Source organism: the organism of the source record quoted next, unplaced genomic scaffold, assembly GCF_019419815.1.
Source record: "Pyrus x bretschneideri cultivar Hongxiangsu unplaced genomic scaffold, Pyrus_bretschneideri_v1 Contig32, whole genome shotgun sequence".
Lineage (NCBI taxonomy): Eukaryota > Viridiplantae > Streptophyta > Magnoliopsida > Rosales > Rosaceae > Pyrus > Pyrus x bretschneideri.
In genome coordinates, this window is record NW_025999635.1 from 266,686 (window position 1) to 327,633 (window position 60,948).

The 60,948-nt window shown below is 37.1% G+C and overlaps 7 protein-coding genes across 12 annotated transcripts; 3 read left to right on the top strand and 4 right to left on the bottom strand.

Moving 5' to 3' along the window:
• Positions 1 to 3,663: 3,663 nt before the first annotated feature.
• LOC125480194 (NDR1/HIN1-like protein 6) lies at positions 3,664 to 4,826 on the bottom strand. The gene is given in 2 exon segments (XM_048590764.1): positions 3,664 to 4,294; positions 4,818 to 4,826. Coding segments are annotated over 2 exon segments (621 nt in total). The 3' UTR covers positions 3,664 to 3,682.
• A 19,338-nt stretch (positions 4,827 to 24,164) lies between these two features.
• LOC103958383 (amino acid transporter AVT1C-like) lies at positions 24,165 to 31,045 on the top strand. Of its 2 annotated transcripts, none has more exons than XM_018650155.2 (13): positions 24,165 to 24,354; positions 25,152 to 25,399; positions 26,081 to 26,406; positions 27,293 to 27,507; positions 27,730 to 27,753; positions 28,817 to 28,997; positions 29,181 to 29,400; positions 29,568 to 29,703; positions 29,818 to 29,837; positions 30,082 to 30,221; positions 30,363 to 30,406; positions 30,543 to 30,605; positions 30,772 to 31,045. In XM_018650155.2, the coding sequence occupies exons 2-13, from the start codon at positions 25,215 to 25,217 to the stop codon at positions 30,874 to 30,876; spliced, it is 1,659 nt and encodes a 552-aa protein (XP_018505671.1). In that variant the 5' UTR covers positions 24,165 to 24,354; positions 25,152 to 25,214; the 3' UTR covers positions 30,877 to 31,045. The 2 variants fall into 2 exon arrangements, with proteins under 2 accessions (XP_018505671.1, XP_009368911.1); XM_009370636.3 differs by having other exon boundaries at positions 25,181 to 25,399.
• Positions 31,046 to 31,867: 822 nt separating this feature from the next.
• LOC103958382 (thioredoxin-like 3-2, chloroplastic) lies at positions 31,868 to 34,685 on the top strand. Its single transcript, XM_009370635.3, has 5 exons — positions 31,868 to 32,422; positions 32,816 to 32,890; positions 33,576 to 33,642; positions 34,293 to 34,310; positions 34,412 to 34,685. The coding sequence occupies exons 1-5, from the start codon at positions 31,914 to 31,916 to the stop codon at positions 34,514 to 34,516; spliced, it is 774 nt and encodes a 257-aa protein (XP_009368910.3). The 5' UTR covers positions 31,868 to 31,913; the 3' UTR covers positions 34,517 to 34,685.
• A 3,655-nt stretch (positions 34,686 to 38,340) lies between these two features.
• On the top strand, positions 38,341 to 45,333 carry LOC103958381 (pumilio homolog 4). 3 transcript variants are annotated; one of them, XM_009370634.3, is made up of 12 exons: positions 38,341 to 38,672; positions 38,835 to 38,898; positions 39,109 to 39,784; positions 40,490 to 41,333; positions 41,509 to 42,079; positions 42,169 to 42,310; positions 42,393 to 42,500; positions 43,032 to 43,244; positions 43,321 to 43,431; positions 44,092 to 44,286; positions 44,589 to 44,763; positions 44,843 to 45,333. In XM_009370634.3, exons 3-12 carry the CDS (start codon positions 39,119 to 39,121, stop codon positions 44,878 to 44,880), a joined length of 3,063 nt encoding a protein of 1,020 aa, XP_009368909.2. In that variant the 5' UTR covers positions 38,341 to 38,672; positions 38,835 to 38,898; positions 39,109 to 39,118; the 3' UTR covers positions 44,881 to 45,333. The 3 variants fall into 3 exon arrangements, with proteins under 3 accessions (XP_009368909.2, XP_009368908.2, XP_048446416.1); XM_009370633.3 differs by having other exon boundaries at positions 38,343 to 38,672; positions 41,506 to 42,079; XM_048590459.1 differs by having other exon boundaries at positions 38,343 to 38,672; positions 38,835 to 38,879; positions 39,106 to 39,784; positions 41,506 to 42,079.
• Positions 45,334 to 45,594: 261 nt separating this feature from the next.
• On the bottom strand, positions 45,595 to 47,162 carry LOC103958380 (protein WHAT'S THIS FACTOR 9, mitochondrial). Its single transcript, XM_009370631.3, is given in 2 exon segments — positions 45,595 to 46,268; positions 46,270 to 47,162. Coding segments are annotated over 2 exon segments (1,254 nt in total). The 5' UTR covers positions 46,960 to 47,162; the 3' UTR covers positions 45,595 to 45,704.
• A 691-nt stretch (positions 47,163 to 47,853) lies between these two features.
• LOC103958379 (OVARIAN TUMOR DOMAIN-containing deubiquitinating enzyme 9) lies at positions 47,854 to 52,438 on the bottom strand. Of its 3 annotated transcripts, none has more exons than XM_009370627.3 (11): positions 52,229 to 52,438; positions 51,510 to 51,880; positions 51,172 to 51,413; positions 50,223 to 50,296; positions 49,429 to 49,483; positions 49,023 to 49,097; positions 48,837 to 48,910; positions 48,693 to 48,741; positions 48,483 to 48,567; positions 48,328 to 48,384; positions 47,854 to 48,210 (listed from the first exon to the last, which is right to left on the bottom strand). In XM_009370627.3, the coding sequence occupies exons 2-11, from the start codon at positions 51,844 to 51,846 to the stop codon at positions 48,161 to 48,163; spliced, it is 1,098 nt and encodes a 365-aa protein (XP_009368902.1). In that variant the 5' UTR covers positions 51,847 to 51,880; positions 52,229 to 52,438; the 3' UTR covers positions 47,854 to 48,160. The 3 variants fall into 3 exon arrangements, with proteins under 3 accessions (XP_009368902.1, XP_018505669.1, XP_009368903.1); XM_018650153.2 differs by having other exon boundaries at positions 51,516 to 51,871; positions 52,229 to 52,437; XM_009370628.3 differs by having other exon boundaries at positions 51,510 to 51,871; positions 52,229 to 52,437.
• Positions 52,439 to 54,705: 2,267 nt separating this feature from the next.
• Positions 54,706 to 58,448, bottom strand: LOC103958378 (serine/threonine-protein kinase PCRK1). Its single transcript, XM_048590823.1, has 5 exons — positions 57,922 to 58,448; positions 56,748 to 57,161; positions 56,035 to 56,295; positions 55,768 to 55,890; positions 54,706 to 55,566 (listed from the first exon to the last, which is right to left on the bottom strand). Exons 2-5 carry the CDS (start codon positions 57,135 to 57,137, stop codon positions 55,042 to 55,044), a joined length of 1,299 nt encoding a protein of 432 aa, XP_048446780.1. The 5' UTR covers positions 57,138 to 57,161; positions 57,922 to 58,448; the 3' UTR covers positions 54,706 to 55,041.
• Between the last annotated feature and the right edge of the window lie 2,500 nt (positions 58,449 to 60,948).

Here is a 60,948-nt window from a genome sequence, read left to right on the forward strand (position 1 = left end):
TTTAAAAAATTTCCGCACCCCATTTTTGGCACCCACCCAAAATTTCAGGGTTTTGCGCAACGAAATGATTGGTCGCGCAAAGTTTTAAAAAAATTAAAAAATTAAATTTCCCTAATCCCATTTTCGGCACCCACCCAAATTTAACAATTTTGCGCAATGAAATATTGGTTCGTCACACAAAATTTATAGAAATAAATTTTATTAGACAATTTAAATATAAAATTAAATAAAACATAAAATAAACAGAGTTTATGCGACGAAATATTAGTATTGGTCTCACATATTCATTTTCTGGGTGTAGATAAATTTTGTGGTGATTTCTGAATCAATGAAAAGATTTACAGAATGAGTAATTGGTAATGACGGTAAGAGTCGACGATGGAAGTACAACTCCGTTAAATTAATTTGTTTTCCGTCAACAGTTCAACGTCAAACCGTCTCAATTTTTAAGAATTAAAAAATAAAAGAATATTTAGATGTCAATTTTCAATTGGTGGGAACACCATGTGACTTTTGTGTCGGAAACCCCAAAAAAATTCTCCAAGAATGGAAAACCCTAATTTCAATTTCCCTTTCTCATTCATAAATGTATATATAATAACAATATAAAAAAAAAACTTATTCATCTTATACAAGCACTATTGGAGGAAGAGAAACTCGAATTCAGAACCTCAAACGAATGAGATAAATTTGTATCATTGGAGTGTAATTGTATTGTTTATATTCATCTCTCTAGGAAGCAACATACATGCAAATTACATATTTGACTAAGGTTTCAAATAAATCCTAACAACAAGGAAATCCCAACTATCAAGGACATTGCAATTAATGGTCAAGCAATTGTTTATTTAATTTAATTTTTTTTACAAAAAAAAAAAAAAAAAAAAAAAAAACAATTACTTGACCATTAACTCACACCAACAAAATGTTCTTAACTAATTGAGCTATAAATTATTTTTCTTTTTATTATTATTAGGTGAAGGGGAAGGATTTGAAATTGTTACAATAATTAAGAGAAAGGAGAGTCTCGAACGCGTGAAGCATGCATAAAAACTTAACACCCTATTCACTAGAATATTTAAATACAAAATAGAGAAATAACAAATAACGATTTGACTAAGAAATGTGGCATTAGGACAACTTGCATACGAAAGAAAACTTGAATCTTTCTATATACATGATAAATCAATAACAAAGAAGGATTTTATTAACTTTTAATGTGGCGTTACGAAATCAGTAACCAACTGCACAAAATAATGGACCATTTCACATTGTCTTTACATGTAACCAACTGCAGACAATAAATTGCCATTTACTAAAGTTCTAGGCAATGCTTACAAACACACAATAATGTTAGGGACTAATTTTGGAAACTAAAAGACATGGAAGTTGATGATTGGTTTATTCCTTAAATGTTGATAAACGTATTCATTCATATTGACGACACATCATTTAGTTTGTAATTTAGTTTTTCTAGCATTATGGATAGTTGCCAATTGTGAACTCATTTGGATCAACTTCAAGTTAGTAAAACCCTATGTCAATACACAAAGTTTGAAGTGGAGAAGAGAGTAATGGGAATGAGGGACTACTACACATTAGATGCTTGTAGAGGGACTACTACAACCAGCATATCCATGGTTTCAGGTGCTTTGCCTTTATTCTTGAAGTATAATCCATAACCATACCCACCGGATAATGGATTCCTCATTGGTTAACGAGTATATCCATCTTCGCCAATACAAAAAATATATTCGTTCAGTTGAGACATTATAAGTTGGTAGATATTAATTTTATTATTAAACATTTGATGTATAAAATGATCCAATAAATGAATCATGTTGAGTATAAAAATTGAAACACTGATAATGTTAGCTTGTCTTTGATATTTCTCATAAGCACCATTGAGTTTGCATTGATTTTGATTCAAAATTTTACTTTCCTACAAAATGCAATTTTTGTATTCTAAAGGTAAGGGTTCGGAGAATAATGGATATACAAATACATATATACATATATATATATATATATATTATACTATTATATTATATATAAATTATATTGTTTACTATTCGCGTCGGATTCGGTTACAGATACTGTTTGGAAATCCATATAATCATATCCAAAACCATAATCGAATAATATAAACGGTTTTTCCACATATCCAAAAATATACCCAAACTTCCATGCTCAGATCCGTTCCATTCAGATGGTTATCCACGGGTTTAACGGTTAGTATTGCCATCTTGCATTTCTCTTCGCCTCTATCGTGCAAGGATCTACAACTGACACATGGTTGAAATGGCCGTGGTGAGGCCGTCCGTACTAAAGAATCTTACCCCGTAGAAGCGAAGCTTTCGTATACACAAACAACGAGAAGTACTCTAGCGTCTCGTCGATTTTGAAGTTTCTTGGTGTCAAGGGCAGTACCAATATCGAAATTCCAATAATTGCAGACGATAGCAAGGTGAAGATCGGATTTCCTGGAGCAGTTCAATTTGGAGAAACTGAGACTCTAAGGGAGGTTGTGTATAAAGTTGTTCTGCAAGCAATGACTAGGATGAAGGTGAAGTATGTAGCAGCCGAGGCTTCATTTGATGTTCCCTTCTCCTACACCCAGCAGGACACTCTTATGAGCGGGGAAATAATTAGCAGCAACATCGACGATGGCGTTTATACCGGTGTCAATACCTTCGATTTCAAGTGTCACAGCACACAAGAAAAGCTTTGATATTCCATTAGTTCTACTGCTACAGTACTACTGTACCAGAAATTTATATGTATGTGTATCTTTCGTCTATGTTTTATGTGATTGTCATTTTCAGTTGTTTGTTAATTTCCAAAAAATCGATGAAAAAGAAATAAATCAAGAACATAGACTTTTCCGTGCGATTTTGTATTACTTTAATTGCTGGGATTTTCTTTCCACTGCTGATAATATTGAGTAAATATTATCTGAGTTCGTAATAGCCTCGGGATTTATTTCCTCTGTACTGATGTCTTTTCATCCAACTGTATATGGATTGGAAGATTTCGAGAGGCACCCTATATTAAAAAATTTCTTATAGACAAGACCTTCCAGCTTCCATACTCTAATATATTCTCAGAATTCGATCAAAAAAAATTATATTCTCATAATTCCGAATTGTGCCAAAAATTTTACGATGCTGCGGAGTATAGAATACTCCAAATTTTTTAACAAGCCTGAAGTGTTTGTATTTTTAACAAATATATAACCTGATTAAAAGCTTGAAGTCTTGCATATGGTACTTGCTACGTTTAAGAAAATCAGAATGGTAGAAGAGCCCAGAACGGTAGAAGCTCCCCAGATATGGAACCAGTAAGTGCGCTGGTGGCCCAACTACAAAATTCGAAAGTAACAATGATTTACACGTGGAGCACATAATGTATGCATGCTTTGGTAATGATAAAAGTTATTAAAAAGATAAAAAGACTTTTTCAGAGTGTGATTTTTCATAGAAATTTTGTTACCTCATATTTTTTACACAATATTTTATAATGTTTGTACGAATTGTGCCAAAAATATAAATATTAGAAAGTTTACAAAAAAATCTTAGGCCAAATCGAATAAATAATCCACGTGGTTATAAGGTATTTGAAAGATAATTCATGTTCTAAAAAAATTCAGATTTAAACTTTATGGTGTCCTCAATTAGCAAATTTACTTCAAATGTGATTTTTCTAATACATTGATCTGCATCATCCCAACCCTCCACCCTTTGATCATGTACCCAATCCTCGTCTTTCCCTCCACCGCTACCTTTATCTCCTTACTCTTCAACTACGCCGCCAGCCTCCGCCCCACCGTCTAATCCACCATTTTGTTCCTCACCCTCATATCCATCTTGAAATTCGTCGTGTTCCGGTGCCTATGCGTGAACCCTTTGAGCAGCTTTGAACCCAACGCCAACCCTACATCGTTCTCATCCCCGAGGATCGCGTACATCTCGATCCCCTCGCGGTAGAAGATGTCGAGTTTCAGGTTGGGGTTCCTCACCTCGACACTGGTGACAGCCTGGACGTTGAGGTGGGTCCCGTCGGGTTTGGAGACGGGTTCAAATTTGGGGATTTGGAAGGAGAGGAGGTAGAAGATGCCGCCGGCGAGGGCGGCGAGGATGATGACAATGAGGAGGACGGCGCAGAAGACGCAGCAGCATATGCAGTAGCAGCTACTCCCCCGGCTGGGCTTTGGGCGGAAGTAAGGGGGGATGTTGGGCTTTCGGCTTGGCGGACTGGGTAGGGGCCGGCCCGGTTGGATTACTCTGTATTTGTTCTAGGTAATTTTGCAAAAAAAAAAAAACAAAAAAAACAAAAACAAAAACAAAAACAAAAACAAAACAAAACAAAACAGAGACCCAAATGGGATTAGATTGAACTTTGTTTGAATAATAAAGAAATTATTAATTAATATAAAAAATGTGATTGAGTTCAAGAAATTGGATTGATTTGGGTAGTTAAATTAATTGTGCAGAGTAGGAAGAAGGGTCAGAACATTTTTGAAAAAAAGGATGGAAATCTGCAATTTTTGGAATTTGAATTCTGATAAATTTGAAACGTGGACTGAATTTCTGGGAAAAGAAGAAATAGGTAGTGTAATTTGGAGGAAAAAGATGAAGAATGGAGGAAGAAGGGAAGGGGAAGGATTGAATCTCAGGAAATCAGATCACCAAGACAGAGTCGTTCAATTTTTTAGAAGTAGGAGAGAGAGAGTTAATGGATAGTTAACAGAAAAATCACTTTACCATGTATTAACAGGTAGTTAACGGAAAAATCATTTTTGGACTAAATTTACTAACAGAGTACATCACAGGAGTTTAAATTCGAGTTTTTTTAGTACATAAACCATCTTCTGAATACTTTATGATCAGAGGAATCATTTATCCGATTTGTTTTGAAAGAATCTTTTTAACATTTATTTATTAAAAATCAAATCCTTCATGAGTGTGTTTTTCCACCTTTCTCTCACTCAAAATGCTCTTCATTGAAAATTTGACTAAAGAATACTGTAAAGTTGAAGATGATCACAAAGTAGTCCATGCATATCCTTAAAGCTGGGATGGTGCATAATGACGCCTCTGTTGCATTAACAATTTATTATTAAGCCTTAGGCCTTCTGGCATTATCATGCATCGTGAAGAAAACCCAACCAGTGATGTTTCTTGTGATTTTTCGGGTCCCAGCTGCTAACAAGCAGATTGCCAAGATATATATGGCTTATGCGTTGGGACATTAGGGTTTTGTTGTTTCCTGAGTCTTTGGGGAATGATTCTTTGATTAAATTAAGGAGAGAACTACAGTGCCAATCAAGATCAGTGAACTAAAGAAGACGATGCATAATGAATGGAGAGATTTTTTCGAGTATTCAAAAGGTATTTCAAGTGTTGTAATACAAGTAGAGTAAATAATAGTTTTTTATGTGTACTTTTACTTATATTATAATACGTGGAGTGCTCTCCTGAATACTAGTCACTTAAAAAAGTTTATCCAATTAATGGGGCTAGAAAAAAGAATAAGTTTGCCGAGATTTGTGGGTCATGAGGTTTAGATGGAAGGAATTCGGCGAGGATGCCCTTCCTAATCATAAAGCCAATATACTGTAATTAATGATCTCATTTTAGATTGTGGGTATTTATATTACCAAGAATGGGAAAACTCTAATTCCAATTTCTCCTACTCATTCATAAATGTATATATAATAAAAATATAAGAAAACTTATTGGAGAAGGGGAAACTCGGGACCTTAAACACAAAGTTGAATGAGATAAATCTTTGGGGTTTTATTGTAAGGTAATGCTAAGAAGATTAAATTTGTAAACAAAATTTGCAAACCAAAGGATGTGTTATCAATAGAAAATAAACATGTTTATCAACGCTTAAGTAATAATCCAATCATCAACTTTCATATCGTTTAATTTGTAAATTTTGTCTACAAATTTAGTCTCATAGCATTACCCTAATTGTATTGTGTATATTCTTCTCTCTAGGAGGCAATATATATACATACAAAATAGTTGGCCAGGTTACAAAGAAATCTCTAACAAGAAGGAAATTACAATTAAAATAACAATTACAATAATTGACCACTGACGCACGCTAACAGAATGCTCTTAACTAATTGAGCTATAAATTCTTAATACACCGTTGTATAAACATACCAAAGTTTACGAAATACAGCATAAAAACGTTCCAAAATCATAAGGAACCCAATGGAAAAACCAAGGCTCTTTTTGTCTGTTGGCTTTGTTTTAGAATTACCATTATATGAATAAGCTCTAACATGCCATATTGACTACCAAATGTGGACATGCAAGACGCACACACATGACACAGCGACTCATTGCGTTGTCAGGTTTATTGGGACAGCATATCCTTCATAGATACGAATCAGCAGGAGGCCAAGAATTGTGTTGTATAAAAATGCATATTCTTTTTTAGATTTCAACCAAATTAAACTCAAAAACTTGATGGGTTTGGGTTTGGGAACATTACATTGTAAAACCAGCTAGCAAATAATTCTTGATTTTGCCTGGCCTTGGATCAATAAAACCAGTCAGGCTTCATAGCCAACTCAACTGCCAATAGTCCTAATTCAGACAAATGGACCAGACCAAAAGACCAGATTTTATATTTCTATTGTTTAAAATACTAAGTAATCTAATCTTAACTTTTTGGTTTTTAACAAACGATACATCAATCTACACTAATTTAAATTACGGGAACACAAAGGATTCAAAACCGAAGCACAGTGAGTTGAAAAAAATAAAAAAATAAAAAAATTCTTATCCACCACGTCGTCACGTCCACCCCTTGCCTAAACTTAAATTAAATAATGCAGTATGTTTTGAAGTGTTTGGTAAGTTTCCATCACGGTGTTGTAAAAAATAGCTAGTTGCATATGCAATTTGGATTCGTATGGATTGGAGCCTGTCAATGTCATGCATTCGGACGTGGTTTGATGACCACTGCTACCATGCACCTGGCAGTAACTTATTGAGAGGAAGTAGCTCGATTGAAGTATTCTGTTCCTTTTTCTTAAAGGCAAAACAATCTTTTATTTCTATTGAGAGATTCAATTAACTTTAGATCAAGATTCTAGTGTTTTTTAATCAATGGGGAATCCCGGATTTGATTTAGGATATGATCCAAATTTTGATGATAAATATTATTAAATTAAAAGCTAGTTGATCATGATGTTAATTTTTTTTTCTTTCCCCGAAGTTCATGATGTTAATTAGTTTATGAGTTTAATGAATTGTATAAGGGAGAAATTATTATGTGGAGAGACCATCTATTAAACTATATATAAGAATGAATGTCCAAATTTGAAGGAGACAATGATATATTTACAATAAGGGTGAGAATTTGGACTAAATCAAACCATGGACATGCCATGATAGTTTGGTTTTAAAAGTAGAATATTACTTACAAATGAAAAGATTTATCATCAAACAATAATACTCAGCAACTTAAGAGAGGTGAATTAGGATTAAATACCAAGTTGAATATAGGTTTTAAAGAAAAGGCTAAATAGCCAAAATGGTCCTTGAGATTTGCATAACTCATCACTTTGGTCCCTGAGATTGAAAATCAATAGAAATGGTCCATGAGATTGTTCACCATCCATCATTTTGGTCATTCCGTTAAAAACTCTTTGGGCAATTTCCAAAGCTTTGTAACTCAATTGTTTCTTAACCAAAGTCAATCCATAATACATCAAAATGAAGATAGAAAAGCGTAGAACAAGATTATACATATTTGGAAACCCAATGGTTGCCGGAGATGGCCAGAAATTAGCCTCAAAGGTGACTGGTCCGTGAGAAAACAGAAAAACTTGCCAAAAACTGGGTAAACTTCAAACGTTCATAACTTCTTCAATACTCAACAAAATCGAGTGATTCAAAAACAAAAATCATACTTCTCGACGAGATAAAGAGAATGGTACCTTTATTGATGGCTAACTCGCCATGGTTAGACCGGAAAATGGCTCAAAAGTAGCTAATCATTTTCAAGTTAGCCACTTTTGAGCTGTTTTTCGGCCAAACCACAGCGAGTTAGCCATTGAGAAAGATACCATTCTCTTCGTCTCGTCGAGAAGTATAATTTTTGTTTTTGAGTCACTCGATTTTGTTGATTATTGAAGAAGTTATGTACGTTTAAGCTTTACCCAGTTTCCGGCGAGTTTTCCAGTTTTTTAGCGTACCAGTCACATTTGAGGCTATTTTCCGACCATCTCCGGCAACCATTGGGCTTCCAAATAGGTATAATCTTGTCTTACACTTTCCTTTCTTCATTTTGATATATTGTGGGTCGAATTTGGTTAAGAAACAATTGAGTTACAAAGCTTTGAAAATTGCCCAAAAAGTTTTTAACGGAATGATTAAAATGATGGATAGTGGACAATCTCAGAGACCAAAGTGATGAGTTATGCAAATCTCAAGGACCATTTTGGCTATTTAGCCTAAAGAAAAATACCAATTTTAAGGAAAACCACCAAGTCCAAACTATATATTTAGATTATGCCTAATTTGTTGGCCAAGACATTATAAGCATTGGAAGAAATATATTTTTCCCTATAGCAGGTCACCGACGTCAGTGCCGGAAATTGGCATCAAACACCATCATTTGTGCTGAAAAAGTTTTCCTGTCGCCGAAAACATTTTCAAGTCATTGTTCAACAGTGACATAAAAAAATAGGAATAGGTGCAACTTTTTTATCTTAAATTATGTAAATTTTTCTTCACATTACACACACAACAAAATTAAAGAATTAATGAGAAAATTCATCACTTTACACGTATTTTTTTAAAGTCACCATTGGACAGTGACCTTTACATCGAAATTTTGATCGGTCCATTGCTGGGAAAATTGATCGGTCCATCGCTGGAAAAAAAATTGATTGGTCAGAAAACATTTTAGGATTGAATCAACATGTTTAGTAAACAATTCTACATTTACCATTTTGCTTATGCAACTAGCTATTTTTTACCAATTCATATAATCCAAATTGCATATGCAACTAGCTATTTTTTACAAAATTGTGTTCAGTTCGGAGTAAGAAATCAAGGTTAGGAGGGGACTTTAAGCCATATGAAAGAAATTTGGTTAAAAATAATATAATAAATGGGAGAAAATTGAAGGTCCATTAGATTTTTTGTACTAGACTGAAGGTTTATAAGCAAAATAGATTAATAAATTCACGAATGTTGTGAACTTTCCTAATTTAAGTGTGATTATGTAAATCCTACATTATATTTGATTTTAGTTATTATTTCCTAGGGGGTGTCATATCCTCAACACACAATTCCCCTATGATTCTACAAATACATATCTCCTTTCTCTTTCTACCCTTGCCACCAACCCTTTTCTTCTTGTCAGATAAAATAGGCTACAACACATTATCAGCATGCGCCTACCTTTGCGCTTAGGAATCTGACAAAGCTTTTTCTGCATCAAACCAGTTCATTCATATCATCATGCAATCAAGTTCTTTCAAAACAATGGTTTTTATCTCGATATTTTTGCAGCCTTGATAGCATGAACATTCACCATAATGCATGACCTAACTTTATGCTTTTCGAATTTTAGATTCTACATAAATTGTGTATGCATTATATTCATAATTGCTGAATTATGTGAATTTGTTATTGCCATGAATTACATCAAATATATGTACATGCATTAAACTATTAAATTGAATTGAATATGCATATAAAAATTGAATTGCATTGAATTGAAAATTTTTGAAATCGAGAACCCTAATGGTTCCTTGAACCCGTGACCCTCGACACCATTGGGCTCACACAAGCCCACCATAGGCTGTGAAGCACCGAAGCAAAACCCTTGCTCCATATGAGAAGATGCCTATTTGGCATCAAAACCTAACCCACAACGTTGCCCACAGTAAGCCACGATTTCACCGTTGTCAATTCCTGGGAAATCACGCCTACAGTTGTGATTAGGATTTCACCATCGTCGAAGACGATGGGTTTTTTCCTCAAAAATCCAATGAAACCTAAGTTTCCGTCCACGATTTGAGTTCCCAAGTGAACCCACAAGCTTTGTCGTGATTTGACTCCCGAGGAAAGTCGCCTAAAGTGTCGTCGGCGTCTCTCCCGATTGTGCTCCGACACCCAACATCGTTCGGGTGTCCCGAATCCCCTCGACCTGAGCCCAAGTGGGCATCGGATCCTCGGCCCGCATCAACGCCCGTTGGGCTTACTACTGCTATGTGTTATCCCAGCCCAGATCCAACAACCCATTCAGTTTTCTGTTGGACCTAGCCCAATGTCGGTACATGGTGTTCCCCCATGACGAGTCACACCTAATCACATCCTCATCTGGGCCATCTGTTTTGGGCTTAGCTCTCTTGCAACCTGTTTGTTGCTACTGGGCTTATAGCCCACTTTGTCATTAAGGACTGATCCACCTGAGCCTATTTTTTGGTTCTGGGCCACACGGCTCTTGTTTACTCAGCCCATTTATGGGCTTTGGTCCAATTTTTCAGCCCGAGTTTAATTGCCTAATTATTTTAGGCCCAATGAGTTATATATTTTTTACCCACACTTTAATTTTGGCCCGAAGTCCAAATAATTAATTCAATTGTAATTCTAGACCTGAAGTTATATTTGCAAAACTTCTTGTTGCATATCTATGTGTATATATTTGCGTTTGTCTGCAGGAACATATGAACCTAAAGTTCATAATTATTTTGAAACCTGAAGTTTCCATAAACATGCCTTGTTTGAAAACCTAAAGTTTTTCACTTAAAAACATCACCATGAAAACCTGAAGTTTTTTCATGCGAATTTAACCAATACATGTCTATTAGAACATGAATGTTCTACTTTTATGTGAATGGATTGATTTTTTTTTCTCCATTGCACTAATCACATCTTGTCCTTTATTTTGTAATAGGAATATGTCAAATTTGAACAAACTCGACTTTACCGCTTTGGAGGTCTTTGGAAAAAACTAGCTCAAGTGGATCCAAGATGTGAAGCTCCACCTCACTGCAAAAAATTTGCGTCCCGCCATTGAAGATGAGATGGACAACCCTGTTAGCAAAGTTAAGAAAGCCACCATTATGATCTTCATCCGAAGACATATTCATAACGCCTTGCAAATTGAATATCTTGTTGAGGAGGATCCACAAGCACTATGGGTCACTTTGGCTGATCGTTTTGATCACCAAAAGGACATCATCTTGCTTGAAGCAAGACACGACTGGCAGCATTTGCACTTCCAAGACTTTAAGTCTATGAATGAATATAATTCTGAAGTTTGTCGAATCTGATCACTTCTCAAGTTTTGTAATGAAACTTTGACCGAAGAGGATCTCATGGAGAAGACCTATTCAACATTCTCTGCTCCTAATATTGTCCTGCATTAACATATAGAGCTCAGAAGTTCACTAAATTCTTGGATTTGATCTTTATTTTACTTTTCGCCGAAAAACAAAACCAGCTGTTGATGAAGAATTATCAAGCTCGACTTACTAGGGCAATTGTTGTGCCTAAAGCACACTATAACACAAACCAACGCCCAAAATGCTAAAAGGGGCATGGTAGGGGTGGCTAAAAGCCACCCCATCAAGGTCAACAGAGTCAAGGCCCATCCAAGGGATGAAACAAAGCCCAGAAGCACTCTAACCTCGCTCCCAAAGCCCCAAACTTCAAGAATAAAGGCAAAGCACCTGAAACCATGGATGCATATATGTGCTATCATTATGGCTCAAAGGACCACTAGTCTCGTGTTTGCCGAGCTCCCCAGAATGTTGTAGCTAAATATCATTTTCATCGTAAGAAGTTTAAATCAAACTTTGTGTAAGTGGACGATCCAGAGAGTACAAATATGGAAGTTTCTGACTTTCAGGAGGATACCACACCTATGAAAGATTAGAATCTTAGAGATAGACTTATTTTTTAGTTGAAATAAGACCTTGGGGCTGAATTCCACAGCAGTGGCCGAACCACCCTTGTTTTTTGGTTAATTTTGAACAATTTTCCTTTATGTTTGGATTATTTGTTGGTGATTTGTTTTGGATATTAAGTTTTTAATTAATTTCTATCCACAAATACTTAAAATTATTTTGAATGGATATTTGTTTTTAGAACTTTTATGCATGTGACCGATTCAAATTAATTTTTCATTCTAGGTATGACTAGTGGTGAATTTAGTTATCTGGCAGATAGTACAACCACGCACACCGTTTTACGTGAACATATTTATTTCACTAACTTCATACCTAAGAATGCACATTTGACAACCCTCTCAGGCCCATCCAACCTGATCGAAGGATACAATAAGGCACATATAATGTTGTCCAATGGTATGATCTTGACCATTAATGAAGCTCTTTATTCTCCACGTTCCGGAAGAACGTTGTTGAGCTTTAAGAATAGTAGAGATAAGAATTACCATGCTGAAACCTACGTAGAAAACAGAGTTGAATTTTTATGCATAACTTCCTACGAATATGGCCAGAAGTGTATTCTAGAGAAGATAGAGTGTATCCTGAGTGGTCTATATACTACGACCATACACCCCATAAAGAGCCACTATGTGGTCGGCCCTACCTTTGGACCTCGCACGAAATTACACTTTGGCATGATCGTTTGGGACATCCTGGACGAAGAGCGATGCGCCGTATCCTCAAATCATCACACGAGCATCCACTAACTCGAAGTTTAGGTTCGATTCAAGGAATCACATGTTAAACATGTTATATGGGAAAGCTTATTACTAAGCTTCTTATGACAAGATTCATTTGAATCCTCCTATTTTTCTATAAAAGATTCAGGGGGACATTTGTGGACCGATTCACCCTCTATGCGGACCATTTAATTATTTTATGGTTTTGGTTGACGCTTCCACATGTTAGTCACACGTGTGTCTATTGTCCACAAAGAACGCTGCATTTTCCAAATTGTTGGCTTAGATTAACAAGCTCAGGCCTCACCACCCTGATTATCCAATCAAATCCATTTAATTGGACAATGCTAGAGAATTCACATCTAAAACTTTTGATAACTATTGCATGTCAGTTGAGGTTGAAGTTGAAGATCCAGTACCCCATGTTCATACCCAGAACGACCTAGCAGAGGCATTCATTAAGCGCTTATAAATGATTGCTCGATCATTGGTCATACGTACCAAGCTCCTAATCGCTGCTTGGAGCTATGCAATATTGCATGTAGTCATGTTGGTCTGCTTGAGGCCTGTTGTGACCCAACATATAGTGCCCTTCAGTTGGTTACCGAATATGAATCCGACATATTGCATCTGTGTGTTTTTGGTTGTGCGGTCTATGTGTCGATTTCGCCACCCTTACGTACAAAAAAAGGCCTCAATGAAGGATGAGAATCTATGTCGAATATGATTCTTCTTCGATTATTCGTTACTTAAAACCTTTGACAAGCAATCTGTTTACCGCTCGTTTCGCTGATTGTCACTTCTATGAGACAATCTTCCAGTTGTTAGGGGGAAATAAGAATATCGACGTTCCTGAAGAACAACATAAATTATCGTGGATGACTTCCACTTTTTCTTATTAGATCCTTGCACCGCTCAGTCTGAAACTAAATTGCAGCGCATATTAGATCTCCAGAGCATAGCTCAGAGCATGCCAGATGCTTTCATCAATCTAGCGCATGTGACAAGATCACATATTCTAACTGCAAATGTGCCTGCAAAGATGGATGTACCAAATATACGACAGACTTCTTTCCTATAGGCCTGGGACACCAATCTTTGTGATCCAAGTACATTAGCGACTAGCCAATCATCTGCCCTACACAAAAGTGTGGCAGACTTCTTGATTCACAGGATTCATACCTCCGGAAGAGGAAACCTACGGCACAGGCACCTGAAGAGCCTACTTTGAATCCAATTCTCGCTTACTCATTCTATCTTACTCATGAGGAAATTCTAGATTACGGAAGCATCCTTAAAGAGACGAATCCTCCTCCCGAGAATCGTGAGATTTTAGTCTATTATGTTAGCTTAAATGATGTGTGGTGTAGAAATGAGATGATTGTCGACGATGAATTAGCATATGCAATAGCTACTGAGATCATGTTGAGCGAGGACATTGAACCTCGTTCTGTTAATGAATGTCGACGTAGAACCGATTGGTCAAACTGGAAACAAGCAATCCAAGTCAAACTTAATTTACTTGCGAAATGTCAGGTGTTTGGACCTGTAGCTTCTACTCCTCCACATGTGAAGCCCTTTGTTCGGAAGCGTAATAAGAAGAAAAAAATTGTGCGTTACAAAGTTCGTCTTGTTACGCAATGCTTCTCACTAGGCCCTGGGATTGACTATAATGAAACTTATTCACCTATTATGGATGTGATTACTTTTCGCTACCTTCTCAGTTTGGTAGTTTCTGAAAAACTAAGTATATAGCTGATGGACATAGTAACTGTGTATCTCTATAGGGATCTTGATACAAAAATCTATATAAAAGTTCCCGAATAACTTACATTGACTAGATCAAATATTTCCAAACCCCAGAGCACGCTCTCAATTTGGCTAAGGCATTCACTTTACTGTTTGAAGTAATCCGAAAGAATGTGGTATAACCGTCTAATTGAGTATTTGACTAGTCAAAGATATGTGAACAATGAACTATGCCTTTGTGTGCTTATTAAGAAGTCATATTTCGGTTTTGCAATAATTGCAGTATATGTCAATGACATGAACCTTATCCAAACTCCTAAAGAGCTCATAAAAACTACCACGCACCTAAAGTAGGAATTTGAGATGAAACATCTAGGAAAGACTCGATACTGTCTCGGTCTCGAGATAGAGCACTGTTTGGATGAAATCTTAGTACATCAAACAAACTACACCTAGAAGATGTTGAGTCTCTTTAACGAAGATAAAGCGAAGCCTTCAAGTACTTCTATGGTCGTTCGATCGCTAGATGCAAAACGAGGTCCCTTCCGTCCGAAGGATGATGATGAAGAGATTGGAGCCTAAAGTTCCTTATCTAAGCGTGATAGGTGCTTTATTGTACTTAACTCAATGTACTAGACTCGACATCTCATTTGTTGTTAATCTTTTGGCAAGATACAATAATGCACCAACATACAAACACTGGACTAGCGTGAAAGACATCTTCTATTACCTTAAGGCTACTACGGATTTGGGCTTGTTCTATCCCTATGGATCCTCGAGTGATGTCGCACCCCCTACTTCTCGAGTCGATTCTCGCCTTGTTGGTTATGCCGACGCAAGATACTTATCTGATCCGCACAAGGCGTGTTCTAAAACGGGTTATGTCTTTACCGTTAAAGGCACCGCAATCTCTTGGAGGTCAACTAAACAGACCTTAGTTGCTACTTCGTCTAACCATGCTAAAATTCTCACCTTACATGAAGCAACTTAGGAATGCTTTTGGTTGAGAGCAGTTGTGGGCCATAATCGAAGCTCTGACAATCTTTACCCTGTCGTTGACGTCCCAACGACGATCTATAAAGACAACACATCATGCATCGAACAGCTCAAGAAGGGTTACATCAAAGGAGATAACACCAAGCATATTGCGCCGAAGTTCTTCTTCTCACATCAACAACAAGAGCATCAGAAGATTGAAGTCATGCAAATTCGTACACAAGACAACCTGGCCCACCTCTTCACCATATCACTACCGAAGGTGACGTTTTAGAAGCTTGTTCAAGGAATTGGTATGCTTAAACTTTCTGAGTTGTAACATTGTTAATTCTCTTTGGAATTGTGTCAAACTCAGGGAAGTATCCTAAAGATACTTGATTGATCTTAATGTACACTTTTTCCCTATGATTAGGAGCATTTTTCCCATTAGGTTTTTGCTACCTAACTGGGTTTTAACGAGGCACACACCTTGGGCTGGTTATATCCTAGATGACGTCCCTTAGACATTTCTTTTGACTTTTGCATTTCTCACGCATTTTTCCTTAGACTATGGATTTTGTCCCTACTTGGGTTTTTGCCATAACCTTAGGGTTTTTTAGTGAGACTTACTTCTTTATGCAAGTTCTTACCTTATTAAGAATAAGCGTTGTTCCCAGAATTAGTGTCGACAAGTCGACTTCCTCAACTTCCTCAACACTCAAGGGGGAGTGTTGTGAACTTTCCTAGTTTAAGTGTGATTGTGTAAATCCTAGATTAGATTTTATTCTAATTATTCTTTCGTATATGGACTTGTATTCCTTGGGGATGAATGATTTCTTCTTCCTTTTTACTACTATAAATAAAGGCACTACGTAAGGGGGATATCATATCCTCTACACATAATTCCCCTATGATTCTACAAACACATCCTCTCCTCTCTCTCTCTCTCTCTCTCTCTCTCTCTACCCTTGCCAACGACCCTCTTCTTTTTGTCAAATAAAATAGGCTACAACAACGAAAAAAATTAACATTGAAATAATTATATCATAAGCACTGAATTTCTTTACAAATTCCAACATTGAAGTTGAACAGAAATTAATGATCATTGCTAAAAAGTGCAGGTATGTAAATTTTCTTTCAAGATAAACTCTTCCTCTATTCCATATATGTGTGGTTTCACTATAAAACAACACTCTATCATGCAAAATGGCAAACTAACTAAAGGAATACTAGTTGATATAAGGCATTGGTTTCATAACAATACTACTGTAAAACACATTTTTTTCAATTACAGAAACATAGTAAAGCTAACTGGGAGCAAAAACACATAAGTCAAAGAAAGCAGAATATCCAACCAAAAGCACGCAAATGAAAGCTACAAACTTATAAAGTGAAGAAACTTAAGGACATGCTCGGGCCTCTCTTGGTCCTCAAGTGGCTCTGTCACTGACCGTGTTAAACGGCTAAACTAAGCATGTTCCTTTGAATTATAATAGTAATTTTAGAATTGTTTTAATTTACTATTTTATTGGTACTTAAACTAAAATATGATATTTTACATTGTTCTAAAAATCTCCGCCTAGCGCCGCCTAGGTGCTAGGCGTTTGGCCACCGCCCCAATTAATGTCTAGGAGTTTGAAAATTAAGAAAGAGCACCTAGACCAGCTAAGACGCCCGCCTAGACCGCCTAGCGCCCACCTAGCTCGTCCAGACCCGCCTAGGTACCTACCTAGGTTGCAACTCACTTAGACAGAAATTATATAACTTTCAATTTGCATTTAATTTTTTTCAATAAATTGTAAGAGACTTGTTGAATACTTAAATGAGCACACTCTATATGTTTGTTCCCCATGTTTACATCATGTTTCAATACTTCATAATACATATGTCATTCTATTTACCCTGCCTAGCCGTCTAGGCATTAGACCCCAACCCACCGCCCGACTAGCGTCTAGCGTCTTTTAGAACCTTAATATTTTAGCTAAAAGTTTTGTTAGAGTTTAAGTGAACTATATCACAAGAAATTCGTCTTAAGGGGCAGATGACTCAATCCAATCAGAATCGGCTTAAGTGTTCGGTAATCCAAAATACAACTTGAAACCCCATTAGAATATTACATATCCAGTATAAGTGGAACCTTACAAGAGCACTATAAGTGGAACATTATAAGAGAACTCTTAATCCATAAATAAAAATCAATCAAAAGACAGAAGCTTATTCCTAATTATAAATATCTATTTATTCAGTAGCAAGTTAATTAGTAAATATGGTGAAGCCCAAACCGTATCCAGCCACCCCAAAATCGCTCTCATTAGATAGCGATGGATCTGTCCCAACAGGCAACAGGTTGGTCAACTTTCTTATAATGTGTATATATCTGTATAATTTCGGATGCATGATTGAGATTTTAAGTTTGTTCATTAAACAGACAGATCGTATATAGTATATCATGATATGATATGCACCAAGATGCCTCGGTACTAACACGTGCATGAACTGGAGAAGCAGCAATCAAAATGTCTTCCTATAGTCTTCATGTTTCCTACTTTCTCCATTTTCTTGTGTGAGTGTGATTAACTCATGGAACTTCAATTATTTTATCTGGGCATTTTGTACAAAAACAAATATCATGCATTTTTTAAATAGGTGGAAAGGAGAGGCTGATGGCACATATAGTGGTAAGGATACGTAACTGTCAGAGGCTGCCCCTGCAACTAGACAACCAAGTTGTAATAATATAATTCCATATCGATCTTTGTCATCATCAAGGTTCTTGTGTTGTCTATCCCATTTGTTGCAACATGGTACTTGCTCATGTCACAGGGCTACAAACCTCATTTTAATTTGGTGGCAAATCACATCAACGTAGCCCGATTAAGATGGATGAGTTTTTTTTTTTTTTTTTTAAACTCACCCTTATCCAAATTCCAGCTTAAATTTAAAGTTAGGATTAAGGTTAAGATATGCAGCGTGTCATAACAAGAGAGCTCGTTTAAAAAAAAAAAAAAAACAAAAAACAAAAGCATTCATAATAATGTTGAGCGAAAAAACTTTTAAAATGTTTTTAGATTATCCTTTTGAATTTTTAATGAAAATTTTGTTCTGCCTCTAATTAACAATGTGAGCAAAAATACTTCATATAAAACATTGTTAAACAAATCCCTTAAAAAAAAATATACAGGCAAGTCAGCTCTAAGTCAATCTTAATCAGCACTAACGCAATGTATCATGCCACGCAGTCATTAATTAGTGTTAAGTATGTCGCGGTGCCACGCAAATGCATATATTTTTAGGCAAGTTGGTGAAGAATATATTACAACAATGTTTCCATGTGATGATTATTATTATTATCATCATCATCATCATCATCAATAGCGTAGCCACATCAAAGGCTATGGTGGGCTGTAGCCCAGGAAGAGTTTGTGGCATACGTATATATATTTTAGTGCATAACAAAAAAAAAAATGCAAGAAGAATTATTTTTTAATGAAACTAGCCCGGCAAGTATTTAGCACAACTAGAAATATAAAAATTATCATGGAAATTGTGATGCCATTTTGTTCAAGATTATTCTGCTTTGATTTGGCGGGCTTTATATTAGTTTCAATCAATTTTTTTAACATTGCATTTACATCTACTTTCATTGTTTTGATTTGTGCTAGTTGTGTGATTGTAATTGAGATGTCAAATTTTTTATCTTCTTCTTGTGTTTGCATCTAAATATATGTAAATTTGATGATTCATTGTAATTGTCACATACCGGCCCGAGGCGAATCACTTTCCGGACCCGCTCCACCACCGTAGCACGATATTGTCCGCTTTGGACTTACCATTCCCTCACGGTTTTGTTTTTGGGAACTGACAAGCAACTTCCCAGTGGGTCACCTATCATGGGATTGCTCTAGCCCCCTTTTTGCTTAACTTCGGAGTTCCTACGGAACCCGAAGCCAGTGAGCTCCCAAAAAGCCTCGTGTTAGGTAGAGATGGGAATATACATATAAGGATCACATCATTGGGCGATGTGGGATGTCACAATCCACCCCTCTTAGGGGCCCGATGTCCTTGTCGACACACACGCGGCCAAGGTTAGGCTCTGATACCAAATTGTCACATCCTAGCCTGGGGCGGATCATTTCCCGGGCCCAACTCCACCGTAGCACGATATTGTCCGCTTTGGGCTTACCATTCCCTCACGGTTTTGTTTTTGGAAACTCACGAGCAACTTCCCAGTGGGTCACCCATCATGGGATTGCTTTAACCTTCCTTCTCGCTTAACTTCGGAGTTCTTACGGAATGCGAAACCATTGAGCTCCCAAAAGGTCTCGTGTTGGGTAAAGATGGGAATATACATATAAGGATCACACCCCTGGGCAATGTGGGATGTCACAGTAATTTTTGCGGTTTGCATATGTAAAGATTGTTGAGTTCATGCCAAGTAAATTTTAAGTATACAAATACAGAAGTTAAACTTAAATTTTTGCATACAATATGTATGTAGCAAAAAAAATATATCATTTGATTTTAGGGTAATTTTTTTAACTAGTCCACCCATAAAAAAATTTCTGGCTCCGCCATTGATTATCATTATTATTTGAACAAACGATATTACACTAAGGTGAGGAATGAATTTAGCCTCACAATAAATTAGTAATAATGTGATTCAAATTCGCACGAGTCGCTTCAGTATCGAACATAGGTGCTGCTAGAGAAAGAAGGGGAAATTCTAATAAAATTTAGGGATTGACCATGTTACTTTTTAATACAATTATTATTTGACGGTCAAATATAATTTAATACTATTATTATCTAACCGTCGAAATAATGATCATATTAAATATGCTAACCAAATCCTAAATTTATATGCTTTTTCTAATATAAATAATTATATAATGCACTTTTTTTTTGTCAAACGATAGAGTTGTTAGATTAGGAAGCCGACACTTCGACTACCTCTTTGAACTGGTGCATAAGCCTCAGTCTCATTACTTGAACCAAAATTAAAACAATTTAAACATAATTTCTTTTGAGAAAAAAATGGCAAAAGACCTTTTTTTTTTACTTTCTTTTAACAGAAGTAGGCATATATATTTTGAATTTAATTATCAGTCTTATCCCCCCAGCTTCACTAGTTATGATTTATTTTACAAAGGAAAATATTTGTGTTTTTTCACGAGGAACTTATTTGTCCCTTCACTTATATCTTAATTATAACGATATCACAATCCAAATCGTTTATTCTTTTTATCATCACCTAAAGGTCATCTTTGTAAATAATTCAATTTGGAGATCGTTTAACCATTCATATGCATCAAACAAATGTATAGGAAATCATGGGATGCTACTTGTTACCAAAGTCGTTCATTTGTTTGATGCATATTAATGGCTAAACGATTTTCAATTTGAATTTTTCTTTTTGGCAAATATGGTTTAGATGATGATAAGCGAAATGAACTGTTCCAATTATGATGTTTGTACGGTGAAGATATGTTAATTATTTTGTGAATTATTGTGAAGACATATGATATTTCATTTATTGAATAAAAAGTAGTACAAATACATTTCATGAAGAATTCAACCCTAAAAGGGTTTTTGCAAACTAGATAACAAAATTACAATTAAAACTTATCAATCGCAAAACAATGATTAAACTACAAGCACTTCATTAAGCGATGAGCTCACCAAGACCTTCAAGATTACAATCATCATTAAAACTGCTAAATCTTGTCCTACATGGAAATCATGTTTGAACAAAACTATCAAATCATTTTGGTATTGGGTATGCGATGATCATGGCTCTAACTGCAACACCTAATCGCTGTCATGAGCCTAGAATACTAAGTGAAGTAAATCCAGCTAGCAAATCAAACAGCTCTACCATCACATATAATTAATCTGAAAGAGATTCAATATCGGCAAATTATTGGGGAGAGCTGGATTTGAACCAGCGTAAACATATTGCCAACACCAAGATAAAAGCTAAAACAAAAGAACTATTCTAAAGAGAAAATCCTAAACCATCAAACTTCTAATGAATTTTTTAATAGTATTAACCGGATTCAAATTGAAATCCAAAAATGACGACTATAATTTTTCATCGTGACACACTAAGAACCAACCAATATAAGAGAAGCAGAGGGAGGGAAATGACCAAGAAGATTGCCACCGACCCCAAGATGAAAGTCATCGACAAATGAATTCTCTTTATTTTCTATCTAGATAGATAGGATTTTTTTTTTTTTTTGAAGACTTGCTTTATATAATGATATATTTATTTATTTGGAAGGAATAAGTCATGAATTGAGAAACACATAAGATATAGAGTGAATTAGAGAGAGTCAACTACTCTCTTATTTAAGACTCAATTGAGAGTCAATTTGACTCTAAAAATATGGGGAGAGGTGGTTTCTCGCTAAAATCACTTTAAAATAATTTTAATGGACAAGCTTCTTCCCGTAATCACTTCCACATTGGACTTCACATTATGAATGCCAGACCAACATTTTTTTAAAGTATTTTTGTTTAAACATCAAACTCTATCTGAGTTAACCTACCAATAATTTAAAACAATTAATTAACCTACCAATAATTTAAAACAACTAAAACTTCCAATGGGATAAAAAAAAAACAAAAACAAAAACAAAAATAATCTCCAATTTCAATACCAAATCTAAATCGTTCAAGTAAGAAGCATTTTTCTTTTTGATACAAGGATACATTTGCATTAAGGGATGATAGAAAATGGTATTAAACTTGTTCTCCAGTTTTCCATTCTTATATGAGGCCGGAATGTTTATTAGCAATAGACCAGTACAAAGTTATTTTATAATACTCAAACATGAGTCGATGGTTCATTTGGAACGGTTTATAGACCATCAAATTTTCACATAATGTCACTAAATTATAATACTAAGTAAAAAGAAAACATTTTTCTTAGGAAACAATAAACATGCAAAGTATAACGCAAAACATACACTTCCATTTGTTTCTGTCGAACCTTATAAAAACACATTCTATACAATTTTTTTTTTTTTTTTTTGTCAGAAGCTTTTACACTGCCAAGCTATCTGTCAACCTCTTGTAGCCCGTATTTTCTGCTACCAATAAGAAATATTAGCTGAAATCATGCAAATAATTAGCTCAAGTCAATCAAATAAAACGAAAGAAAGAAATAAAAAGACCCGTTTGTGTTCGGAAAGGCAAAAATTACGAACTTTTTTTTTTTTTTGAAGAAAATACAACAAACTATACAAATTAATTAACCACTGATTTTACCTGAACAAGTAAAAAAGAAGGGAAAAACTCCCGATCATCTCTGAATTGTTTACGTTCACGGTAACATTACCAATTTACCGTATGTTGACTGAGAGAGTCGGAGTCCGGACCGGTCCCTCTCTTTCTATATATATATATATATATATGGGTAAATCTCTGTTTACTATCCTTATGTTTCATGGTTTTCAACATTTAGTACATTAAGTTTTTTTCGTCCCAAAGTCATACATAAAGTGTAAATTTTGGGACAGTCTCATACATCCGTTAGTCAAATTGTTAAGTCTCCCATTAACTGTGACGTGGCGCCCATGTAGACAATGACTGGGTGTCACGTGTCATCCACATGGAAATTAAAAATAAATTACTTATAAATAATAATAAATAAATAAACCTTCATCTTGCCCAAATCCCGCCCATGCCCACCCTCCCATCACCCACCTCTTCGTCTTCCCCAAATCCCACCCGCGCCCACCCTCCCACCCCAGTTGTAACCGGATACCCTGAGTGTTTATGTGCCTCTCGGCTCGTGACCAGCAACAATTTGCATCCTCTGCAACTCCTGGATCTGCCTCTGAATCTCTGCCTGAGAAATCACCAATTCTTCGGTGTGGCGATCCCTAGGAAATCGAGGTTTGTCGGCGAGGCAGTGACCGGAGCCGTTGGAGAGGATCCATCGGAAGACCTGATCTAAACCGAAGACATGACTGGAGCCGTCGAAGAGGATGCATCGGCATCGTTAGGGGTGTCACAGAGGGAGCAGAATGGGGTTGGTCGGGGGTGTTGTAGTTGATTTCACGGGAGTGATGGGAGGAGTCGCGGGAGTCCGGGTAGGAGTGGTGCGAGAGAAAGAGTGTTGGCGGGGTGGGAGAAGGGGTGGGTGATGGGAAGGTGGGAGGGTGGGCATGGGTGGGATTTGGGGAAGACGAAGAGGTGGGTGATGGAAGGGTGGCCACGAGTGGGATTTGGGGAAGATAAAGGTTTTATTTTTATTTATTTATTTATTTATTTATATATATAATTTTTATTATATTTATTTATTTTATAAATAATTTATTTTAAATTTTCACGTGAATGACATGTGGTGCCCAGTTATTGTCCACATGGGTGTTACGTCATAGTTAACAGGAGACTTAGCAGTTTGACTAACAGATGTATGAGACTGTTCCAAAATTTACACTTATGACTCTAGAACGAAAAAAACTTGATGTACCAAATGTTGAAAACCACGAAACATGAGGATAGTAAACAAAGATTTATTATATATATATATATATATATATAGGACAAGGATCTTCTGCCCTCCTGTTTTGTGTGATCATGGTTAAGTCACGTCAATATTTTATATTGTTTTTTTTAATAGAGATAATAAGACAAAAATGAACAGTAATATAAAATTATTGACGTAGTTTAACCGCGACCACACAAACAGAATGACATCGGAAGTGAGGGGACAAACAATCCTTGTCCATATATATATATATATTGAAGTGCAGAAACTGGCCTGCAGACATCCTCTCTCTGTTTCTCGCTGCTCCTGGAGGCATCTTCTGAGAAGAAGCCAGAGCCTTTTCGAAATCTTGTGCTTTGCCAATCTCGACTTTCTACACATTCTTGAATCCCAGAAAAACGCAAAACTCCTTTTCGATTCCCGGGAAACAAAAAGCAAGAAAATCTAAGGAAAAAAAGGTTCACTTCTCTTTACTTCCTTTGTACTTTTTGTTCTGGAGCTCCTGTAATAGCATGCCACTTATTGCCTTTAGAGCTCTCCTTAATTAATTTCTCCTTCTGGTATTTATTACCAGAGAGAATTATCTGTCACACTTCCTGTTTGGTTTCCAAGAAAACCGAGGAGGAAAATTACACTAAAGAAAAGAAATTTTTTGCGTCATATTTTCTGATGTCTCTTCTTCTTGTATTTTTCTCATATTTCTAATTTATTACAGTACCCGAGCTTATTAGCTGAATTGGATTTTTTTGTATAGTATAACATAATGCAGGAATCATTGACTCCGGAACTTACTCAGCATTTTTTCCGGCTCTTTTATTTTCTCGGAAACCAAACAGAGTGCAAGTTCCTTTTGATAACTTCAAACTTGAGCCTAAAACTTCTGCCAAATCCGTGTAGCATTATGTCTCTACCAAATTACCAATCTAATTGTACTATTTTCCTATAACTTTTTTGTATGTTTTATATTTGTTTTGGTTTTATTTATTTTGATGAAAGTTTTGGATAGTTGTTTCTATCATTTAAAGTTAATTAGCTGGAAAATAAATAAATTTCTGGCTTTGCAAACAATTTTCACGTTGTGTTAATTCCAAACAAAGAAAACCACTAACACTCTGCCCCAAGCATCAAACAAACGAGCAAAATGTGCCATAATACTTCCTTTGTTCTCGTTGGATTCATGATTTTTCACTGGTTTTCTCAACTGGGTCAGTTAAAAAATTTGCAAACCCTTTTACCTGATTACAATTTTTCATAGGATTCTTGGTGTTTGCGAGTTTTCTGCAGAGGGTGATTGGGAGAAGAAGATTTGAAGAAGAAGATGAATAACTCGGTTTCGGATCGGAGTTTTTACGTTGAGAGTGAGGAGGAAGATGATGTGGAAAAGGACTTCAATAAGAGCATTGAAGATGGAGGCGACTCGGATTCTTCTGCCGAATCTTTTACTGAGAATCAGCAGCCGAATAATCCCAGTTCTTACAACACTCAATGGCCTCAAAGTTACAGGTTCTCTCTTTCTCCCCCATGTAATTTTCCATGATTTTGTTCTTGTTCAATTAGAATTTTTACCACTGTAGCATGTAGTAAAGGAAATTTACTATTTTTATAGGTGAGTTTCTGCTGGGAATCAAAACATGAATGGTAAAGTTTGGTAGATTCATACAGCCGACCCCACTTAAGTGGGATAAGGCTTTGTTGTTGTTATCGTAAACTTTTGTTTCTACATACAAAGTTGATACAAAGAAAAAGAAATCAGAGCCACAATTTAAGGAAGCTGAGCCAAAACTGAAGTTGGGAATCTCTAGAATTTAGGGTTAACATCAATATTTGGCTGCTTATAACACTTCGGATTGTTTAAGCCAAAAGAAGAACACGTTAGTTTCAGATTGTTAGGCAGTAGAGCACACATGAAAAGTACTTGTTCTTTGTTTTTCTTGCATCCTTTCATTTTATACTTGCTGAAACAAAAGGGAGTGGTATGATTTTGGCTATTGGCTGAAATGAATTTCTCGTAAAGTTGAATTGAAACTAGTTCGTGACTTGCTCATTGATTTTTTGAATTGTCTTTGAAGAAGTTTATTGACAAATTAGACGGGTGATAAATATTTGTTTGATTCTCTTATTCTTGTGATTCATCGATCATCAATTCCAAATTAAAACTTTATTGTCTTGCAATTGCTTTTTCAGGCAATCTATTGATCTGTATAGTAGTGTACCGTCCCCTGGTATTGGGTTTCTGGGCACTCCTTCATTGTCAAGACTAGGAAGTTCGTATCTTTCCTCATCCCTAACAAGAAGGCACACTCCCGAAACTTTACCTTTCTTGCCGAAACCATTACCAACACTCGCAGATAAGGAACAACAACAACAGCCGCAGAGACGCAGTTCTCATTCTCTGCTTCCTCCTTTGCCAAGGAGGACTTCTGTTAGAAAAGATGAGAAAGCATCCAGAGTTACTCATGACCATCATCCGATGTCTCGCCACAGCTCCTTTACACAAGCTGTGTTTAATGGTAAGTGTGAACTTTAATGTTTGCGCACATGTATGTTTGTACATATCGGTTCACCTTCATCTGCATTATGCCCGAAATTGGTTGCTATAACGCTGTTTTTAAGTCCAGGAACTGCTTCTTGGTCACGAGTTCAGTCTCTTTCGACAACTCTCCAAATTCGAGTACTTTCAAAAGATGTTGTACTATTATTGTTCTTAAGGATGCCCAATATATAATGAGACTTTTTTTGTGTGTCCTAATGCAAATCCATTGAAATTTATTAGTTGCCACAATTTACAGTTACAACCACTTGAGCTTCACTATATGTTAGCAAACAAATTGCCGGGACCACGAACTCCAACCATGTCATGTAATGTTGAAAATATGCTGGCATATCCTTTCAATTAAACTCAATAGTGGTCCGACTCTTGTTCCGGGTCCTGGGTGTATATCGCAGTGTTCCTATAGTACATATCTCGAAGGAACACTGGAATATACACCGGGATAGAGTAGAATCTACCTGTCAAAACATTCATTCTCTACTATTACTCCTTTTTACGTACATACTTCAGTTTGTTCAAATCTGAGGAATAAAATATAGTTACCAACTTTTTTTAAAATCTGAGGAATATTATATAACGTGTGTCTGCATATTACCTCATTGCTTTATACATATCCTGTTAATATCTTCAATTTATGAGCATCCAAACAAGCAAATCCTGTATTTATTTCCCAAGAGCTGATGTGGTTGCTTAGGGTTAGCCTCTATCGCACATGGTGCACATGAAATGATCTACTAAATAAGTAACAAAATGTTGGCACCAATTACATTGCTTGGCTTGTCTAAATTGTTCGTGACATCATTCAAAGCTCCATCAGGATCGACTGACCATTTTCCATGATTCAGGAATTAACGTTCTTTGCGGGGTTGGAATCCTTTCGACGCCATATGCAATCAAGGAAGGAGGATGGCTCGGGCTCTTCGTTCTGCTTATTTTTGCAGTGCTTTCGTTCTACACCGGATTGCTCCTGCGTTACTGCTTGGATAGCCAACCTGGGCTCGAGACATACCCGGACATTGGCCAAGCTGCATTTGGTATTGGAGGCAGAATCGGCATCTCGGTAAGCTAGCTTATAGTTTATGTACCATATTTATATACGAGCACCTAAATATGTATCACGTTTTTAATAGAAACGAGACTGACTTGTATTAACGAACCCTATAAAAAGCAGGAATCATAGAAGAAAACAAGACATTAAATTTCAAAGTGGATATACAGATTTGAATTGAATGGCTGCAATTGCTGTCGTTTAAGTGATTTGTTTTTGTTTTTGTGGATGCAGATAGTACTGTACGTGGAATTATATGTAAGTACAGCTGGCTTGACTGAGTGAGTATTTTCCTTTATATTATTTGTGTGATCATTTACCCATGTCTATGACTCTATGGTTTCAAATGGAACACATCCATGGGATGATTAAAAAGGAACAAGAAGCTGGATGCCAGTGGGAACCACGTACCCTTACATCCCTGGTCCCACATCTAGATCTGATATTGTGAACCACTTACATAAATTAGTCCGTGGGTGAAATTACTAAAATAGACCCATTTTTTTGGAGTACTTGCAGTTGCGGGTACTCAATGCCGACACATATTTTAAAACCCAAATACTCAAATTAATCAACCGAGGGCTGTTAGATCAAAGCACTTAAGTGCCTGTAAGTGCTCAATAAAATTGAAAACATACAAGAGGCAGGTGGCTCTTGCCTTGGTGTTCATTACCAAAAGAGAAATGATAAATGATAAATACACTTTTTTTTCTCCTTCTACACACCCTTGTTTAATTTAGACTGTTTTTATTTTATTTTTCTTTTATTTAATTTGATAGCCAAAAAGAAAGAGGGGTGTGTAAGACAGTAAGAAATGTGTGTGAAAATTGGCTCTTGAGTACTATCATTCAAAACTTACCTATCCCGGAATATATTTCCATGGCTCTATCTAACTCCTTGCGTAACTTATCACAACGATTGAGATAGAGACATGTGGGATATAGGGCCGTAACACGTAGCTCCTTGTCACAACATCTTTTTAAAACTCTACTCAACGTTGCCTTGAGATCCATGTTTGATTGAGGTTCTTAGCTTAGGGGCTTCAGACTTGGTGAATTAGAATTGGAATCAGATAGTGACCAGAATAGCTATTGTTGGACAGGAAAAAAATTCTTTTGTTAGGAGCTTAGAACCGAGATTAAATGATTGTGTAGTCAAATGATCGATTCGTCTAGTCGAACGGATTCTTTTGGTTCTTATATCCATCATCACATTGTCCTGCTGCTCTGAGACGTTGAATAAAAATTGCACACATCTCAGGCGTTTTTTTTCTTTCTTTCTAAGCACGTAGATCGCCGACTTTAAATTTCTCTACCTGCAGGCTTGTTGCATAGAATATATAATTTTGGAGAGTGATAACTTGTCTTCACTATTTCCAAATGCACAACTGAGTTTGGGCGGATTCGTGTTAGATGCTCACCTTTTATTTGCAATTGCGACCACCCTTGCTGTTCTTCCTACTGTATGGCTTCGAGACCTCAGTGTTCTTAGCTATATCTCAGGTGAGTTCAGAAAGTTGAATATAATCTATGTATCCTATGCATCTGAAAATTGTCTGAAATGAATTTGCCTTGTCCATGTTAGTGGTGAAGCTAGAAAATCTGTTTGATCGCAATAAGACTAAATTAACCAAATGCATGCTGTTCTTTCAAGGAACTCTTACATATTACTTTTTTTGCTTCCAGCGGGTGGAGTCATTGCATCAATCTTGGTTTCCCTTTGCCTCTTTTGGGTTGGTCTAGTAGATGGAGTTGGCTTTGAGAACAAAGGGACACCCCTGAACCTTGCAACGCTTCCTGTTGCTATGGGACTCTATGGTTACTGCTACTCAGGACATGCTGTTTTCCCAAACATTTATACTTCATTGGAAAAGCGAAACCAATACCCTGCGATCATCTTAACATGGTAAGCTATGCTGAACCATCTTTTCATTTAGTTTACTAATAAATATCTTTAAATGTTTTCTGCCTTTTCTGGTGAAATTTCAAATTTTCGTCAAGTCTTATAGTTTGTAAACAATTGCAACTTCTTAACTGCATTGTTTCACTTGGATTTGTTATCCATGCATGAAGTTTTTGTATTTGCACTTTCTTGTACGCTGGAGTTGCTGCTGTGGGTTACACGATGTTTGGAGAATCAATACAGTCGCAGTTCACTCTCAACATGCCTCACAATTTAGTCGCATCTAAGATTGCTCTGTGGACTACGGTATGCTCATCAAAGTTTTCGTTTCCCTAGCCTCAAACTTTTTGTGTTCTTTACGCATGTAGCGAGCCTTTCCTTTAGCTAGTTGCTAATACCATTATCGGTGTTATTTTACAGGTGGTCAACCCCTTTACCAAATATCCTTTTCTGCAAATTGTGCGGATAATGAATGTCATCTGATGCACAAGCACATACATATATCACAGATGCGCACACAATGGATGCAGTCTAAAATTTATTTTGTGTCTTCAGAAAAACATTAACTAGAACCACATGTGAATATATTGTATGCCTTTGTTGCTCAACATCTACACACACGCACACAAATAAAATTAAACGATGAGAAAAAACTTACATATGTCTCTCCTTAATTAGACCCACATATGCATTAACTATGTCTCCCGTTGCAATGAGTCTGGAGGAGCTGGTACCAGCAAACAAGTCTTACATATACTCAGTCTTAATTAGAACGGCACTCGTTGTCTCTACCCTGGTTGTCGGTCTCTGCATCCCCTTCTTTGGTAAGTCTCCCTTGAACTTTCTTTCTTTGCATTTCCCCCTTTATATTCATATCCCTTGCCTCACTTGTGCATCTCGGTAACCATTTGGTTGTCATATTGTGTTAGTTAAATGTGTTACGAACTTACCTTAAACTATTGCAGGTCTCGTGATGTCACTGATTGGATCTTTATTCACAATGCTTGTAGTAAGTTTTCGTTCACACTTCTGTTCTTGTGGTAGTAACTTTGCACGTAACTGCAGGAAATCTAATTCCAAAATTTCTTTTATCCATTTAAGAGTTAAGCAGCTACGCACTACGCTGACAAATATATTACTTGCAGACTTTGATACTTCCTTGTGCTTGCTTTCTGAGCATCTTGAGGGGACGCATAACTCGATTTCAGGTACGTCTGTGTTACGATAGCTTGTTAGCATTGGTTTTCAAGAATTGGCAGACTCGAACGCAAACGCATTATTAGATAGAAGAGAGCAATCTCGATGCTTTAATATAAACGTTATATACTTGGAGCTTTTCATGGTTTCTGATCTGCATTTTTCTGCTATTTCCAGGGAACACTTTGTATTATAATTATAGCAGTAGGCGTCGTGTCGTCTGCCTTCGGCACGTTTTCGGCCATTTCGAAAATTGTTGAGAACTTGCGAAGCCCTGCATAGCTGAAGTATCTATAATCTCGTGGCGTTCGTTCACAGTTTTGAGTTGTCTTTAAATTTGTATCCTGCATTCCTTATCTTGTTTTCCAGTTTATATTGCTTGAAGTAATATTACACTTTGCTACGCCAATCAATAAGTTAGTATAATTATATATCCACAATTTGAGTAGTGTGCTATTGGTCTTGTTGCTCTTATTGCTCTGAAAAATAAGTGCTAAATAGAATAAATGCAAGACAGGCTTGTAACTCGAGCAACTAAGAAGATTTGCTTATGCATTCAAACCTGCTTCACTCGTTATCGTTTATATGAAAAGAAAGAAACAAAGATTATACTTTAATTAAATATAGTCTAGGGACAAGGTTAGAATGAGTTTGGCTTCTATGGTTGTATACTATTATTCGTGATAATAATCAAAATTAAACATATTACTCATTTGTTCACTAATCGTATGTCAATGAAAACACAAATTGGTCACACAATATTAGAAATTCAACTCATGATTGTCGAGAAATTTGACTCTTCGTTGGTGGTTGTATTCTAATTCATCGAGAAACAACCCATCATAAAAGTCGTACCCTCATATAATTTTGGAGGAATTTTAGCTCTTTATTTTTGATAAATTGATTCAATGTAGATAAATTAGTAAATAACATATTAAATTGATGTCTTTCCAACTTTAATCCTAATTTTTTTTGTAAACATCTTCAATAGTATATGAATTTGAGCACCTCAATTCAAATATTCCTCAATTGAGTCACTTCTCACCTAATTCAAGCTAGTAAACATAAAAAAGAATTGCTCTACAGACAAATATATTGTAGATTGGTATTCGGTAGCCGCTAACAAACTAGTGGGCCTTGGGTCTTGTCTTCTAACCGAACACCAAAAACGGACAGACAAAATTGGCGGCTGTTCTTAACGAACTGCTAGCCGACGTGGCAACCTTACGCGCTAAATACAAGTCACTTCAGCAAATCTCACCGTAGCCCGCTCGATCGAACAGTTCAGGCCTCTGCAGTCCGTTGGATTTGGTCAGGCCATGCGGGCCCCACCAACCATCCATCAACTAACGCCGTCAAACGCGCCGCCAATTCTCACTGCCGCCTCCCCCTTCAAGGCTTCACCTGCTACCCCTTCAAATCCTCGTCAAGTCTCAACGGTCCTTAAAATTCCCAAGTCAACAGATTCATTCTCTCTCTTTCTGTTCAACATGTCCGTAGTACCGACGACGCGCCCTACTCTCCGGCAGCCGAGAGCCAGTGCCTCAAGTGACGGGTCACGTGACCGGCCAACGGCTTCGCCCAAAGTTTCAATTTTGGCCTTCAGACCCAGAGCGCCAAGCTCTTCAAATTCCCCGGTATTCTCCCGTAAATTTGATGAAATCCGGGGGCGGATTACTGCGCTGAGTGCTTTGAGCCAGGAAGGGTCGCTGCAGGAGGTGGATGATTCACCGGTCATGGTGGCGCTTGCGCCCATTTCCAGCGAGACCCAGTTCGATCGGGTGGTTGCCCAGGCCCAGCAGCTCGACGAATCGTTTGTTGTCGTTTGGTAAGTTTCTGGGTTTTCGATTTTGGTGTTTGGATTGATGAGATTTTGGATATTTGTATGGTGGGTTTTTCAATGTGGTGTGTTTGGTTGCTGAGAAAATTTAGGGTGAGAAAAGAAGGCGGGGCCTTTGCCTTGCATTACCATGCTGAAGTGAAAGGAAATGCATGTGTGCTCAAGTCCATTTGAAAACCACTTCGTTTTTAGCTTTCAGCTTTCATTTGATGGTGGTATCTAGTAAATGAAAAACTAAAAACAAAATGATTACTACATACGGACCTGCTTAAAAATGTTGTGATTTGGCATATAGGAATTGGTAGATTTTCCTTGTTTTCGACACAAAAATTGGAACTTGCATTGAAATGGGTTCTGAGGTGGGAGTGGATATTCTTGTAGGGTGGCAACCTGGTGCAGAAAATGTATATATTTGAAGCCAAAATTGGAGAAGCTGGCAGCTGAGTACTATCCGAGGTTGGTTTGGCACTTATTAGCCGTCTCTGTCGATTATTATAAAACAATCTCACATTGGAACTTCTTAACATTGATATTTCCTTCTCTTTATTTCAATTTTTGAGTGTCATCTATGAACGCAATTTTTGAGTTTCATCTATGAACGCAATGAAGGTATTTCATCGGACTAAATCTCTTTTCTTTTAGTTTGTCAATTGTCAAAACACTGTTGATTGATGTGCTTATTATCGGAGAGCTTGCAATAAAGCTTGAAACTCTACTAAGATGCTTTCCCTGGTGAAATCTGTGCCTTCTTGTTTCTAGAACCATCATTCTAGGTACTCAATTTAAGGCAGTATTACAGTGGCATTTCCTTTTACAGTCTGCAAAAGCGGCTTTAACATTGGGTACAAGTAGAAAATTTCATTTAATTACAGAAATAAAAATTGCATTAACTCTCTCCTATATACTTCTCTCTAGTGAACTCCCAAATCTCATTTATGTATTTATATACAGATAATGAAAACGATATTTCAAGGCAAAGTGAGACTTGGCAGGCATTCATGTAAATACTGAATACATACATATGTACATGCATATATGAGATTCCTATGTACTGAGAATAATCAATTGTATGTTACTATTTTCGCTGGCGTACAACTCCGCAATGCAGAATAAATTCTGAATCTGAGTTTATTTTCTGTAGATTGAAGTTCTATTCTGTTGATGTCAATTCAGTTCCACACAAACTCGTTAAACGTGCTGACGTCACTGTAAGTTATTCATCCCACTTGCAAAAGTATGTCAACGTGACTTGTATTGGTGTGGGAGTAGTCATGTAAGTTTGGGCTGAATACTTTTTCATCAATTGTCTGGTGTATAGCTTCACAGAATTGACTAACATTCAAAAATCCAAAATCTACTCTGGCATGCACAAGGCTTTTTTGTCATTAGTTACGAAAGTCTTTGCAACTGATCGGTGAAGTGATCTATATTCTTCAAATTATGTAGGTTTTGAGTCGTTTTGTCGTCGTGGACATCATTTGAATGAGTTAATGTTGTTTCACTTACTTGTATGACTGAGACAGAGGGGGATGGAGGTTGGGAGGGAGCAGGAGGGGTGATGTGCAAAGCTATATGCGTTTTGAACTTTGTTAGCAAACTCAATGCTATCTGTGTAATCTTTTCAAGACTAACTCTATACTACAAACCGTGTCGTGTGCTCACAATTTAAAACCATCCTCTTCCTTTTTATGCACCAGAACATGACAAGCTTCCAATTTTTTTTCTGTGATCATACAGCCATAGACATGTTAATCCTACTATCGAATCCTTGCTTCGACATATATATGTGTGCAGAATGTTGACTGACATTTTGGTTTTCTTTGTGCGTATTTACATGGTGTGCTTTCGTCTCTTGCAGAAGATGCCAACTATACAGGTAACCTCGCACATCGGTGAGACATCTTTGAGGAACTTGGGGTGTTCCTTCTTCCCGTTTTCTATTTATTCACCTTACTAATGAGGATGACTATGTTACAGTTGTGGAAAGACGGCAAGAAGCAAGCTGAGGTTATCGGTGGTCACAAAGCACATTTAGTCATTAACGAAGTTCGTGAAATGATTGAAAACGAGGATAGCATGTAAGGTTCAGTACAAGGGAGAAATTTTTCGTACTTTTTTTCCCTAACTTATTTTATACATAAGGTTCAGTAGAAGCCTACAAGGGACATGAATATCCGTTCTGTAATTTTTTTTTTACACAAATATAAATAATACCAGTTTTGGGGAAGAGAATAAATTGAAAATTGGTTCATTTGTTTTCTCAAGTCTTTGCTTCCTGCAGGCATATATGATTTTGCAATTAGAGCTGTTCCTGGCTTAGCCAAAGATAAAAATGCTGCATAACCATGAGTTCTTCCCCTGTTATGTGTTGAAACCCAGTTTTTGCTTGTATCAGCAATGTGATAACGCTCGTGTTTCATCCAAGTCCATGAGATTTGTCTACGTTTTTCTCTTCAGCATGTATTTTTCATCACGTTGCGTGTTAGAGGACTGGTATTTTGAAAAACAGATGACCTGCGGACTGGCTAGATTAGTTTCATGCTTGAAAAAACTAGTATGGTTCTTGTTTTACAAGTTTAGAACATAAAACATGCAGTCGAGAACTGGAGAGTAGAACGCCGTTCTTTTTTTCTTTGATTTCGGAATGCACATAGTTTGAGTCTTGATGTTTGAACAATGGTCTTGGCAAATCAGTTATGGCTTGTTTTGAACGATATTATCTACGTTAAGGGAGTGTGCTCAGCATCACAATGGGCTAGCAATAATGTGGTTTAAATTCGCCTTTGGCGAGAATTGAACTTAAGATTTCTCGTTTGCAAATGAAGAGGAATTATCATTAGACTGTAATATTAAATGAAGTTTTATTTCTTTTTTGGTACATAATCAGAATGAATAAAATTCTAAAAGTCTCATCATGATAGTGCCATTAGCAAAGTAGAAGCAGATCTACCATGCTCCTAAAAAAAGGTATTTTTTTTCTTCAAAATAGAGTAATCAATGTCTGTTTAATGAAATTTTCAAAAGGTAAGTATACCCCATATATTTTACAAAATTACAATTTTTGCCCTTACATTATTGTCTTTGACAATATTATAAGGTTTATCTCAATTTATTACCTTCAAGTTTCCTGGTTTTCAAAATTTGGTACATAAAGTTTTTTTCATCCCGGAATCATATCTCAAGTCTTAATTTTAGGACAATTTCTTACATCTGTTAAATTAGTTATTAAGTCAGCCGTTAACTGATGACGTGATGATCACGTGGACAATAACTGGGACGCTATGTGTCAATATGAGCCCACATAAATATTAAAAAATTAAAGATTTAAAAAAAAAAAATTAAAAATAAAAATTAAAAAACTAAACAAATAAAAAAAGGACTAGCGATGCATGCCTTCCCTTTCCTCCACCCGCACCAACCCTTTTTCTTCCCCATCGCTGCTGATTGCAGCATCTTCACCAACCCCATTCCTCCTATTGCACTCCCTTGCTCCTCCTACAGCACAAACCCAGCAACAACTGATTTCTTTTCGTATCTTATCGGCCCGAGAACAAAGATGATTCTCATAACCTAGCATTCTATAACTTTGATCCAGATTTTGGGAAAACAATATACAGGAAAATACATTATCTTCATAAGTAAGAAGCAGATTGGAACAATGGAATTAGCAAAAAGCAAAAAAGCCCCAGCTCAAAACCCAATTTTTTTCTAAATCTCAACCTAGATATGAACATTTCAGCTGAAACCTATACCCTAGACAGGCACAAATGTTCAATTCTTCATAGAAAATTTCAGAAATTTAAAGAATGACAAAACCAGCAAAACAAAATCCAAACACATCCAAATTGGGGGAGCACTGAGATTTTAGCTAAATAGCAGCTCAGATGGGGAAAAGTTGAGAACTTTGTATTGCTGCAGCTGGGTTCGAATGGGTGAGATTTAGAAATAAAAAATTGAAAAAAAAATATTAAAGGAAAAATCGAGGGAGGGGCCGCGTCAGGGAGTATTTGTATATGTGTCTCTCCCAGAGGAAGAGGAGAGAGAAAGTCTGATGTTATGAAGCACGGAGGGGAGAGAGGTAGATGGGGAGAGAGAGAGAAAGAGAGAGAGAAGAGGAGAGGAGAGAGGGGTTGGCAGCCGCACGATTTCTGCCGACTCACTTCCGCTCGAGCTCCGACGAATAGATCACCGCGGCTACGCCTCTCCCGTTCCCAACTCAGCCCAGTTGCTACTCCTCTTCGTCATCTGAATCGCTGCGATGAATGCCAGAGAAGAGGAAGAAGGGTTTTGCAAAAACACAAGGAGAAGCACGCATCCCTATAGCATTTTTTTATTTATTATTATTTTTTTTTTTTAATTTTTTTAATTTTTTAATATCACGTGGGCCCATATTGACATGTGGCACTCAGTCATTGTCCAATTGGGAGCCACATCACCAGTTAACAGCTGACTTAACAGCCAAAAGATGTATGAGATAGTCCCAAAATTAAGACTTGAGGTATGATTCTGAGATGAAAAAAACTTCATGTACCAAATATTGAAAACCACGAAGTTTTCAGGGTAGTAAACTGAGATTAACCCATTATTATATCATATTAAATACCACATTTGTTTTTTCATTTGGATAAATTACACTTTACCACCTTAGGTTTGAAGTCTATTTCAACCTCATACAACATCTTTAAAACATTTTACTTTCATACATCAAGTACTATTTTATTTCAATATAATACATCTGTTACATTTTCCATACATTGATCCGTTAAGAATTGACGTGACTGCCACATTTTTACCATTTGGCTGCCAAATTTGTGCCTAAAAAAATAAATTTTTATTCATTTAAAATATTATAATAATTTACCCCAAAAAATAAATAACTTAAAACCTAGAAGCCCCGCACCACCAGAACTCGCCGAATCAATCTCCAAAAAGCTCACAATCTACGCCAACTACCTCTGATTTCGAGTTGTGTGTCACAGCTGGCGAGCCTCCGTCCCCAAAACCTGACACTCCCTCCCCAGCTCTCCTGGTTGATGCTTCCCCAATCCCACCGCGCCTTCTTCAACCTCTCCAACAGCAGAGCACACTTCCTCCACCTTCTAGAAGCTTCTCACCGCAAGTGCCGCTACGGCTCCTCCCATGGATGACTCGTCATCCTCGACGAAACATCTTTCGTCTCCTCGTTAACCCCCTCATGCGCGCCAAGCACCACCTTCCTTTGCTTTCCACCTTCCCAACGTTGTTTGATTTGATTTGATTACTTCGATTTGGAGCTAGGGATTAGAGAGAGAGAGGGAGTATGTCTGATTTGGGGGTGGGCTCGGGTGGGGAGAAGGGGTGTGTCTGATTTTGGTTGAGGGTGTGCTAGGGTGGGGAAGACGAACTAGGTTTTGGCTTTTTTTTGTTGCTTTACTTTAATTAATTATTTTAATATTTTAAAATTTTTATTTAGTGTTTAGTCACGTGCCATAAATGTGGTAGACACATCAGCAGAAATGGGGATCCTTTATTTGCCACGTCATCACTTAACAATTTACTTAACAGATTTTCTAACAGATATATGAAATTGAAATAAAATGATAAGTAAATGTATAAAATTAAAATGTTTTAAAGATGTTGTAAGAAATTGAAACCAATCACAAACCTGAGAGGGTAAAATCTACTTACCCTTAACATATTCACAACAATTTATATAGAAATTTACCAAACACTCAAAACATTGTTTTATTTTTTTTTTATTGAAGCACTTTTACAAAAGAAAATTACCAAACACTAACAACTTTACTTTTCAATTGTCTCTCAACAGAGATAGTTTTTATTAAAAACGCACCAATACGAAACTAACCCTAAAATTTGTTACAACTCGTCCATGCACGTATCATACCTCTCGTGAGACGGTCCACCATCTCCTCTCTTCCCGCCTCGCCCCCACCAAAACTCCGTCTCTCTCTCTCTCTCTCCAGTCTCTTTCTCTCTCTAAAAATTAAAAAGCGGCCGTTTCGAAAGGATATCAGGCCCACACGATCTCATCCCCAACCTCAGCCCCCTCTCTCTCTCTCTAAAGTTCTCTCTAACCCTTGGAATTGTTCCGAAATTCTTTCCTAGATTTTTGACCAAGAAAAACTTCAGCTTCTTCAATCGTATATACGTATATACACATATATACACACATTATATTCTTTCTGTACATATAGCAATTGGATTATTGGTGGAGCTCCCTCAGCGATCAATTCCGCAGGTTGACCATTTACTCGGTTTCATCAGTACCAATTTCGTTACAATTTATTAAATTTACAACAAAGTTAAAAACTTTTGATGTTTTGATGCTGTTTTGTTGATGTGATAACTGATCATATAATTGAGTGGGCTGATTTTGATGTGATTTCCATGATTTTCGCAGTCACCCGAGGAATTGTTCGGGATTTGATTGTATTGATCGTGAGGATTTCTGCCCACGCTTAAAGGTACGAAATTTTTGTTTCAAATATTGTTCTTTTTTCGAGAATTTTATGCTTTGAATTCTAAAGTTATATTGGATGTTGATCATTTGGGTCCTAGCACAAAAAAGTTAGCCAATTGTTACCTTTCTTAATGATTACAATTTATCGAATGCAAAAACTAGCTGAATTTGAAGAATTTCTGTTTTGCTTTTGTTGTTGTTTGTGATAATTTAGAGTTGTGGAGATGGCTACGGGGAGTAACATAGATATGCTGTCAACCCTAGATAATAATCTGCAAGGATCCAATGGGAATTTAGAAGATGCTTTACAGAGTGAGCTTGAATTGATTCTGAGAGAGCAGCGCAATCAGCATGCCATTCACCGGGAGAGGGACGTGAATATGTATAGGAGCGGCAGTGCCCCGCCAACTGTTGAGGGTTCGCTAACTGCTGTGGGTAGTCTCTTTAGGAACTCAGATTTTAGGGATGTGACTAGTAGGATTAGTAATAACAATGGGGTTTTGTCCGAAGATGAGATTCGATCTCATCCTGCTTATCTTTCGTACTACTATTCGCATGATAATATTAACCCAAGATTGCCTCCACCGTTGTTGTCGAGAGAGGATTGGCGTGTTGCACAAAGGTTTCAGGGTGGCGGGTCTTCTTTTGAGGGCATTGGGGACTGGAGGAGGAAGAAGTTGGCTGATGATGGTGATAGTTTGTCGCTGTTTTCCACGCAGTTGGGACTACAAAAGGCAGAGGATGAGTTGATGGGACTGAGGAATGCTAAAGGTAGCAATCTCCCTAAACAGACTTCATCTGAGTGGCTTCACAAAAGCACGGATGGTTTGATTGGTTTGTCGACAACTGGGTTTGGTGGAAGGAGAAAGAGTTTTGCTGACATTTTACAGGTAATCTATTGTGAAGGCTTTATTCTGTATTATTTATGTAGTTCCTTGGTTAGACTTTGATTGTATTGTTTTCGTACTGAATTGTTTCCCTTTGTCTTGACAATTGTTTCTTTCATTAATTTTGTATGCTTGAGTATTTTGATGCTACCTGCCCCCTTTTGATTAGTATTTTCAGTTAGATGGCTGTTTGAAGCTTGCATTACGCATAGCTTTTAGTTTACGTTTGATATTTATTGCATACTACACGAGATCACACATTTTCCATAAGTGCGGGTACACCCTTCGCATGGGGATGCAGAGCAAGGAAGCCAAGAGCATGATCCTGCTCTTAGAATTACTGTTGCAACTATCTGTGGTGGCTTCTATTGGAACCTTTCCATCTTGCTAGCTGTTGTATTATATGCACATGACATGTTAAATGCATCACGCTGTACTTTATTTATCACTGTCTAAGTTCTCATTTCCATTTTCATGAAGGTTTTTTTTCCGCTTCCCTTTCAAATATTCAGAAGGGTGCAGATGTTTATTAGTTCTTTCATATTTAATGCAGAAAGTTTTCATTATTCATATTCTTTAAATTGATATGCTTATACCTGCACTTCTCCAAGTAAATTCAAACAATTTGGTTTGGGATGAAGTGCTTAGCTGCTATTTCTTGTTTCTTATTTTGGTGTCCTGTAAATTAATAATTGACATGTTCTGCAGGAAGGACTTGATGAAACTGCATCCTTGTCAGGTCCCCTGTCAAGGCCATCAAGTCGTAACGCTTTTGGTGATATCATGGATTCCACAGGCATGGCTGATCCCTATCCAGTTGGGTTAACTAATGGAGTGGAGTCTGCAGAGGGTATGCATAATGGACCAGCTTCACGTGGCCTGGTGGGAGTTCAGAGCCATGGCCTAACAACTTCTCATTCCTTTGCATCTGCTGTGGGTCCTTCTTTGCCAAGAAGCAGAACCCCTGAACAACTATTTGGGAGGTCCACCGGTTCTGGTCTCCGCCCTGTAGGGAGTAGAGTATTCCCTACCGAGAGGAAGAATGTTGCTAGTCCAGATATTCAAAATGATCGTTCTTCCAGCATGAATGATCTGGCGGATATTTCAGCCAATTTTTCTGGCTTAAGCCTATCAAAAATTAGACCTGTAGATGATGATAGACGTATTCAGTCGCAGCTTCATGTGGATCTTGATAATCAGCGTGATTTTCTGTTTAAGATGCCAAATGGGCATCAGAGGCTGCAGCAGGAACTGTTAGAGAAGGCAAATGCTGAAATTTTTTCTCTTCCTACTAATTATGCTCATCTAGCAAAGAAAAATGGAATCATAACAAACCGTACTACATCCAATGGGCAAGCTAATTTTTCAAGAAGAACTTCTTCTCCCAGTCTGTACTCAAAAGGGAGTTCTTCAGGCTTTGGAGCTTTGGAAGGATCTAATGTTCATTACCAAGAAGCAAATCCAGCAGGTATGGACTTTGATGGCCATGTTGCCGGGGCCTATCCTGTAAATCCAAAGTTGAACATGACAAGTGATAATCATCTTGGTGCAGGTAATTATGAAGTTTCTTAAATTTCATCTGCAATAACTTTTTTATTTTTAAAATCAGCAGAGTACCTTGGTTGAATAGTCAGTCAGCAGTTAGCGTTGACAATGTTTCTCTCTCTCTCTCTCTCTCTCTCTCTCTCTCTCTCTTCCTCCCTCCTTTTCTTTTCTGGGTGCAGTAGCTAGTGGTGATGAACAAAGTCTGAACAGACTGGGAAACAAAGTAGGGCCTGGTCTTCATTCTTCTGTTATGGACCCATCTTATATTCAGTTTTTGCAAAGAACTGATTACGCAGCACGTAATGTAACTAGTCCAAGTGGTTATCCTCTGAGTAAAAACCACTTTGGCACTTTGCATGGAGACTTAGAGGGGCTTCAGAAGGCATATCTTGAGGCATTGCTTGCTCAAAGGAAGCAACAGTATGAGTTGTCAGTTTTAGGTAACTCTGACGGTTTTAATCATGGATATTATGGGAGCCCACCATATGGGCTTGGCATGTATCCAGGAAATCCAATGGCAAATTCACTTCATCCTTCTATTGGGTATGGTAGTCTAATGTTTGAGAGTGAGAAGATTGCCCACTTTAATTCTATGTTGAGAAGTTCAATGGGAGGGTCGGTTAGCTCCTGGAACTCAGATATTGGAAACAACCTAGAAGGACGACATGCATCATCATTATTAGATGAATTCAAGAACAATAAGAACAAATCTTTTGAATTTGCAGACATTGTTGATCACGTAATTGAATTCAGGTATGTATAGTGTTTTTCTTCAGTGTATATTCTTCTTAGGTTGCTTTGGCTGCAATTCTGACTTCAGTTTCTTCTGAGCAAAATTGTAGTACCGACCAGTATGGAAGTCGCTTTATTCAGCAGAAACTAGAAACAGCCACTGTGGAAGAAAAAATGAAGATATTTCCAGAGATTATTCCTCATGCTCGCACGTTGATGACTGATGTATTCGGAAATTATGTCGTACAGAAAGTATAATCTCTGTATTTCAAATGCTTGAAAATTCCTTCCCTTCTGTTTAAAGTTATTAATTTAGTTCTGCGTGAAATTGCAGTTTTTTGAGCATGGTACAGAAAGCCAAAGAAAGGAGTTAACCAGCCAACTTACTGGCCATGTTTTGCCTCTCAGTCTTCAAATGTATGGTTGTAGAGTGATTCAGAAGGTGATTTCCTGATCCTCAAAATCTTGATCTACCAATGCCTTTCTATGTGTTAGCTTCACACCTTTGATCTGCCTCAAAATTTGCATAGCATGGATACAAATTCTTTTTCTCCATATTATTACTTTGCAGAACTCTTTCTATCATGGTGTTTGGTGTTATTCGTGCCACTTACATGATTTTACGAGAAAATAATGTACTATATTGCATCTGGCTAGCAGTAGCTTCATGTGATGTTCTTATTAGGTTAGAAAACAAGACAATTGTAAATGAAAAGGAGTTTTGGAAAAATTTAAGAAAGATGTTGTCCACATGTAATGTATGAACACAATGCTCCTGTCTTGTATGACCTTCATTGTGACAGATAACTATATATGTTACTATGCTTCCCTCCTCCATTATGGAAAAGACACTTTGGCACCACATTTAGAAAAACAATGACCCGATCGTCATATTGTTTAAGAGTTGTTTAAGTATGGTATGAGATGAATCATACTTGGAAAATAAGAATTAATGCTCGAAATTTTACCTCAGGCCTTGGAAGTGGTTGATGTGAATCAGCAGGCACAGATGGTGTCGGAGCTTGATGGTTCAATCATGAAATGCGTCCGTGATCAGAATGGGAATCATGTCATTCAGAAGTGTATAGAATGTATCCCTCAAGATAAAATTCAATTTATAATTTCATCCTTCTATGGGCAAGTTGTCACACTATCCACTCATCCTTATGGATGCCGTGTTATACAGGTTAGTTGTTTGCATCTTCTTTCTCTGTGTGGGGATTCTTTATGTTTACTTGTGTGATCCCTTTTGGTGCTTACAGAGGGTTCTGGAACATTGCAATGATTCAAACACACAACAAATAATCATGGATGAAATCATGCAATCTGTATGCATTTTGGCACAAGATCAATATGGAAATTACGTCATTCAGGTATTCAATACAATACTCTGTATATATATGGTTGAGCTGCTGTGTTATATTTATTTTTCCATAAATAGCCATGGATTTGTTCTATTCTGTTAAATGAGTTATGTTCCAGAAAATATGCATTGTTTTGGATGCAAATGCTTTTCCACAAAAAGGGAAAAGAACATTGGATCTTTGGGCATGAGAGGACATATTGGCCTAACACTATGACAACTCGTTTGCTTAGCAAATATTATTGAACCTGATAACCAGAATTCAACTTGTTTAAGATTATTCTGAGCATGTGTACAGAACTGGATGCCGAGGTACTTTATATTTTTGTTTTCATTGGTAGATCGTATGCCTTGTAGCTTATACTATTCATGACTATGCCTCCTGTGATGTCATTTTTTTATTCATCTGAGCATTGAGACAAAACTGGATGCCAAGGTACTTGATTGTCTTTTTCAATCTGTCTTTTTCTTTGATTGAAAGCCGATGCTGTTTATAGTGTGTTCTAACTTTTGTTTTCACAACCGATAGTAGTCATGCTTTGTCTTTGCTTTGAGACCCTATGCTATTTGTGACATCTAACATCATCAAGTATATATATGTGTGTGATGGAAATACTCATGTTCATATCATCAACTGTGCGTATCTGAGATAAATACTCTTGTTTGGTAGCACGTCCTTGAACATGGTAAACCGCACGAACGGACTGCAATTATCCACAAGCTTGCAGGACAAATTGTGAAGATGAGTCAGCAGAAGTTTGCTTCTAATGTTGTGGAGAAGTGCTTAACTTTTGGGAATGCTGATGAGCGCCAGTTTTTAGTGAATGAGATGCTGGGTTCAACTGATGAAAATGAGCCCTTACAGGTCTAAAATTAACGTTTTCCATACAGAAGATAATATATACTTTCAAGATAGTCTACACTAGCTATGGAAATTCTTACATGAATTTAGCACATTGTACACAAATCGAAGTCATCCTTGATCATATTTTACTGTACAATGAATTAACGCTACCGACTGCTGCCAGTCTACTAAGTTCACACTTCGCACTGCCACAATTGAAAATCCACATAGTCACGCATACGTAACAAAATATGTGATGCTTCAAGGTCATGAATTTTTCAGTTTTTGATGCATGACCAAATTTTTCAAATGCAAATGTGCAGGCCATGATGAAAGATCCCTTTGGAAACTACGTTGTGCAGAAGGTTCTTGAGACTTGTGATGATCAGAGTCTTGAGTTGATTCTTTCTCGCATTAAGGTTCATTTGACTGCCCTGAAGAAGTACACCTACGGCAAACATATCGTTTCTCGTGTCGAGAAACTCATCACAACTGGAGGTGAGCCTTTTCCTACATATTTCTTGTACAGATTTGCAGAGTAAAAGACCTCTAACAGATTTTGATCTATCATATGCAGAAAGGCGCATAGGGTTGTCAGCCTCGTGTTCTTCTTGAAGCACCCAATCTGGAGCGAGCAGAAGGCATTTTTCCCTGTTGCCACCATGAATAAGTATGCACCTTGTACAGCTAACATGGACAGTGACCTTAGCAAGTTCGTTCAGTTCGTATAAGTACACAGGGAAGCTATAGTTGTAAATAAGCATGGAATCTGGAGCCCCCTGCGATATGATGTTTATCCCCCTCCTAGTATATATTTTGGCTCGCCGGTTCTAATCTGACCAGGAAAACTCGGCATGGAAGAGGGTCAGTCCTTGGGCTCGAGAATTTACCGGTACAAGGTTCGTTGTCTATTTAACAGTCTCAAGTGTAAATGGTTAATTGCAATTTGAAAGAGAGGGTAAATAGGGAGTGTTCATATATGGTGGGGCTTTCGACTTTGAGAACTACTTTGTGTAAATACACTGCAATTTTCTGGAGGAGATATATATATTACTTGTCTTTTGCAGATATCTTGTTCGTTCCTTTGTTCCTTCATTTTCCGCTTCATGACTTCTCGCATCTCAAGTATGCATATCGCGAGTAAAACTCGAATTGTACAGGTTCCTAAAAGAAATTAATTCAAATTGTTACAATAGAAATGAGCGAATGAGCACCCACAAAACTCAATACACCCGGTGTACGAGATGCACGTGTTTGAACAGGTTAAAGATTCAGCCATGCAAATCTGGCCGTCCAATGAACCGGTGAACATAGTGGAATTTCACAAAATAACATGTAATTTTTCAGTTCTCTTTCATTGTTGCGTCAAAAAAATCTCATCCACAGCCAAATGGCAAAGAACGTGTAATTTTCCAAAGTTTAAGCTTCCAATTTCATTTCTAATTTTGAACTCCTCTGTCAGACAAGTAAGAACACTCTGCAATCTCCTTTCCATCTTCAATTTCCGTATGCGAATCCAATCGATCAACAAACCGGTTTTTCACTCTCCTATTCTTCAAGATCGCGGCCGACTCCCTCATCAAATCAATGTACTTCATCCTCACCCCCGAAAGCGGATGCCTCCCAATAGCAGACTCATCACGGTAAGCCTCTTTGAGGATTGCAGTGCAAGTCCTGTTCCTCAGAGACAAGTAAAACATATGGGGATGCCTCTCAAACGCCTTGTGCACTTTCTGCGGCATCCCCATATGTTTCTTAAGACACAGAAGCTTCTTCCTCTCTGCTGAATGCTCAACAAACAGACTCAGCAACTCATGAAGAAGCCCCACCACGCGCTTCTCCGATACATCACTGTCCGGATCCAGATGAGAAAAATCCTCGTAAGGCGAAACGTAGGGAAGCTTCTGAAACTCCTCCAACCAACCCATAATCTTCCTCCTCAGCCTCAAACCCTTAGAGGGGAAAAGTGGGAACTCATGCTGCCTCCATCGGAGCTCCGAAATAAACCCCTCTCTTCATTGCAGTCCTCTGCACCACTGACAACACCTTCTCACTACTCTCAACAGCCAACCCCTGCATCCCATCCTCCATCTCCACAAATCTAAAACTCTCATCCAAATTGGCATCCGTGTTTCGCACGAAATCATCAGGCAAACCCAAATACCACTGCATTCCCTGAACAATCTTCAAAGGCAAGATCTTTTTTTCGCTCATCAGAATCAACCTTTTCAACCTATCCCTTAAATCCTCCCTACATTCCTCACAAACCCTTTTCTCCTCCCTATCAATCTCATCAGCTTCTGGGGTCAATCTAAACCATGGAAGATTGTGTTTCGGGCCGGTAAACTCCTCGAAAATCGAAGGGTACAGCCTCAGAAACCTTGCAACCTTCATGGGGACCTCCAATTGAATCCCCCTTTTGGAGACATCAGAGATTGGGATGCAGCCACTGGGGTTTTGGGCAATCAAATTCTTGAGGGAAATGATGGGTTTAAGAACAATGGACTTGTGGATTTGATCGAGTGAATCAAAGTAAGGGTCTTTCTTCCATTTCATGTACACATCGACGTAGGTGGATTTCTGGGTGTGGGTGTGAGGAGGGTTTTGGGGGAGGTGCAGGAAGGAAAAGGTTGGGTTTAAAGAGGGGAAAATTAGGGTTTTTAGGGTTTTGGAGGTGGGTTTCTTGAGTAACATGTGTAGGGGTTTAGGGGACAATCAGATAAATCTGTCGCGGGGCGGATTCAGAAAGATAAACTGAGAGGTTGCAGCAATGGCGGCCTTTTGTAGGAAGTTTCAGTCAAGCTCGATCTGCAGTCGAATGTTCTACCATTGAGCTATGGACCCTTTAAATAAGAAATTTTTAGTTAAATTACTTGTCTATCAGCCAAATTTTTTTTTTTTTTTTTTTTTAACAAATAATTTTATCTAAGGATGAGTTAAACTTAGTCTTCTAGTAATAATGTGGTTCAAATTTGTCTTTGATAAGAATCAAACTTAAAATCTTTCACTTACTTACAAGTGAACATGAATATCGTTAAACTGTAAAACTAAGTGACATATTAGACTATTTCTTCACACTACATGTTTTTTTATTTCAAATTTCAGAAGAAAAAATTAGTACTAACCACAAATTTCGAAATAACAAACTCCCGTAACCAAATGATAACATGTCCATTCCCATGGTACTGACATGGACTTCGATGCCAAGTAGAAATTGTACAATACAATCGAATATATATCTCCCCCTGGTTTTAAAGGGTTTACATATAAAAAATTACAGGAAAGGATTCGGGGAGTTTTTATCCTTATAAAGTTTTGGGGGGAGGGAGGCTACTTACGGAGGGGCTTGTGCCCCCTTTGTTAATTTTTACAAATCGCCAACCAACACAAGACTGCTGACAGTGAGACTCGAATCTTCATGTGGCAACATAGAAAGCAGGAACCTTTATCAACTGAACCAACCCTTATTGGCTGAAATCGGGGAGCTTTGTTCAAATAGAATCACGAAGTATTCAAAAAGATTTTTTTAGTGTTCTGATTTAGTCCATTTTCTGTTAATATTTCTGAACATAATGTGAAGGTACAAAATTGAATGGAAAGAAAGATTTACTATAATTAAGAATAAAAACGATGAATTTATTTACAGAAAGGAAGGACAAATCCTCTATATATCAAAGGTATGTTAAAAGCAAAAAACCATCTAAATCAAAGAAGATATAACATGTACAAGGGAGTTGGTTAAGAATCAGCTGCCGGTGCAAATGCAGAGCAGAAACAAGCAAAGGAACGCCATTCTGCCCCCCGCTCCAGGGAGCCAAAGATAGAGAACGTCAATGCGACACTGAAGCTTCCTCAACAGAAAACAAAGACTCGTTGCAGATGTGGATTCCTGGTTTCAAAGGTTCCACCATTTCTTCTTTTTCCTTAAGCTGGGCGGAGGAAGTTCTGAACAAGAAAACAAAATACAACGGAAAGATAACAAATGTTAACGCCAGTCATATCATTTAATGTGTCCTTTTATTTCCCAGTAGATGTATGTAAAAAACGCTTATTTTGATTTACCTCCTTGGGGATAAATCGAATTGTAATGCACTTCGGCCCAAAAGCTCAAGCAGATAACTGCACAAGTGAAATATAAGCAAACATGACCAAATACGGTGACTAATAGAGGGAGGAGGGATGAAAGATGGAAGTTTATTAACTTCTAAAACCGTTACCTCTATTGGACTTTTGAATGTGCGGAAGGATTTCAATGTAACATGTATCTCGGAAAGAAGTTATTACAACTATCTTGACACCATACTGCAATAAAATAATGGACATATCAGTCGACAATTGAATGTTTCTCTACGAACTGATGGACACCCACATAAAAGCAAAAGATTAAGCAAAAAAATAAAAACTAGCAAAAAGGGAGTGATTCATACCGAATCTGCGGCAGCCTGCAATGTGACATGATCACCCCATTCACCGTTCCTATTTCATCCATGTCAAGAAGAATTAGTAAATAAACGAGAAAAAGATGTAAGCTTTAGGATAGAAAATTATGGATAAAGAGAATAGCACACTACTTGCTCATCTTGTTTAGATAATCAACATAACCCGTTAGAACGTAACCCTCGTACATTTCAGGGTGACTCATCAGCTGAGACATAAAAAAGATGAGTAGTTAAATTACAAAATATCGTCTTCAAAACCTTCACAAGAATAACTTGAATTTAACTACTAAAGATCCACTTACTGAAATGCCAACCAACCTGTTGAATAATTTGGTCTCTTACAACACCATGGTAGTCAGGAGAACGATATAGTTGATCTGATAAAGCACGAAACTGGGAAATAAAACAATAGTGAGACACTATCAACTTAACTCAGAAGAGGACTCTGGAATATTGCAAGTTAGATATGTGAAATTACATGTATAAAGATATGTTACATATACATTTGAGCAGTGCATTTACAATCCAGAAAGAAAAAAGCATTGAAAGAGTAGCGGGAATGGGGAAAAAGTTGTTTCAATCAAGACTGCATCAAATTATTCATTGCGAATACACCGCTTGATATACTTCAACAAAACTTGGATGCTCAGTAAATTTTCATTTATCATTTTAAAATGAAAGAATAAAAATGATAGACCAATCATTTAAGTAAAATAATACCAACCTGACAGTTACCATCTCCCTGGACCTTACACTCCACCAAATCATACAACTGCAGCCTATTGAAGAAAAAGAAAAAAAATTAGGGCTTGTTTGGTACTCTACTTGAATCCAACTTTTTAAACTCAAAAACAATTTTCAAGTTTTAGGTCTTAAAAACTTGTTTGGTAGGACTATTTTAAAAAACTGAACTCAAGATTAACTCAAAAATATAGTCTATTATCTAAAAACATAAAAAGTGAGTTTTTAGAGTTTTTAAACTTAAACCCACTCATTTCTTTTCTCTCCCTCCTCCCCTCTCACTCCAAATCTATCTCTCTCCTTTTTTTTTTTTTTACCTTTTTCGTCTCTTCTCCAATCCGTTCTCTTCATTCTCTTGGTTCTTTCTCTCACTCCCCTTCCTCTCTATCTCGTCCAATCCTCTCTTTTCTTTCTCTTTCCTTCAATCATCTCTTACCTCTCTCCTCTTTCTCCCTCTCCTGCGACCCCCTCTTTTTAGATCTCTTCGTCCAGTTTAAGTCGTAAGATTTAAAAAATTTAAATCGTAAACCAATCAAGTTTTTGAGTCTTAAAGAAAATTGTTTTAAAGAAATGTTCTTAAGAAATGTTTTGAGAAATGATAAAAAATTTTCAAAAAAAGATACCAAACAGGCCGTTAGACACCTGAAGTGAAACACCCAATACTATCGATCTGTTAAAAAAAATCAGAGACAGAAACATAGGTTTTACAATATATCCCGGGAGACAATTCATTACTCATAAATAAAGTATATAATACGTGGAACTAACATAAAATACCTATCCAAAAGCCTCTGATGATCTGATAACTGTTCATCCTCCGAGGGTAATTTTTCATTCGTTTTAGGAACATGCTGCCAAAAGAATGATGATAATGTGAATCCCATTTTGCAATAAACATTAAACTAAAAATGTGTATTGGCATGCAATAAAGTTTCCTAACAAAAAACAAACTGACAAATGGATACTGATCTATTCCCACACCATCCCGAATATTAATACCAGGAGACCAATTTCTACCAATTTAAACAAATAAACTTTCAGTCTGTGATGAGTGGGGGGTGTAATCCCAGAAGAGAGTGGCTGGGTGAAGGGAGGGAATTGCGATTTGGGGTTGTGGGTTGGGTGTTGGCAGGCTGTCTGGGTGCTGTTTGGAAGGTGGGGCAGAATTTTGTCGGCGAATGCTCAATGCCGGAATTAACAGGGTGGCTGGTTGTTTGCTTGCCGTGGAGGTGACTGGCAGCATGTGACATCGTATAAAGCGAGAGAGAGAGGTTTCGGTTTTTTACTTCTTTAGTCTTATCTTTTATTTCTATTTAGTTTTTTTTTTTTTGTTTTGTTATTTTAAATTTTTTTAACAATTTTAATTAAAAAAGTCTGTGTGGTATCACATAATTTGCTTTATAGGCCACATATGATTCATCTCAACATGCGAAGAACCATATTGATGAGTGTACAGTATAAAAGTGATGAAATTGATGAGTTTGAGACATAAAAGATCATTTGTGATTAAAATTCGTTTCATAATTACAGAACAGATATTTTAAGAGAAAATTTGGTACAAGTACTAAAATATTATATGTTTTATTACGAAAAAAAATGTGTTCAGATTCAGCCCACCCCATTTCTGAATCCTGGCTTCATCCCTGGATAGATGACCAGCAGATGATATGCATAATCTTTTGATAATTAAATGGCAGCAGCAAGATGCCATAAAAGCTAGACTTACAGGTACAGAAGCCATCTGATTCAATCTTCTCCCTACTTCACCATCAAGAGAAAATTCATCTGTTATTTCCAGTGAATGCAAAAAGTCTTCCCCATTAATTGAGTATTCTCCTTCGCAGTGATCACTTGCTAACTCGTTTCCATTTCTCCTTGGATCATCCACCCCATGTTGATTATGTCTATAATCATCGGTGTCCATATTTGTGCCGAAATCATTTACTGCATCCTGAACATTTTCAAGCCCTACAGATTTCCAACATTTCATCTTATTAAGGAGAACAAATACACAAATGCAAATCAGAGAACTTAACGAGAATGTCAATTTGCATAATCCTATACCAGTACCACTGTGCCTATTTGATGGACCAAGCCAATCCTGCGCAATGATTGACGCTTCCAACTGCCCTTCTCCATAACCAGTAGCTCCTGACGTTTCTACAGAAGCGAGCCTCGACAACTCTTCTTGATAAGCATAAGCTATAATCTCATCATTCTCCACAATACAAGGCTCAACATAACCTTCTCTAACATACTCTACTTGACTAAAATCCTGGTCGTATTGCGTAACAGTACTATGAGAATTATCATTCGACAATGTGCAAACATCCAAGAGATGGAGACCCCAGCGAAGCACGTCGGGATCAAGGTTATATGTCTTCATCTGCTCGTTTAACATCTATCTAGCAACACTACCTTTGCTCCTGAAGTACCTAGCCCCGTTAAATTTCAATAACCGAAAAAAACTCGAAAAGGACATAATCATAACAATAGAAACTACATTATTTGAAATCTATTAAACTAAGTTCACAGTCATATAATCGGTTTCCTCAAAATCCATCTATAATTTCAATAAAAAAATCTAAACTTTAAACTAGCCCAACAGTAAAATCTAAAAAAAGAAACAAATATATTGCACATAAAGTTCAAAAAACTTTAAATTTCACAGAGCAGAACATGAATCACAAAACCCTAATCCTAAAAATTCCAATAAATTTCAGAAACGCTTCAAACTTTGAATTTAAAACCTACCCAGCAAAATTAAAAGAAAAAAAACCAACCTTTGAATCCAAATTACGGGGGCCGGAAGAATCTTGGGAGCCAAACGGAAGGGGTCGTGAACGCAAGCGCCACCGGGGGAGGAAGATAAGAAAGTGTTTGTTGAAACTGGAAACCGCCGTTGGATTTGGCGTGTTTTGTAGAAATCGAAAAATCCCGTTGGGGTTAAATACGGCTCGCTTTTCGCAGAGGGAACCTGAAACAGAGTGAAACAAACCGCCCCGCTCCACATGATGATTTGGCACGCGGAGGTCACCGGGATCTGCCGGTTCCCCGGTGATTGTGCCACGTGTTGGCTTGTTAAGGCTGGTTTGGGATATAGAGAATCATAGATGGATCTGTCACAGGATAGGCCCGTGAGCCTAGTAGTATGGCCTAGTAGTTGGAGATGAGAATATAGGTTCGTTTGGATGTACTTTTAAAATGATTGAAAATATTTTTAAGAAAAATATTTTTGGATTTCAAAAGTAATTGAAGTGCTTTATGCAAAAAGCACTAGTTATGTGTTTTTCCAGGATTTACTTGCATTTTTACCAAGGATTGGTTCTAAAAATATGTTCACCAAAAGTGTTTTTAGTCATTTTAAAAGCACATCCAAACAAGCTCTATATTGGGACAAGTGTAGTCAAAATCTTTTACCCCTTTAACACGGAAAAGATCTTATACGGATCCTCTTCACCAAGTCCACCAAGGCACACAATCTGAACATTTGAAATGTGATCTAACGGCTATAAATAGAGATCTACTTTAAAAGTTATAATAACTTTAACCGTTAGATCAAATTTCAAAGACTCGAATTGTGTGCCTTGGTGGAAAGGATCCTTTCCCCTTTTAACAATCAACCTGAAAACGAAAATTTAGGGTATCAAAGGGATAATATTTGCTTGAGGACTTCATATTCCTTATTTGGTGACATAAATTAATGGTAATACAACGCATGCTTCATTGTTTTAAATTCTGGTACCGACTCAAAGACGTTAAATTACGCGTTAACATGGATTTTTAAAAACCGATACAACATTTGTTGCAAATTCTACAATGATGACTGCAAGGCATGTTGAAGAAATAATTAGTTACATCATTATTTTGATGATTTTTTTTTTTTTTTGCGTGATAAGTTATTTATATTGTAACATGTGTGCAATTATTAACATTTGATGTGGTGTATCGCTTGTACTCCTCCCATCAGAGTTGGTCCTTTTGACATAACATTCTTAAAGTCACCTCTTGATCATGAAGTGATTGGAAAGTGAACTAGGATCTACAATATATGACTTTGAGTGCCTCTGAATCTTGGTTCATGTGCGTATCCTAAGGGGGTGTAGTCAAACTTAGATTTTAAAGGATTTTAAAGAATTTTAAAAGTGATAGATTTGATAAGATTTAAGAGGATTAAAGATGCCTACAAAATTCATATGGATTTTTAAAGAATTTGAATGGATTGTGGTGGAAGGATTTGAAATCCTAGAGGGTGAGGTTGGATTCTTTTTAGTATTGGTTATATATGCTTTTGGCTCTTAAATCCCACAAAATACACAACTTATTGAAATCCTCTAAAATCTTAATTTTTTTTAATATGCTTAGATTTGGATGGATTTTAAAATCCTTTAAAATCTTTTAATTGACTACACCTAGATTTTAAAGGATTCTAAAATCCTTTAACTGACTACACCTAGATTTGAATGGATTCTAAAATCCTTTAAAATGTTTTAATTGACTACACTAGGATTTTAAAGTCTTTTAAAATCCTCTCAAATCCAAGTTTGACTACACCTCCTAGTCTCATTTCAAAATCTAGCCTAAAAAAAAACTACAAGCTTTCTCTTCATTTGTTTGTAAGAGGCCACGATAGCCATTATACATGCTAGAAGGCGGTTAGATACCCATTAAGACACTTCTTGAAAACCGAAAAAATATTCAATTCCGATCCTGGATAGGATTCACCATCTGCTAGACATACCGCATAAGCCAACAGTAGTATGAATGGAACAGGAACCCCTCAACCTGGTGAAGTTGCATATCTGCTAACGTTGAAGGTGAAACTACCCTAAATTTTCCCTTTAAAGTTCAGATTTTTTTTTTTTTAATACCCTAAATTTAGGGTATTAAACGGCATGGAAACCATGGGAACATTTACCCAAGAAGTAGTCTATTCCCACTTGCTAGCAACAAGAAGAGAGGTAGGTAGAGATTTGGCGGACTCATGAAATTTCTCATGAGTCTGACTGAGTACAAAATGTCTCTCAATTTAATTTGAGGAGCCTCTATGTTTTCGTTGAGATGCTTTATTTGAGGATCGTAAACCTGATAGCATTTGGTTGGATTATCTTGACTCGCATTCATAGGGGACGAGCGTGGGGGTTTCTTCCGTGGCCCGACCCCTTTCAATTGCTCTAAGCGGGGAGAAGGGTACCTTAGAGTTTACCAACTTACAACTCACTCAAAAGAAAATATATGCATGCACGAACAAATTGCATCATTCTATAAGCATACTATATTTGTTGGAAGCTCACCATATATATGTCATCGATTGAGACATTTTCATCGAAGTGTTATTCTCCTGGAGGCGCTTGGTTTCATTTTCATTGAAGCGTTATTCTTCCGATGGCGCCAAGCGCCTCCAGGAGGCCAATCCTAATAGTTCAAACTGCCATCCATATGCAACTTTACATTTCCATTCCTCAGCAAGTATACATAGAGCAGATTTTCCATCGCATGAGCAAAACAAAAAAGAGGCGTCACTGTCGCATGATAAGGCCATTACATGATCAAAACTAGCAACTGTGCCAATTCCCAGTATGCTCCTCAACTTACTTCAACAAGGATTTACAATCTTTGGTCTCCCTATTAGCCAATTAAAGCAACAGTTCTCTCCGATGAATGGATCCACAAGCCTCCTCATCAAACTCTCCCTTTTGGATTCTGCGAAATAATCTTCCTTCGAGTCCACATTGTGTAAAGGGAGTTCCGGGCTTCCCATATCTGTCGTCTCCATAATTCGGTTCACCATCTCCAAGACTTCACTCATTTTGGGGCGTGATTTAGGCGCTCGCACCAAGCACCGGCTGGCTACGGTTGCTAGTTTTTGGGCCGCCTTGAGGGAATACTTTCCTTCAAGCCTTGGATCCAAAATCACCTGGAACTTTTTTGGATCGGAAGAGAGGTGTGGCCTCACCCATTCCATGAGTTTTTGCTCGTTCTTGGGTCGGTTTCTGTCCACAGGTCGTCTGCCTGTAATGAGTTCTAAAAGGAAAATTCCATAACTCCAGACATCACTTTTCGACGTGAGATGCCCAGTTTGAATGTACTCAGGAGCTGCATATCCTACTGTTCCAACAACCTATAAAAATATGATCAATTGGAAAGTTATTTTGGCAAGTTAGAAAGAAACTACAGGAAGTAATTTAATGTATAAGATCATAGTTCGTGACAACTGATTTTGGCAAGTCAGCCATCCGTTTCGCTTACATGACATTCACTATAATAGAAAGTCAATTCTGAGGTTATGTAAGCATAATCTTGTGCATATATATGAACATACCGCGGTAGAGACGTGGCTCAATCCATCTGAAGGCCCAAGTCTGGCCATACCGAAGTCTGACAACTTTGCATTCCATTGTTCATCTAACAGTATGTTTGAAGACTTGAAATCCCTAAAGATAATCTATGCCAGAGATGAAAATTGGAAACAATGTTAAATAATCAGTGGAAGTAGAATGAACACTATAATTCTGAATGCTCAGAATTCTTTATAATGAGCTGCGTATGTGGTTCAACGCATAAAGGGCCCGGGACAACTAGAAATTACCTGAAATTCCATCCCCTCATGGAGGTATGCTAAGCCGCGGGCAGTATCCTGGGCTATTTTCATTCTTGTGCCCCATGGAAGAGCTATCTGAAATCGGCTAGATAAGTGGTCTTGCACACTTCTGTTGGGCATATATTCGTATACCAGGAGCCGTTGAATCCCTCTTTCGTCATCCTCAGCACAGTAGCCTAACAGCTTGACAAGATTTGGATGTACAACAACCCCTAAAACATTAACCTCAGTCACCCACTCTTTATGGCCCTGTTATACGAAAGATGGAAATTAAAAATATCAAACACCTTGAAGAAATGGGCAAGGATTTTATCAGATCACACAGTAAATAACATTTTTCCGAGCTTTGAGCAACATAACCTTGCAAGTTATTATCATTTGAGCACGGATAATTTACAAGTTATTATCATTTCATAGTTTGTTATTTGAGTATCGTACGCTAGGTTTTTATCAGAACTTACTCATTCTTGTGTGAAATTGTGCAGTAGTTGTTGAAAGTTAAAAAATGCGTCGCATTCTTAACAAAAATAATCCACCTTAGTTCTACCGCTATGGTACTACTATTTGGTTCCAATAACTCGTGAGAATCTTTTACTCTCGCCATCAGATTAGTGTATATCTTATGCTCGTGTATATATATATATATATATATATATATATATATATATATATATATATCAGCATAGAGGAAGAAGACTTGCCTGAAGTCCCCTTTTACTCAGTTGTTTAACTGCAACATCTATTCTTTGATGTTGATCTTCTGTGCTCTGGATATGACCCCTATACACCCCGCCAAAACCACCCTCTCCAAGCATGAGGGAGAGACTAAAGTTCTTTGTTGCCGCCTTTAACTCCGAGCATGTGAATTCTCTGAGATTATTACTCTGTCTCTGAGACAATGCTGCAAATGACTTCGCGGACGATGTTGTACTAAGCTCTGCAGTGGCATTCTGAGAATTGAACTCGGAACTAGATTTTCTTGGGTCGCGATCGAGTGAAAAGAACGAGGAAGCTGAACGAGTAGAGATAGACTTAGGAGACTTTGGTTCATCATCCTTCTCTCTGTTGTAGAAATTATAAAAACACTTCATTGCCGGCTGAAGGCGATGACCTTACTGCACTAGGCAAACAGAATTCTTGTCATGTCTTGTACATTTTCGGATATGAAAAGCAAAATCTTGAATGTTAACAACAATTCAAATGGTTTAAACCCAAAAACTCCCCCTTCACAAACTCAATTAGCAAACAGTCATATCTTAAAGCTAAATTAGACCTACCACAAGGAGATTATGCACAGCTTTTCAATTTAGTTGCTCACAGAATTCTCCTTTTTCGACATAACCCGAAAAAAAATCCATCTCTCAAGGAGACCAAAAAAGTATTTAAACTACCTAATCAAAACAGTCCAATTATAAAATTGATGTCAAACAGAACCTACATTTTCATCTGATATACCAGAAATTAAACTTCCTCAAACATTGATCCATTTATTTTTATTACAAGCGATATTTCTATTCCAAACTAGACTCAGGGAAAGGGGGAGGGTTCGAATACGGGATGCAGTGGGATGAAGAAGAAAGGCCTAAGCACCCTCAAACCTTGGTCTTTAAGCATATTCTTGTTCTAACTCTGGTCAAATTTGCAAAAATTCCTTTCATTGAGGCAGAAGAAAAGAAAAGTCAAACTAATTAAAATAAAACTCCGAGGAATGAAATTCTTGAAAAATAACATCAATTTCCAAAACCCAGAATCCAATTTCCATTCACGTGAATTATCATCAACAGTTAAATTCATTGGCATGCACAAGCAAATAAACAAATAAAAAAAATCAAAAAATACAATTCACTTGGATAAAAAGGAAAAAAAAAAACTTACCTCTTATATATCACTGCAGGAAAAATCTGGGAACCTATACATACAGATCGTTGTAGCTTTCTGGTGTTGTGAAAGAGAGACCAGAAATCATGCAGAAAAATTTAGGAGTATCCAGAGAAACAGCGAGCTCTCCATGATCCAAGGCAAGTCAATACAAGGCGGCTGGGGGTCTAGCTCACCAACTAGGAACACCCACGTACGTACACACAAAACAAAAAAAAAAGGTGAGAGGAGAGAGAGAGAACAAAACACAGCAATATTGGTAGAGAGAGAGAGAGAGAGAGAGAGAGAGAGAGAGAGAGCAAAAGAAACCCAAATAATAATAAAATAAAATAAAGGTAGATTGTTTTGTATTTGTATTTGTATTTGGAGGAGGAGGAGGAAAGTGAACAACTTCTAGTATTTTGTGTGAAAGCGAAGACCGAGCAAGAAGATTGAGAGTTGAGAGTTGAGAGTTGGATGGATGGCTTTGATTAAAGATAAAGGATGAAACTTTAAGGTGGGGTTCTGTCAAAGAACTAGTCATGACTCATTATATACTACCAAAGCAAAAAATAAAGAAGAACCAGTCATGTTCTGCACAGTGTTTTATATATATATATATATATATTCGTGTATATATGTGTGATATTTTACAACGGAGGTCGTTGCAAGTTTAGATGATTCTGTGGGGTAGCTTAGACCGTAAACAATCCAAGTTTTTAATACAGAAATTTGAAAAGAACTGTGCTTCTAGAAGAGATGCAAGTTGCATGACAGTGCCTAAATGGCATCCACGTGTAAATAAGAGCGAAGAGTGCGAACGAAAACAAAGAGTTACATCCTTGACAAGCAAGTTTGTTCTTCTTGTTTGATCGCACTGCAAAAGCATTTCGATATTGAACGTTACCAAACATTACGAACACAATATTTGAGCTCTTTCTTTTTCAATCCGCCATGAAACATTCATCACGAATTTGTGTCATCAATTTTGTTTGACAATAGATTAAGTAAGTTGTACGGTTTCACTGTGTGGGTGGACCCCCTCTTGAATCTTCAAGCAAAGTCTAAGGATGTGTTTCCAACGTTCTTCCGCCGCTTCTCTGCGTTTATCGTCGATTTTGCTATTTTAATTTTCTTAATTTTCTTAAATTTAATGTAACGGCTAAAATTATTATAACTTTTTATGGAACTCTATTTGCAATTGTTGAATCAAATTTCAAGACCTGAATTTATGAACTTGTAAAATTAGGTGAAAGGGATCTTGAGAAGATCATTTTTCGTATTTCAGCAAGATATTTCAGATGTCATAAAATAATTAGATGAATACATAAGTGTATATTATTTTTTAATTGTATTTCGATATGTGAAGTATTGCTTAAGTACCCAATACTTGAAAGAAATCTCTCCAATATAGTACAATAGACATCCATAGTAAGATAATTCAAAACTCAACTTGAATATCAAGAACAAAACTGCATCTTATAAAAGATACACTACCTGAAAAGTATCACGAAAGAAAAACAAGTGACCATCAATAAAAACCCTTTTCAAAAAAATTATGCAAGATAATATTTCGAGTAAGCTTAATAGCATCACACATGACACAAACTAAAGACAATGCACGACTTAACTTACTCTTAGCATCATACAATAATAATTAAGCTTTATCTCATTAAGTGAGACTGACTATATGAATCATACAGCGCCACTACCCTCTGTTTGCACCCTTCAGTTTGCTTCAAGTACTTTATATCTTTTCTTAAAATCACATTCAAGTCTTCCTAAATCTTTCTCTCTTCCTTTTGACTTGAGCCTCTTTATTGTTCCACTTCTTTCTTCTTTTTTGACAAACAAAAGAAAACCCATCTTTTGTCAAAAAAGAGAAAACTTGGCTATTCAAGGATTGAGAAAGAACTCCTTAAAATACTTCGTGACTTATTGTCACGTCCCGATCCCGACATACGTTCAGGATCGACATGTGATGTCACCAAATACTCGTATATCTCACATACCCCGTCTCCGAGATATGGCAAATCACAATTCGAGAATCAAATTGCAAAGAAATTTTTCGTTTACCTTATGGTTGCATCTAACCTCCTCGTTAAACTACCTACGTACCCTTAATAGGGATCAAGTCATTCGTAGTTCACTAACACAAAATCAGACGTTTATTCCACTAAGGTCAAACAGAAAGCATAGTATTCCTCCATCATTCAATATAACTTGACAACATATAATTCCTAGACTCATCATGTTACATAACCAATCCCCATGACAACATGATTTCTCTCCCATCCAACATATAAATCCCTTTCACCATCATAGATCCCTTTCACCTAATTCTTAGTTTTCTTAGTTTTCCACCTTTTCTATCTTCTTGCAGTCCCTTTTCAAACCCAAACTTCCATCCTTTTCCGTCTTTTCCTTCTACCTCTCATCCTCATACGCCATCCCCACCCCAACCTCTGCTCGGACCCACAAACCACAAACCAAAGATGGATTTCAAATCCATCTCCATCCTCCACTGCCCCTCCCCTAATCGGCATGTCGACTTTTCTTCGAGACCACAAAGTCTGCCACTTCAACAAAAGTAAGGGTATTTCACATACCGTCTTAACCTCACTCCCTTTTCACATGTTACTCTGTTTGTATATATTTGCAGGGCTTGGCTAAGGTGTTTTAGATCCAATGTCTATCTCTTGGTTCGGCTTTTCTGATGACGCATTTTGGTTGTGGTGTACTCTTGGTTGCAGGTTTATAAATATTTTATTGCGATGTCTTGGTTAAGTTGACCACTCGGTTATTTCTCCAATATGGCTATTGGCAAGACGTTTATGGCGGTGACGACATATATTTTCTGCGTTTGGTTAATAGGAAATAGGGTTTTCTTTATTTTTGTCTTTTGCTTACTGGGTTGCGCCTTTATGCATTTTCATTTTCCCCATGTGTTGCCTTCCTCTATGCTGGCCCCGTTGTAACCTTTGTTTCTGCTTCATGAATGTTTACTTTTCGAACCAAAAGCAATGTCTAGGGATTATTAGCAGA

What these genes read in the sequence shown, in the direction of transcription:
- LOC103958382 (XM_009370635.3), top strand. Translation starts at nt 31,914, where the DNA reads ATGCGGGCCCCACCAACCATCCATCAACTAACGCCGTCAAACGCGCCG. An exon ending in GAATCGTTTGTTGTCGTTTG is followed by an intron (nt 32,423 to 32,815) that starts GTAAGTTTCTGG and finishes ATATTCTTGTAG; the next exon opens with GGTGGCAACCTGGTGCAGAA. An exon ending in GCAGCTGAGTACTATCCGAG is followed by an intron (nt 32,891 to 33,575) that starts GTTGGTTTGGCA and finishes TATTTTCTGTAG; the next exon opens with ATTGAAGTTCTATTCTGTTG.
- LOC103958379 (XM_009370627.3), bottom strand. Translation starts at nt 51,846, where the DNA reads ATGTTAAACGAGCAGATGAAGACATATAACCTTGATCCCGACGTGCTT. An exon ending in TGCAGGCTGCCGCAGATTCG is followed by an intron (nt 48,568 to 48,692) that starts GTATGAATCACT and finishes ATTTTATTGCAG; the next exon opens with TATGGTGTCAAGATAGTTGT. An exon ending in TTCGATTTATCCCCAAGGAG is followed by an intron (nt 48,211 to 48,327) that starts GTAAATCAAAAT and finishes TTTCTTGTTCAG; the next exon opens with AACTTCCTCCGCCCAGCTTA.
- LOC103958381 (XM_009370633.3), top strand. Translation starts at nt 39,119, where the DNA reads ATGGCTACGGGGAGTAACATAGATATGCTGTCAACCCTAGATAATAAT. An exon ending in GTTTTGCTGACATTTTACAG is followed by an intron (nt 39,785 to 40,489) that starts GTAATCTATTGT and finishes CATGTTCTGCAG; the next exon opens with GAAGGACTTGATGAAACTGC. An exon ending in GAAACTCATCACAACTGGAG is followed by an intron (nt 44,764 to 44,842) that starts GTGAGCCTTTTC and finishes TATCATATGCAG; the next exon opens with AAAGGCGCATAGGGTTGTCA.
- LOC103958378 (XM_048590823.1), bottom strand. Translation starts at nt 57,137, where the DNA reads ATGAAGTGTTTTTATAATTTCTACAACAGAGAGAAGGATGATGAACCA. An exon ending in ATGAGGGGATGGAATTTCAG is followed by an intron (nt 55,891 to 56,034) that starts GTAATTTCTAGT and finishes TCTCTGGCATAG; the next exon opens with ATTATCTTTAGGGATTTCAA. An exon ending in TGAGCCACGTCTCTACCGCG is followed by an intron (nt 55,567 to 55,767) that starts GTATGTTCATAT and finishes ATATTTTTATAG; the next exon opens with GTTGTTGGAACAGTAGGATA.
- LOC103958383 (XM_018650155.2), top strand. Translation starts at nt 25,215, where the DNA reads ATGAATAACTCGGTTTCGGATCGGAGTTTTTACGTTGAGAGTGAGGAG. An exon ending in TGTTCTTAGCTATATCTCAG is followed by an intron (nt 28,998 to 29,180) that starts GTGAGTTCAGAA and finishes TTTTGCTTCCAG; the next exon opens with CGGGTGGAGTCATTGCATCA. An exon ending in CCTGCGATCATCTTAACATG is followed by an intron (nt 29,401 to 29,567) that starts GTAAGCTATGCT and finishes CCATGCATGAAG; the next exon opens with TTTTTGTATTTGCACTTTCT.